This window comes from Chlorocebus sabaeus, chromosome 22, assembly GCF_047675955.1.
Source record: "Chlorocebus sabaeus isolate Y175 chromosome 22, mChlSab1.0.hap1, whole genome shotgun sequence".
Lineage (NCBI taxonomy): Eukaryota > Metazoa > Chordata > Mammalia > Primates > Cercopithecidae > Chlorocebus > Chlorocebus sabaeus.
In genome coordinates this window covers 24,677,065-24,749,153 of record NC_132925.1, presented here as the reverse complement: position 1 = coordinate 24,749,153, position 72,089 = coordinate 24,677,065, and positions in this window count along the sequence as shown.

Below are 72,089 nucleotides of genomic sequence, written 5' to 3'. Positions count from 1 at the left end.
AGAACTTCTCTGCAAGGTAAGGACAGAGATTTTTCTTGGGTGTTTATGGCTAATAGTTTCCACAAAAGCCCAACGAAGAGTGATTTGTGGTTAGCATAATCATACTGCAGTGATGCAGGCATTTTAAATTTTTTCTACATATTTAGGATTACGGTTAGTGTTTATTAAAATCTGCTCATTTCTCAGTGTGAATTTGGTTATTTTGAACTAAATTTATAATTTTACTATAAAATTATAAATTAAAAATAATGTTTAGACAATAAAAATGAGTGTTATCTGAATAAGAAGAATCTGACAATTCCATTGACATATTTTTTGGCACAGATTATGTAAAAATTAGAGAATAATCTCATTTCCATTTCTTGCAGGTTCTGAAAGGGTCTAATGTCTGTTTGGGTGACCCAATCTTTAGGAATTATATTGCCAGAGATTTGTGTTCAACAGTTAGGCCAATGTAAGACTATCTTAGATTAATATTTTTTTAAAAAATGTCAGAAGTCACACTTGCCTAGCATCTGTTACTTGGACAATCTTGGACCCTGCTGTTATTTTTTTCTACAAATCTGCATTTAGTTATTTTCTATCATATGTTTTTAAACTGTTTTCATTTTAGATTATGTTAACCAGTAATTGGGAATATTGCAAGTCTCATAAATTTTTTGCCCTGTCAAAACACTGCTAACAACGAATTTTTAGTGTTTTATTTTTTTCCACCTATGCGTAGAGTTAAAGTGTATTTGCAATCATGCTTGCAACAGAGTGGTAGGGCCACATTAAATAGTTATGGTCATTGGTATGTGAAAGGAAGTAATATTTGTCATTTCCAGGCCTGACTCTCAAGACCTCTTGCACAGTCCTCCAAGTATCTCTTTTTGCTTATCTGCCAGCTGGATATGGAAAATCTAGTTCAAGATGCCAGGGTTATAGAGCTGTGGTCAGCAGCAATGTTTTCTTTCTTTCTTTTTTTTTTTTTTTTCCCTGAAAAGGCCAAGTTGTAAATTCATTGCTTCCATATTCCTGTTTTTTAAATAGCCTTTTAAAAATGCAAAATACTTTCTTTGCCCATATGCAATACAAAGATAGCTTTGAGGCCAAATTTGGCCCATAAGTTCTGGTTTTCTATCTCTCGATAAGGAGAATGGTAGATAATTATATGGAACAGAATTCTCTTCACTTCTTTTCAACCCACTGTGGATTATGATGCAAGCCACAAGGCATCAAATTCCTGAGATTTCAAGGTTCTCTGTTATATTAATTACTTTATCCTGACTAATATATCTTCATTTGTGTGATGCTTAATCCTACTATGATCTAACCTGAAATTGAACTCAAATAGTCTTCCCAGTTACCTCTTTAGTTTGCTATTGAATAAAATTCAGATGTTATAGTATGCTTTTAACCACATTTCCCATTATAGTAGGCTAGTCTGTCTGTTATTTAGCAATTTTAGTCTTACCTCATATCCAGATTCTTAATCTGCATACTTTCTGATTTTTCTCCTATTTGACAACATCACTTGGGACTCAAGTATCGAAACTGTTTATAGCAGTAGAAAGCTGATAGGAAGTTAGCATCAAGTTCATGAACCTGCCATCTATGACCACTGAACACTTCAATATTTCCTGTAGTAGTCCTATCACTCAAACTTGCAAAATTGCTTGTTATTATTCTCTTTTAAAATGAACAACCAAACTCTGCCAACCTTAAACCTCTGCACTGAGCTCATCTATTAATAAAAGTAAACTGCATCTGGCAGCTGTCCTGTAAGGCCCTGGCCCTTTTGTACACTTTAGAGAATTTAGGTTGTTTCGATTAATAATCCAGCCAAGACTTTTAATTTATTTTGCATCACAACTGCATGGTATATCATCCATAAATAAGAACAAGATTGCAATCTAAACAACAATAAACACCCAAAATCAAAAGAAAAGTTTGGAATGAAAGTAGGTATATATGTTTTCTGTTGCTGCTGTAACAAATTGTCACAATCTTTGTGACACAATCTTAATGGAAGACAAAGTTATTATCTCACAGTTTCCATGGGTCAGGAGTCTGGGTGTAAATAAACTGTTTCTTCTGCTCAGGTCTCAGAATCTGAAATTAAAGTATCAGCTGAGGCTTTGATTCTCATGTGAGGCTTGGGAGAAGCCTCTTCTAAGCTCATTGGTTGTTGGAAGAATTTGTTTCCTTGTGTTTGTAGAACTGAAGTCCTGTTCTCCTGCACACTGCTAACTCAAGATCACCCTCAGCTTCTGGAGGTCATCCCTCTTTATCAGCAGTCTACAAGTAAGTGTCTGAGTTTTTTGTTTTTCTCAATGTAAGCAGAAGTGAGTGTTTCTGATGGCTTTTGCTACATCTGTTTCTTCTGCCTCAAGCTGGATAAAGTTATCTGTTTTTAAGTGCTCATGTGATTAGATTGGGACCACCTGGATAATCCCAGATAACCTCCCCATTTAAACCCTATAATCTCTATCATATCTGCAAAGTCCTGACTTTTTTTTTTTTTTTTTTTTTTCGTCTAAGGTAACATACTCACAGGTTCTGGGGATTAAGCTGTAGGTAGCTTTTTGGGGGACCATTATACCTACCAGAGAAGGGCTTTAGGAAAAACACAATTTTAAATACATTTGTTTAAAAAGATATAATTTTTGTTAATTTCTGTGCAATTTCTTCATAAAACACAAAACTTTCTAAAACAAATAAAAAGATAAATATTTGGCACAGAATGCATAGTTATACAGATAATAATTTTGAGCATAGAATTCCTATCAATTGGCCTTGTCATGTCGAAAAATCATTTAAAACTCTTTTGTTTTTTATTTTATTCATCCTGCCAGGAAAAACTGTGAAAGTCTTTGAAACGGGGGAAAAAAAATTATTGATGTTCTGACTGGTTAACTTATACAGGTATCTCCGCCTATCATTGACTTTGAGCCCATAAATTATTAAATACTCACTAGATTGCAAATTATTCTTGCATATACAAATGCAAACCAGTTGTTTCCAGGGTAATGCAAGTGATTATTGCCCTGTGGATAGACCCATTTTGCGTCTACTTGTATATTTAATTCAGAATTCCTTATTCTTTTTGTATGTATTATTCTTAAAATTCTCTTTTGAATTGGTTGTAATATCTTACTGGTTCTTACAGTAATGGATGATTTAGATAGAATCTTTGATATGTGTTCACTCTATACTTGTATGTGAGCCATAATTTCACCCTTTTTTAAAAAGTGACTCTAATAAATTTTAGAAAAGGGAAAACCATTTTCCCTATTTTTTATACTTCCTTACCACTCATGGATATTTTTCAGGTGGAAGATGTTCAAATAGGGTCCTTCATTTAGAGATTTTCCCCTCTGGTGTGAGATATCCCCCAGCTCATGCAGACATGAAGAAAGACATACATCAGTACTCTACAAACGAAAGGTAATGGAAGTCATAAATATGAGTCACTTATGTAATTTTAAATTTTCTAGCAGTCATATTTTAAGAAGTAAAAAGAAACAGGTAACATTCATTTTAATAATCTAATTTAACCTAATATGTACAAAATGTCTTCATGGCCACAGGCGATCAATATAAAAATCATTAGAGTTATTTTACATTTATACACCAATTCTTCAAAATCTGTTGTGTATTTTACACTTACAGCACATTTCAATTTAAAATCCATATATTCAGTGTTCAGTAGCCACATATGGCTATTGGTTGCCATATTAGCTGTGCAGTTCTGGAGATATTCTGGATTCTACTTTTTTTTTCACGACAGTAATGAATTTTTTGAGAGCCCAATATGCTTATTTTTATTCTGATAGCCATAACGTTTGTTACTTACAATAATATCTCTAATTGGTATTCAATAAACAGAATATAAATAATTTGTATTTAAATAGATGTTTTCATTTACAAAGCACATTCATATTTATTAGCTCACTAGATTTTAACACTGGTAATATTTTATGCCATTTCTTAAGGAAAAAAATCAAAGATGTCAGAAAATTCACAATTAATATGAGTTAAAACCCAAACCTAGACATTTTTGTTATTGTGCATATTTGTCAAGATGTTAGGCTATGCTGCAACAAACGTTTTAACATATAAAATCTCCAAATCACAATAAACATTTAAAATCAAAATAAACTTCTTAACACATAAAAGTTTTATATCTCACTCATATCAGAAAACATTGTAAGGTGCCACTCATCAGGGCTCTGTTCCTAAGTTTGAATCAGTGATCCAGTCCACCTGCATCTTGCAACAACATCCTGTAGGTTTATTTCGTTTCCATTCACGTGAATGAGAGCAGGTAGAGGAATCACCTGCTATCAATGCTTTCCATTTTGCTGACATCCTTTCGGTAAGTTAGTCATATAACTCAACCAGGATGCATGCCACTGGGGAATTCAGAGGAACATGGGGATATTTGGTTTACAGTAATAATCTCAGTCACACTGAGCCATGGTTAATTCAGCAATTTAGACTATTTTATTTTATCTTTTGATATACAGAAAGATTGTGTCTTATTTCCAATACAAATGTTCAAAATGAAATTTGCTGCCTTCTCTTTCCTACGTTATGGTTTTTCCATTTTGTCTAATGGCGTAACAATTTTCCCTGACACATTTTGAATTTTCATACTTTATTGTCTTTTATACCCATTTTACTGACAAGTCCTTCATATTTTAACCGTAAAACTCTTTCACATCATCCTTTTTTCATTTCTACAATTACTACTCTATTTCAAGCCTCATAATTCATCCAAATCTTTTTAATAAGTCCATGATTTTTTTTCTGAATTTAGTTACTCTTCACTTTTTACTTGAAAACTGGCTTTACCAGCAATTAATTGTATGAAGTTAGGCATGTTGCTCAACATTTTTTGCCTCTGTTTCCTCATCTGTAAAACAGAAAGTAGTAACATTTTAATATAAGAGGAAGATTAAATAAATTACAACATATAAAGTGCCGAGTAGGGTTTTGAGTAGTTATCCCTCAGTATCCACAAGGGATTGGTTTCAGGACCCCTGTGGATAACAAAATCCATGGATACTGAAGTTTCTTATATGAAATGTCATAGTATTGGCATAAAACCTATGTCTATCCTCTCGTCTGCTTCAGATCATCTCTAGATTACTTGTAAAAGCTAATAAAATGTGAACAGCATGTAACTGATTGACTATATTGTTTTTAAAATCTATACTTTTTAATGATTGTATTATTCTTTTTTCCTCTTTTCCTTTGATAATTTTGATCTTCAGATGTAGAAACTGCATATGAAGGGAAGACTGTATACTACACACTGAAACATTAGCTCTTACTACTAGCACTATCTATCAGTGCTTCTCTGTTAAAATTGTGCTTTAATATGAGAGAGAGAGATTTATTATATGGAATTGTTGCAACTGAGAAGACTGAAATGTACTGAGATCTGTGGTTACAAGCTGAAGACCTAGGAGAGCCAATATGTGGTTCCAGTTCAAGTCCACAGGCCTGAGAAGTAGGAAAGCTCATGGTACCAATTCCAGTCTGAAAGCTGCCAAGCTTGAGACCCAACAACTAATGATTATCTGAGTCTGAAGGTGGGGGAAGAACAATGTTTCAGTTTATGCAGCCAGGCAGAAGGAGTTTCCTCTATTCAGTCTTTTTATTCTATCCAGGACTTCAATTGAAAGAAAAAATACCTGACTAACAGATTTTGAATTTGATCGTATGACTTAAGGGGACGTAGAACTTAGTAATAATTAAACAATCAGCCTTTCTAGCAGCATTAATTTTAATCTTCATAAATAGCACCCAGTGACCCAAATGAAATAGTCAATGAGCCACCACCTGTTATCAAATTCTGTTTTGGCACACAGACTATGATTCCAAACAGTTCAATCAGTTGGTACAAGTTTAAAGTCAGAGAATAAAGGGATAACCTAAATTTGCAAAGACTAACTATATTTTCAATACATTTTAACTGATATGGAAAACACATAACAACTTCTATTCCATTATTCAGGTCATTCTTTTAAAAAAGAATACTTTATCCTTTTTCTGGAATATTGTGGAAGTTGATTTTTATTTATAGTCTTAATTTTCTTGACATAAATTTGTTAAGTCAACAAATCTCCTGTGACTGCCTACCTAGTATAATTATTGGAAATGTTTAATGTTATTCCTTTCAAACTAATAAATATGAAAGTTGTGTTCAATAAAAGTCTACAGATATGAATTTATATTTATTTTAATTTTAGTAAAATCATTTCTGTTTTTATTTATTAAAATTGCTAGAGATTTCCCAAATATGGCCCTTCTTCAAACATTATATATATATTATATATAAAACATTATGTATTATATATTCAACTATTTTTATATATTTGATAAATATTTATTTATTTTTAATAAGTATTTATTAGTTTATTAGTTATTGTTAATGCACAAAAAAATTAATTTCCCCATAATTATTTTACTTTTTATGACTCATTATTTATTGATCTGCAAATATTGTATAAATGACAAAGCAATTAAGACTTTCTTTATATGAGAAGATTAAGGATTAGACTCTCCTCACAAGGAACAAAGCAACATACACTGTGAAATTAGTGTAGATTTGTTTCTTTTAATAACACCCAAGCTGAAATACATGTTCGACCTTAGCTGGCCTTAAAATTATTTCCTAATGTATTAGCTTGTTTTCATGCTGCTGACAAAGAAATACCCAAGACTGGGCAATTTACAAAAGAAAGAGATTTATTGGACTTACAGTTCCACATGGCTGGGGAGGCCTCACAATCAGGGTAGAAGGCAGGGAGAAGCAAGTCATATATTACGTGGATGGCAGCAGGCAAAGAGAGAGTTTATGGAGAGAAACTCTCATTTAAAAACCGTCAGATCTCATGAGACCCATTCACTATCATGAGAGCAGCATGGGAAAGACCTGCTCCCGTCATTCAATCATCTCCCACTGGGTTCCTCCCACAATATGTGGGCATAATGAGAGCTACAAAATGAGATTTGGGTGAGGACACAGAGTCAAAGCATATCATTTCACCCCAGCCCCTCCCAAATCTCATATCTTTACATTTCAAAACCAATAATGCCTTCCCAACAGTCCTCCAAATTCTCAGCTCATTTCAGCATTAACTCACAAGTCCACAGTACAAAGTCTCAGCTAAGACAAGGCAAATCCCTTCCACCTATGGGCCTGCAAAATCAAAAGCAAGTTATTTACTTCCTAGATACAATGGGATACAGGCATTAGGTAAATACAGCCATTCCAAATGGGAAAGATTGGCCAAAACAAAGGTGCTACAGGCCACATGAAGTCTGATATCCAGTGGGGCAGTCAAATCTTAAAGCTCCAAAATGATTTCCTTTTTCTCCATGCCTCACATCCAGGTCATGCTGATGCAAGAGATGGGTTCCCTGGTCTTGGGCAGCTCTGCCTCTGTGACTTTGCAGGGTACAGCCTCCCTCCTGACTGCCTTCAGGGCTGGAATTGAGTGTCTGTGACTTTTCCAGCAATCACAATGCAAGCTGTCAGTGACTCTATCATTCTGGAGTCTGGAGGATGCTGGCCCTCTTCTCATATCTCCACTAGGCACTGCCCCAGTAGGACTCTGTGTGGGGGGCTCTGACCCCACATTTCCCTTCTGCACTGCAGAGGTTGTCCATGAGAGCCGCACCCCTGCAGCAAACTTCTGCTGGGGCATCCAGTTGTTTCCATACATCTTCTGAAATTTACGTAGAGGTTCCCAAAACCCAATTCTTGACTTCTGTGCACTGGCAGGTTCAACACCATGTGGAACTTGCCAAGTCTTGAGGCTTTTGAAGCCATTGGCCCCTTTTAGCCATGTCTGGAGTGGCTGGGACACAGGGCACCAAGTCCCTAGACTGCACACAGCATCAGGATCCTGGGCCCAGCCGAGGAAACCACTTTTTCCTCCTAGGCCTCTAGGCCTGCAATGGGAGGGTCTGCTGTGAAAACCTCTGATATCCCCTGGAGACATTTTCTCCATCGTCTTAGAGGTTAATATTTGGCTCCTTGTTATTTATGCATATGCCTGCAGCCAGCTTACATTTCTTATCAGAAAATGGAATTTTCTTTTTTATCACATTGTCAGGCTGCAAATTTTCTGAACTTTTATGCTCTACTTCCCTTATAAAATTGAATGCCTTTAACAACACCCAAGTCAGTTCTTGAATGCTTTGCTGCTTAGAAATTTCTTCCAGCAGATACCCTAAATAACCTCCCTCAAGTTCAAAGTCCCACAAATCTCTAGGGCAGAGGCAAAATGACACAAGTCTCTTTGCTAAGACATAACAAGAGTCACCTTCACTCCAGTGCTCAACAAGTTCCTCATCTCCATCTGAGATGATCTCAGTCTGGATTTCATTGTCCATATCAATATCAGCATTTTGGGTAAAGCCGTTCAACAAGCCTCTAGGAAGTTCCAAACTTTCCCACGTTTTCCTGTCTTATTCTGAGCCTTCTAAACTGTTCCAACATCTGCTTGTTACCCAGTTTCAAAGTCACTTTCACATTTTCAGATATCTTTTCAGCAGCACCTCACTCTACTGGTACCAATTACTGTATTAGTCCAGTTTCATGCTGCTGATAAAGACATACCTGAGACTGAACAATTTACAAAAGAAATAGCTTTTTTGGACTTACAGTTCTACATGGTTGTAGAGGCCTCACAATCATGGCGGAAGATAAGGAAAAGCAATTACATCTTACGTGGATGGCAGCAGGCAAAGAGAGACCTTGTGCAGAGAAAGTCTTGTTTTTACAGCCATCAGATCTCGTGAAATCCATTCACTGTCACAAGTACAGCATGGGAAAGATCCATCCCCATTAATCAGTCATCTCCCACTGGGTTCCTCCCACAACACTTGGGAATAATGGGAGCTACAAGATGAGATTTGGATGGGGAAACAGAGCCAAACCGTATCATCTAATAAGAATTACAATATAATTAGGCAAAAAACTTAGAATGGTCAATATTTCTTTAGGACACTCAATTTGATGTAGTAATTTATCTGTATAAATTAGATTAAAATGTACATATGCAAATATGTAAATTATCTAGATAACTTAAATTGCATTTTTCCAGTTTCGAATGATTAGTACATTTTCTAATACAGATCTGAAAACACAAAACAAAGAAAACAAAACATGGCATGAATTTCTACTATAAACTATATTTTTCCATCCGGGATTCTGCTTTTTTTTTTCCTTACTATACTACTGTCCAAATCACATTTTCTCAGATGGTTCCTATGTTGGAATGTGAGATATATATTTGCATATTCATATATTTCAATAACTCAATATTAGCTGACATTATAATAAAAAAAGTCTTCATGTTTAGTTGTTAGTCTTTATTATGTTGAGACTTTGATCTTCAAATGTTGTGCTCTAATCTAGATTATCCTCTAAAATATATTTTAATTTTGTTCTTCATTTAATCTCTTTGGAAGCTTCTCATAATTCCAGCAGACGTCTGCACTGCACTGAAACTGCTAAAGCAATAAGTATGCAGAGGATGTAAATTATTTATTTATACAGATGACTTTTAAGTTGAAGCCAACATTAATTTGACTAGGTCACTGGTTTTGGAGAACTGAAAGCCAAGTAAATAGCTGGGGAGTCAAGGCTTTTTCATTAGCATACTAAAGTCTACAGTTTCTGAATAATACGTAACCACTTAAAAATTGTTTTATTGATGAAAATATATTTTTGTTATATATCTTCATTAGTCAGATTCTATCATGTTTAATAACATGACTTCATGTAATTATCTAATCAGTTATTGCTAGATGCCAAAACTATTTATACATTAAATTATGTTAAATACATAGATACCACTGTTTCATATTCTGCTTTTTTATATAGATAAAGGGGAGCCTTTGCAAGAATTATAAGTCAATTCAACAGTCTTCCTTCTTCTTGTCTGTTTGCAATTAGCAAACTCAAGCTAATTTTAGAAATGTTGGAAGAATTTTTTTCTTTGATTCTTCCAGATTCACATCCTCAAAATAAGACTTCCTGTGATTACTTAAGTTGTGGTCATAGGTTTTAGACCCTTTAAGGACTTTGCTTAGGGAGTATTCTGTTACAGACAATTGGAGGTTGCTTCTGGTTTTCCTTCACCTTTCACCACGTGTTTAAGTGTAGAATTAGTAACGCCTTCTGTTAAATAACATACTGTTCTCTTTGTGAAACCAGCTCACCTGCTTTGGTTATTTAAATTATCTTCTTTTTCTGCATGTAATTGTACTCATTTGTAAGTCTGTTTTTATTTTTCTTGCTCATGCTGGCATTTTTATGCTATGAGCACTGTTGCTCTCACAAACGGCACATTGTTTAAAATTTCTTTTTCTGCAATTATTGGAACATATGCATTATGTAGGAGTCCCTGTTTTCATCTGGTCCAGGAAACATTTGAGGCAATGACATGATTTGTTTCATCTTTATTAGTGGACAAAAGCCAATCCATCCCTCACCAACTCGTAGACTTCTGTGACATTTTATGTGGCATTCAGATTAAGCAAACAGAGCTTTGAATGCACTTAAGAAACATCGAATCTTGCTGTTTCAGATAGCAAACTAAAATGCAGGACTTAAACTTACTGGGAAGCTTCTCATATTCCCAGTCTTTCCCTTAGAAAATAGGATGTTGACTTCAGACAAAGGGCAATAAAATTACTTAGTCACATTAACTAATTAATTTTTTTATTTTCTTTGCTTTACCACACTGAATCACAAATTTTAATTTGATCATGCTACCATGCTGTACATATTAATTATATATCTCATTTATTTATCTACAAGCTTATTTTATTGCCAAAGGAGAAGTCTAGTTTTGAAATCTTGTTTTAACTTCTAACTCAAAGAACCTGGGATTCCTGTATCTGATGAACTCTTCCGACTGTGCTATTGATGAAAGTGTCTGTCCCTATCTGACAATCAAAATAACCTTCAGCAAACTTTCAAATATTTGTAACAGTAAACAACACTCTGGGTAAGGAGGAACAAAGTGCTTTACAAATTTAAGACATTCTCCTCACTGCATACTCTCCCACAAGAATTACTAAAAAGAATTACTAAACTTTTCCGTAAATAAAGTTGTCTCAATTTCTTTTTTATTTTTCTAATTTCTAAAACTAGAAATAGACAGTCGGATACAGGTCTAACTTTGAGTTCTCTATACCGTAAACACAGTTATAATACAATTACACTGGATTGTTATGCAGATACACACAGATATTGATGTGTTTTGCCTTTCATTTTTAGTTTGCAATCAATTCTACTTTAGTGTCAATACATTCTCAGTAAAAGGGATATCCTACTGTGATTTCAGTATAAAAAAGGCTGATTGAAGTGTCAATGATTCAGCTGTGTTTTGTATTACAAAGTTAAACATGCTCTATTCATTTAAACAAAATGGTTCAGTATAGATGTGGGTGTCAGGACAATAGGGCACAGTGAAACCATTTATGTACAGGCCCTGATGCATTGAAAAATCAAGAAGAATTTGTTAACTTGACCCTGGAAATGAGTGGAGCTGTACCTTAAACTTTTACACTTCAAGAACAAGGTCTTCATAACCAGCACAATTTTTTGAACTTCTATTACATTTTATTTTCCCGGATGTTATTACAGATGATGTGATATCATTTGAATAAATTGTGTAAACATGTGTGAAAAGGGGTTGCTAAATTTAGAAAAAGCCCAGATATTTAATATTTATATATTTTGAATAATTTTCAAAATTAGGCATGTGTGGGGCGAATAGATTACAAGTAGAATGACAGCAATCTTGAAAACAAACTGCGGGATCTTGGCGAAGTATAGATAGCTGCATGCAGATTCTTACTGTGGCCATTTATTTTGAAATGACTAATAGTAAAATAATATGGAGTTTGCAGTAGGAATTGAGACCACATTGTTCTTTTAATGAATTATATTTAATATATATGTGTGTGTGTGCGCATGTGTGAATAGATGTATGAACATACACTGGTAGTGGGAATTGGGCTTCATTTTCCTCTCTTGATGGGGTTGAGGGTGTTCAGGGCATGCCACCCTAAAATATGGCACCTCAGCATTTGAGAAAAGAAAAAAGAGTGGAATAGAAAGGTCTCTCTGAATTTCTCCCACCATTCTTCCATGAAGCAGGCTATAATATAATTATCTGACCTTCTTCTAATGTAGGTCATAATATCCTCATTCCAGAGAGACTCTCCGTATAGAAAGGAGCCAAAGTCACCAAGATGCCAAGGAGAATCTGAACAAATAGGCCTTGTAAGTTGTTAAGTTTCCTCAAGTTTATCACCTTTAGGTCATAGCCCCTTTTGTCTAATACTTCCCTGCCACCGCCACTTTTCATCAAACCTAAGTATAAAAGCATACAGATTTCCTTGTTTGCTTGAGTATTCATTTCTGAAGTCTCCTGTGTCACATAAAACTTTTATTAGATAAATGTGTATGCTTTTCTATTGTTATCTGTGCTTTGTTAAATGTTTTCGCCATGAATCTTGCAATTGATGAGGAAAGAAATCCCTTTTCTCCTACAAGTTCATGATTGAGAGTTAGAAAGCAAAAGGGTAATTTCACTTCTGCAACTCACTAGTGGCTCAACCTTTGTTAAACTTTTAAATTTGCCCAGGCACAGTGGCGAATGCCTGTAATCCCAACAATTTAGGAGGATGAAGTGGGTGGATCACTTGAGTTCAGGAGTTTGAGACTAGCTTGGGCAACATGGCAGAATCGTGTCTCTACAGAAAATTAAAAACAAAAAAAAATTAACTGGGTATGGGTGTGCATGCCTATGGTCCTAGCTACTAGGGAGGCTGAGGCAGGAGAATCACTTGAGCCCAGGTTGTCAAGGCTGCAGTGAGCTTTGATCACAACACTGCACTTCAGGCTGGGCAACATCCTGTCTTTAAAACAAACAAACAAACAAAAAAGGAATAAAAGAAAAAAGAAAACCCTTAAATTTGTTTGTGCCGTCATCTTTGAAAGTATTGCACTAGGACATATCTATTACTCTACTCAAAGCTTCTACCCTCTTCTGATTAAAAATCAACTTTCTAGGCTTAAGGTCTCTTGTGTGTAAAATGGGATACACAGCTGTGTTTTCACAAAGACTCTCCTTGATCAAACTTTGTTCAGGTTCCTTTGAGTCCTCTTTTTCACTAGGTCTCACTTTTGGGTCCTGTCTTTGGCCTGCCTCATCTTGTTATAGTGAGAATCCTTTAAAGTCAATTTAGCAAGCATCCTCCTGTTGAGGCACAGAAAATGATATCCCAAAGTATGGTGCTTTGGCATGCTGAACTTTAAACTGAAGAACATTCAAAGTTCTCAGAAACATCCTCAGAAACAAGGTATCTCTGACCTTCTCTTCCCCTCAACTCTCATTTTCTCCTGAAGTAAGTAATATAAACCAGGATTTGTCATTCCCAAGTCAGGTCACAGAAACTAGAGTCCCTTTTCCCCAAAGCAAGCCATAAGTTTAGGAGTATTATCCAAACCTTCACCCACTTTTTGACCTAGGAGCTGGCCACAAAGAGATTATCTGACCTGCTCTTGTTTGAGTGTAGGTCTTAAGACCTTCATTCCAGCGAGGTCCTATACCCAGGAGGAAGAAATGCTACAACGCAGAGGAAAAGAAGAATCTGAACCGTTAGATATTGCTGGGTTTCCACATTAAGTCGATTACTGTTAGATCTTTCCTTTTTTGTCCAATCACATTTTCACAGGGTTGTCTCCCCCATCAAAACTAAGCATAAAAATGGACAGCCCTCCTTTGGGTCTTCATTCTGAAACCCTCCATGTCACATAAAACTTTAAATAAGTACATTTTTTTTTTTATTATTTTTTTCTCTTTTCAACCTCTATTTTGTCACAGAAGTTTCAGTGTGACCTTTATGATGGGTACCTTTCTGCTCTTATTCTCCCACCCTTGGCATCTGATCACCCTCAATATCTGATCAAGTTCCTCATCACTTTTGCTGTAAAATTTTTGGCCTACCTTCAGGAAAAATCCCGTTATGCCCATGTAGCAGGAATCCCTCTAGTCTTGACGTCTTCTCTAAGTAACCTTTTGTCTGCCAAACCCTTCGTTCTACTCAATAGCTCTAAGTACCCTGTTGTCTTTGCCATATTTGGAGTTGAGCCTGATGTCTCTCCACTATTATGATAGTCTTAACACCATTTATAGTAGTCCAGAATATAGTCTTCCTTACTGTTTCAACAGTATCAGGATTTTTTAAAACCATTATCAATAAGAATATGTACATAAAACACTGAGCATAGCCCCAGGATTATGGAAATGCATAATATATTTTAGCCCCTGCTGTCATTGTTATCACCATCACTATTGTTTTTGTTCTCATGATCATCATAATCTTCTTTGGGTGTAAGTGTTAAGAATAATGACTTTTTTCTTTATAATTTTTAATGTATATTTCAGAATGTTATATAGTGATTATTAATTTTATGTTTTAATAATGAAAAATAACAGCTATGTTCATGGAAAAGGTACTTTTAAAAATCTAATTTAAACATAAATTTGTCAGAATTCATTAGAATAGATCAGATGATACTTCCCTCCTATCCTTTAATACAGTCATTTATTAAATCCCTGTCTAAGTAGAGACAGATTGTAGTAAAGATTGCAGGTAAGATTCTGTGGCAACAATTTGTGAAGCAGAACTTTTAGAGAAGGGACAAAAAATATAGTGTATTTTTATCTTTCCTCTGCAAAAGTTTGACAAGCAATGCCAGTCTGCTGGCAAGGGCACTGCCTTTTATACTATACATTTCATGATCTGAGATCTCTTAAAACATGTTGGATATTACCACTGAATAAACAGGTAATTGGGATCATATTTTCTCACCTAACTAGGTGGCATTTCTTTTAAAATGTACCCTGCATGTCAAAAGATATCATAGACATACAGCTTGGAAAGTCACTTTTGGCTGTTAAAGAGTGACAGCAAGAACCTGCTTATTACTGAACCCTCAGTTCCAATCCTTTCTGGCACCTGCTTGTTAAATTGAAATCACTGTCCAACTCTTTCATGGAGTCTGCCTCATAGTCAATATCTGCATGATCCTAGTGTTCATAGCTTGAAACAGTGGATTGTTTTATTTATGTCAATATTTGAAGAAATTGAGATTTTCCGTATTGGCCTCTATCTGATTTCTAGTGTTCAGAGAAGCTTTACTTCATGTATGTCTAATAGGCACACACTCACTTAGGGCATTACATTTTTTATATCTGTAATGGAATTGAAATGTTAGATAATTCCTTACCACATCTATATTTTCTTTCCAGCAGCTGTGCTATCAAGAACATGTTTAAAACTTTTTAAAGTAATTAACCTGTATTTATTATAAAAATTAACCTGAAAAACTCATTTAAACTAAAAGAAAAGGGAAAATTTTACATATTTGTATGAACAAGAGGTAACATCATTAAATTTTTGATTTTTGTTTTTCTAGACTTACGCAATACAAAGAAATATATGTCTTATCTTTATGAAATGGGGGACCTGCTTTGCATACTGTTTTGTGATTTGTTTTACTCCCTGCAGAATTTGTCATGAATATTCGCTCAGGTTAATAAGTTGAAGTTCCTTTTCAAACATTGCCTTCATTCCTTCATATGACTGAAGCATACTTTTAAAAAAGCACATCCTGGCTGGGCATGGTGGTTCACACCTGTAATCTTAGCTCTTTGGGAGGCCAAGGCAGGAGGATCACTTGAGCCCAAGAGCCTGGGCAACATAGCAAGAACCTATCTGTATAACAAAATTTTAAAAATTTGCCCAGCATGATGGTGAACACCTGTGGTCCCAGCTAGCCGGGAGGCTAAGATGGGAGGATGCTTTGAGCCCAGCAGTATGAAGCTGCAGGGAGCCCTGATTATGCCACTGCACTCGAGCCCAGGTGACAGAGTGAGGCCCTGTCTCAAAATTTAAAAAAAATCACATCCTACACTTGGATATTTGGATTCTGCCAGTATTTCAGTAATAAAAACAACTTATTTTGAATATCCTTTTCATATATATTTATTCATTTGTCCCATTATATCCATAGAATAAATCTTCAAAAAATATGATTCAAAGTTAACATATAGTCTTTAAAAAGTGACCTTAAGGTTTCCAATTATAATCTTTCCTTTTGTTTAATAAATAAATTTTAGTTTTATTTGCTTGTTGACACTTCCCCCTCTCTCCTTCCCTCCACCCACATGCCACTCCTGGCTATTTCTCCAAGTTTTGAATTTGTGGTGTTTTTCTTCTTTCTCTATTTTGTACTTTTATTTTATGTTTCTTACTGCCTGTTGAATTTGTAAACAGATCAAAGATGAAAACCAAAATAAGTAACAGATCAATATTGCTTAAACGCAAACATGTAATGTTACATTTAAACTTTGAAAAACAAAACTTGCACCAATGATGTATAAAAAGTAATCTGTAAATTTTAAAAATATATATATGTATATGTCTATGGAATTGTGTATACATACACACATACACACATACACATATATCTATGTCTATGGAATATACATGTATATGTCTACGGAATTGTAGAGACAAATACTAAAGATAATAAAGCATTCTTCTATATTTAACTCCTCTACTTTCTTGATCTCACATTAAAACTTACGAAAAGCACTCAGTCACCCTAAGTTCTACATTTGACTGCTTGGGTAGTGTATTACATTAACATCTACTGTTGCCAAGGGATTTCTATATAAAATACTTTTCTTTATGCACAGTAAATAGACTAAGAATGCTTTTCACCACTTAGAAAAGTGAATGTACGAAAGTGACTTACCAATCTGTTTGAAATTAGTTTGCTTTATGCTGATAGTTTATAGATTGAAAGTTAATACGAAGAATAAAGAAAGTAGAAGTAAAGATTTGTGGAATCTTGGATAGATTAAATAAAAGATTCACATTTCAGAGTACAGGTGGGTGGTTGCAACAAAGCAATGTGACATGTGTCGCTCTTTAATAGAGCTGTTGAGAAGATTCCAGAGAAATTATGTAATGAAAAGCAGAGTTCTCTTAAAATGAATGACATTTGTTTAATATATAAGTATCATTCAACTTTGTTACTTCTTATATTTGAAAATCTTTCTTTTGTACTCCCAGACTCCACACATGTTAAATAAGATGAAAATGTACCAGAATTTTCCACATCACCAGGATTCATTTTCACTGCATTTAGTATATTCCACTTTTAAAACCCTTTGTCATAGTGGGATTTTATTGATCGTTTTAAATACCTTTTTTCCTCTCAACTTTTGAGCCGGGTGTCTGTTATTCATTTTTGCATCCCTTGCACCTAGCTCAGTGGTTTGTATTTTTAAAAATGTTCAGATTAAGTTCCGGTTTGTCATCCCAAAAGTTTACTGAGGTAGCTTCTGTATTGAGTCTACAAATAACCTAGATGAAGCCAATAGAGAAATTGTACAGGGAAGGTTTCAGACGCAGTAGGAATGCCTTTTAAATTGTCAATTCATTAATGTAGTGTAGGAGTCATCTTGATAATTTAAAAATTGTAGTTTCACCTTTGCAAGGGGCTTATAACATTAAAATTTGTTTATGAAACAAAGCGACCTTCAAAAACCAGAATTCAGTGTGCATTGCTTAGCGTCACTTTTACATTTCCTATTTTACACATTGTATTTGTTTTTTCTTTTAAGTTTTATGTATTTTTTTAACTTTTATTTCAAGTTCAGGTTTACATGTGCAGGTTTGTTACATAAGTAAACTTGGGTCATGGCAATTTGTTGTACAGATTATTTCATCACCCAGTTATTAAGCCTAGTACTCATTAGTTTGTTTTCCTTATCCTCTCCTTCCTCCCACCCTCCACCCTGCAATAGGCCTCAGTGTCTGTTGTTCCCCTCTCTACGTCCATGTGTTCTCATCATGTAGCTCCCACTTGTAAGTGAGAACATGTGGTATTTCATTTTCTCTTCCTTCATTTTTTTGTTGATGTAATTGTGGGGTAACTCTGGATGGGCATTGGTGGATCCACATTTTCCAAGCCTCTGTGTAATCATGATATTACTATGGTTGACAATTATTATTAGATCATAATGAGCAAACTCCTACAATATACAAATTTGTTTTTCTGACCTCTGTTTATTACTTCCCACAATATAATGGTTCCCTGAATAGTTGCAGTAGTTGATGAGCCAGGCTGTGATATTGCAGAAATTCATGACTAAATAGAAGTAATTCCCGACTCTAGACTTCCTGTGGCATGTCTTATTTTCACTGTTTACTCTTACTGAAAAGAATGTATAGGAAATAAAAGTAATAAACATTGATTAACTTTTAAAATTTCAAATCTATTTTTCTAACATGAATCATTATTACTGTGCTTGTAACTCTTAATAGGAATCAGAGCAGTTATTGAAAACACATTTTATTGTTATTTTTGATGTCTTAAATTATTATTGCTGGAGCTAATTTAGCTTGAAAGAGATACATTTTATGACAATCTAATATACTCACAGTCTTTGCCCCTCTGTCATTCTCTCAGCATGTGACTTGCTCTTGATTATAATTTAGAGGTAAGTTTTCTGCTGTCACGTAGGCTGAACTAGAATGACATTTCATTTTCTTAAGTATGTATACCCTGGAGATGGCTGGTTAATTATAATGTGAAGGCTGAAGCAGGAGGTGAAATCATGGGACACATGAAAATCAAATACTTATTATGTGCCCATAATTTCAAAAGGTTCATTTGTCTTTGTGAAAAACCACTGGAATTTTGGTAGGGATAGGAATACAGCAGGCTTGTCTAGAGAGGTGATCATCTGGCCCAGAAAACTGGATAGTGTTAACTTCCCAAGACTGCCTTTTTACACTCCATGAAAAATAATTTTAACAAGTGATTGTATCTGGGAAAGCAATGAGGGGGCATGTTTTAGAAGGAAAACAAAGAGATGTAACCTGATTCCATAATGTTTTATTCCTTGTTAAAAATAAAGGTAGTATGACAAAATTTAAAAAAATTCTTGATGTTGGATAAATATTATGAACATTGTTCTCTGTGCTTCCAGGTATACTTGAATTTAGGAATTGTAAAATTAAATTAAAATAATAAGCATTAGTAAATGAAGAAGTGAAGGTAACTCTAATAATATCAACTTAAAATTTCAAAAAGGCAAAATCTTTTATATAACTAAAGTATCAGGAAATATGACCTAGTAAATGGGTAAATGAAATTTGTGTTAATTTAGTGAAGGATAGTAGATAATAATCCTCAGAGAATTTTGAGTGCCATACAAACAGCAGATTACTTTTGTATGGGGGCAGTACAATTTAGTCAACATGAAAATCTAATCTGCATAGAATTATTAACTCCAAGCTATCACTTAAGACGTCAGTCTAAAAGATAAAACTTTAGAATTTGACTTGATCAAGAATACAACTAAATTATCAATCACTGACATGTGTCATATTGAAAGGAACATATAAGATATTATCTCAAACTTTAAAACTGTCTTGGTGCTTTGCCATCTGGAAAAATGTTTACAGCTTTAATTGTCACAGTGTGAGACAGCTAGAATTGAAATAGAAAAAGTCTAAAGAAAGGTTGTAAAAACAATGCAGAAAAAGAGAATAGGGAGAGATATTGTGTGAGACTTCTTTGGCTATGAAAAGCAAACTCTGGGAGAAGAAGTGAGGTTAATATAAAGAAACATATGGACACTATACATTGGGCAGATATCCAAGCTTGGTATAGTATTCAACTGGGCATCCCTTGATAGCCATGAGGGGTTAAGCTGCCTCACATAAAACTGATAATATCTCCATAATGTGGATGAGATAAAACTATACATGGACTAAAATAAATTAGGCAAAATTCATTAATCATTAATCCAAAAGGGATAGTAAGGGAAATGTAGCTGTTCAGGGTAAGAAAACCAGTATTCTCTCCTGTCCTACCTACCATGTGACAAAAACTCTCTACTTGACCAAACTTTAGACAGACTCCTTTGAGCTTTCTTTGCAACTAATCCTTGTCCTTGAGCTCTTTGTTTGTCCTCCTTAGTTCAGCTGCAACAAGAATTCTGCTAACTCAGGTTAGGAAGAATACCCCTACCCTTGATATCTGATGCCCCCTGCCTCCTTGAGCAAGAATTCTGACTAATTGGTTAGCAAGGACTCCCCTAACCTGACGACCCCCTCTTAGGCATTTTCCATCCACTGACACCCTCCCACTTCTTCTTGGCTATGGTATGGTTCAGGACATGCTACCCCAAAATATTGAACCTTGGCATTTTGAGAAATAAAAAAGCAGAAGCAGAAGTTCCCTCTCACCTTTCCTTTTGCCCTTCTCCCCTAAAGCAGGTCATAAAATACCCATTGAAGAGTTGCCCTCCTTATCCCAGGAGGATGGAAACACCCTTATCTGTGAAGACACAGGGACGCAGAGGAAAATCTGAACAAACAGGCTTTGCTAAATTTCCCCCAGTTTATTACCATTAGGTCATATCCTTTTGTCCTCCAATCACATTTCTCTATGACTATCCACTTTTCATCGAACATAAGCATACAAATACACAAGTTTACCTGTTTCTTTGGCCCTTTATTTATAAAGGCTCCTTTGTCATGGAAAACTTATATTAAATAAATTTGTATGCTTTTCTCTTTAATCTGCCCTTTATTATAGGGGACTCAACAATAAACCTTATGATAGGTTTAAAAAAAAAACAACAAAAAAAAACTCTTTCCTCTCCTACAGCTATAAATTTCCAGATGATTTTATTGTATCGAGAGTTGAGTTGATCTCTCTATTCTATTGCAATATTCTTGACATCTTTTTTTCTTCTTCTTTTTTTTTTTTTTTTTTTTTTTTTTTTTTGAGACAAAGTCTAGCTCTGTTTCCTAGGCTGGAGTGCAGTGATCTCGGCTCACTGTTACCTCAGCCTCCAGGGTTCAAGCAATTCTCGTGCCTCAGCCTCCTGAGTAGTTGGAATTACAGACATATGCTAGCACACCCCACTATTTATTTATTTATTTTCTTTCTCTCTCTCTTTTTTTTTTTTTTTTTTTATTAAAGAGGCAGTTTCACCATATTGGTCAGGCTGTTCTCAAAATCCTGGACTCAAGTGATTTGCTGGACTTGACCTCCCAAAATGCTGGGATTACAGGCGTGAGCCACTTCACTCGGCCAATAGTCTTGACATCTACTGCAATAGTCCTATATAAAATTTTTCTTACCAATTGAACAAGTCTCAGAATATATTTTTCTTTAACATACATCTGTTTTTTTCTTTCTTCTGCCAAATATAGAATGCTTAGGTCAAATCCATCATAAGAATTCTCATACTCTTTGAAACATGGTATAGAAACAAATAAAATATGTCAGTTCAATATTTGTGGCATATCTGTGAAAGGTCCTGTGTGTACTCATCACTTGAGAATACATACACCTTCAAGCTTGTGGACATAAGAAAGTAATATGCAAAAAAGTAAAAAGCACAAGGAAGAGATCACATAGACTCAATATCAGTAAAGACTTTCTGAAGAATTGAGATAATGTATAGGATAACAAAAGGGAGAGGTGGAGTAGATTTCACACAAAAAATAAAACTGCAGTGATTCAAAACTAAGATATGTGAGTAGGAGAATTTAACTATAATATAGAATTAGTGGGTGTTGGTGATGGCACATAAGATCAAAGAGGTACAGCAGGCCTTCACAATAGAAGACACTGGATGACTACATGAGGAATATTCTCTCATAGAAGAGTGGATTTCAATATAATAATAAGATGTAAATCTCTGTCAGTTACCGAAAAATTCCAGAATTTCATCTTTGTGCGTCTCAGTTTCCTCGTTCATAGCAACACCAAATATTTTCAAAGTTTATTTCTGTGGTAAAACGATATGATAATGATTGTGAGGTGCTTTGTAAATTGCAAAACATTATTATGCAACTGTAAAGGATTGCTACTTCTCAATTCACCAGAGAGCTCTTGAAGAATTTTGAGATGCTAAAAAGTATAATCATAACCTTATTTTGGAAATTCAAGTTATCTCCCTCTAACTTTGTCCATTTGTTGGTCAAAGTTAGAGGGAGATAACATGGGAATAAACAAGTCTATTATGTTGGTTCAAATGAAAGATAAGGAGATTTAAAACATAGCTACATAGAGCGTAGAGACAGATTGTATTGAATGTAAGCAACTGATTAGAAATGAAACCTAAAGGAGAGAAAAAAAAAATGACTCCAGGTTCCAACTTTGATGAGAAAGTTGTCATTAATAGAGAGAAAAACCCATGAGAGAAAGGATTTAGAAGAAAGATAATGAGTTTGACTTTGAAAGTACAGATCTAAGGATGTCAGTGAGTCACATAGGTAAAAATGCCCAACAGATACTTAAAAATAAAGCCCAGGAGAGGACTCTGGGATACAGATTTGAGAGTCATTTATTAGTCATTTCTGGAAAGACACATAATAGTATTTTGCAATTTACAAAGCACCTCACAACCATTATCATATTGTTTTACCACAGAAATAAATTTTGAAAATATTTGGTTTTGTTATGAATGAGGAAACAGATGCACAAAGATGAAATTATGGAAATATAAAATTCAAATGATTAATATTTATTAATCATTTATTAGTATCCGTTGACACAATAGAAATGAATATAGACAGTGATGGATGATGAGAAGAGGGCTCAATGGAGTGTGTGTGGTGAAAAATGTGGCCTCACCCAAAGAGAAGTCTGGAGTTTGTCCTCAGCTTCTAGATGGCAACCTCTAAACACAATTTTCAGAGTTATGGAAATGTCTTCATTATCCGAGGTGGACCCCTGAAACTATACCTGTTATTTTATGCGATTAATATGATTCATGGTGAGGATTATCACACTCAGCAGTCTTAGAGTGGGGGCCTGGCCACATCATAAAGACCAACCATGTAGTTTAGGATGGCAACTATGAATCATATTATGTCATCTTAATCTAAATGTTGGTGGGGAGCTGGGGACTGAGTTCAAACATGTAGGCAATTAATTAATTAATCATGCCTACATATGAAGCCTCAATAAACTCTCTGGACAGCTCAGCCCAGCCAAGCTTCTCTGGTTGGCAGTACTCCATGTGTATGTTCACATATTGATGCGGGAAAACAACAGAAGCTTTGCCTTTGAAACCCTCCTAGACCCTGGAGTGCAGTGGCTGGATCTCGGCTCACTGCTCACATTTTGGTGTCTCTTCCTTTGGCTGGTTCTAATTTGTAATCTTTCTCTGTAATAAGCATGATTGTGAGCATAATAGCTTTCAGTGAGTTCTGTGAGTCTCGCTAGTGAATTGTCAAACTTGAAAGTGGTTTTGGGAAATCCCTGTACTTACAGTTGGGATCAGAAGTCTTGGGAAACTTATCTGTCCAGAGGACAGTGACCTAAAGCACTCAGTTTGGCCTACTTGGAGTAGAGTTTTCTGAGCAAAAAAATAAGTGAAAGAGGAAGGAAGATAACATTTACGTAAGAAAACATCAAGGAGAAGGCAGACTAAACTCACCTATAAAAGGTAGCAAGGGTTTGTTACTAGTTTAAGTACCACAAAGAAGGAAAGTTTAAGGAATAAAAAGAAGAACAAAGTGAAGGAGAAGAGGAATATAGCAGAGTAAAGATGGTTTGTGACTTACATTGACTTGCCTTCCAATTTTTTGACTTTACAATGGTGCGAAAGTGATATGTATTCAGTAGAAACTACTACAAGTATTCATACAATTATTTTGTTTTTCAGTAGAGTGTCCAATAAAATGCATGAGATATTCAACACCTTATTGTAACATAGGCTTTGTGTTGGATAATTTTGCCCAACTATAGGTTACTGTAAGTGTGCTAAGCACACTGAAGGTAGGCCAGACTAAGTCCAGACATTTGGTAGCTTTGATGTTCTTTTTTCTCTGCAACCTCAACAATGTCTTTTATTTCTTGATCTTTTAATAACAGCCACTCTGTCTGGTCTAAGGTAGTATCTTCTTATGGTTTTGATTCACAATTCTCTAATAATTAGTGATGTTGAGCATTTTTTCATATGTACATGGGTGACAGAATCAATCTTACCCCAAACTTCAGTGTCAGGTAATTTACCCATGTAACAAACTTGCACATGTACCCCTGAATCTAAAATAAGAGTTAAAATAATTTTAAAAAAGAACAATAGTAGTCAAGAGTGCCTCGTGATTACCTCCACCTTCACTCTATTCTCAACCACTTAACTCTGTTTTTAGCATAATTTCACAGCATTCCTACAAAACTTTGTAGAAATTACGTAGTAGGTACTCAAAGACCACTCAGAAGACATTTGTTGATGAAAACGAGGTTTGTCTTCCAAATATCACCACTTCAATGAGAAGTAAAATTGTTTAAAGGCTAGAACAGGGTTCTAGTATTCATTTTGGGATATCTGGGAGTTGAATGAAAGTAAAGCAAAATGTTGATTTACTCTTTATCTTTCTTACTCTCTGATGGACAAAAATGCCAGAGGATGTAGTTACTTGTATTAACCAAAAATAAAACCAACTGCTTCTTAAGTTTAATTCCAGAGTATAATGTCACCCTTCCCTGAACACCACTTTTCTTAAGGAGCAGAAATGCTCAACTGTGTTACAGCAGAACTTCATCCAAGACCATCCTCTATTCAGCTTTACAAATTGCTCCAAAAAGCGGTGGGTAACCATGCAAGTTGTGTGTAAAATATTTAAAATAACTTATCTTTGAGTGTTGTTGGGGCTGCAGATTTGGAATTTGGCAGATCATCTGTGTTTAGTGCTGAGCTATTTTGGGATTTCTTCAAACTTGAGCAACATAAGGAAAATGTCACTACTATTATTTGAGTGAAAGCTTTGGAAATGTGCTTATAGAATGCAGTTTTGTAAGGCCTTTTAAAAAATAATATGCAAAAAGTTTCTCATTGTAAAAAAAAAACCCCAATCTTCCTTCTTCATATTGTCCATTTTTCTGTCTAATAAGAATTTGAGGCTTCTAAAGGCAGTTTCATTTAAACGCTTCTTGCTGGTTTTGCCTTTTATAGAAAGGGATGTTTAGTGGGTCAGCAGTAGAAGGAATGGATTAAGATTACGTCAGTTTATTGACTAAGTGAACAGATAAATGTATGTAGAAAGCTTAAAAGCACTTCTTCAGCTGAAAAGTTGTTTGTATTTTAGTACAAGCGTGTCCCGAATTGGTGAGTTCTTGGTCTCGTCGACTTTAAGAATGAAGCCTCAAACCCTGCGCAGTGAGTGTTACAGGTCTTACAGGCTGCACAGACTCAAAGGGTGAGCAGCAGCAAGACTTATTGCCAAGCCAAACAACACTTCCACAGGAGGCCCACAAGGTTGCCACTAGAGCTAGGGTGGCCTGCTTTTATTTCCTTATCTGGCCCCACCCACATCCTGCTGATCGGTCCACTTTACAGAGAGCTGATTGGTCCATTTTACAGAGAGCTGATTGGTCCGTTTTGACAGAGTGCTGATTGATGTATTTACAAACCTTTAGCTAGACACAGAGTGCTGATTGGTGCATTTATAATCCTTTAGCTAGACAGAAAAGTTCTCCAAGTCCCCACCCATCCCAGACCCATCCTAGAAGCACAGCTGGCTTCACCTCTCACTGGCAGTAGCTGCAGGGCTTTGCAGCACCGTGCCCGGGCACTCTGGGAACCCAGAGAGAGCTAGTCCCAGACAATCAAGAGGAAAAGAGGGGAAGCGAGAAAGAGGCGGACTGAGACCAGCTATCGTGGCCAGTGATCCCGCTAAGAGGGAACGGCAGTCCACGCAAGGGATTCAGCCTCCGACCAAGCCCAGCAGGCATTGACTGGCAGCACCAAGTGAGGGCCAGCCCAACCCATATCCACCTAAAACCCGCGCCAGCTGGCAAGAGCCAAGCACAGCCCCGGCTCCTGCCCGAGCCTTTGCCTACACACCTCCTCGCCAGCAGAGGGAGCCGGCTCCGGCCTCGGCCAGCTCCAGAAAGGGGGCCCTCACAGGACAACGGCGGGCTGAAGGGCTCCTCGAGCGCGGCCAGAGCAGACGCGGAGGCCGAGGAGGCGCCGAGAGGGAGCGAGCAAGGGCTACTAGCACATTGTCACCTCTCACAAGTACGGTCAGATACTTCTTATGTTACCCTTCGTGGCTGAAAATACATCTATATGTTCACTTCTCCCACTCATCTATTATCTTTGTCATCACACGAAACTCTTTAATGTAAATCAACATTATGTTGGCTGGCCGAGGTGGCTCAGGCTTATAATTACGGCACTTTGGGAGGCCAACACAGGAGGATTACTTGAGGCTAGCAGTTTGAGACCAACCTAGGCAGCATAGCAAGATGCTATCTCTATAAAAAATTAAAACAATTAGCCAGGTGTGGTGGTGTGTGCCTGTAGTCCCAGCTACTCAGGAAGCTGAGGCGAGAGAATCGCTTGTGCCCATGAGTTTGAGGCTGCAGTGAGCTATGATGGTGCCACTGTCCTCCAGCCTGGGCAACAAAGTGAGACTCTGTTTCTAAAAAATAAATAAGTAAATTAATTTAAAAAGTAAATAAATATTATGTTATGGATTTCTTCAGATGGGCAAAACAATTGTAAACCATTCGGCAAATCACAAGTTGGAAAAATTGTGTCAGTGCTTTCACCGGAAATTAAATATGTCACTCAAAAGTGACAAGTGTGCTTCAGAATTGTCAAGTGTTTCTGTTCTGCTCCCTAGGAAAGTTTAGGCACACACATTTCTCCATAGCCATCAGTATGCAGTACTAGGAGTCCCTCTACTTCTTCATGCACAGGCTTTTTTAGTTTCTTCTACTGGCTGCATGCTAATGAAGAAGGCATACAGTCGCATTTGCCAGTGGCAAATCCCAGGATATATCTACCAGCATCTAGATAGGAAGAGTTAACCTGTATTGTGTTAGGCGCCCTTTAATTAAGGAAACACTACTGAAACCTTGTCAAAAGATATTCCTTTGAGTTACAGCAAGTAAGTTGTGATGCCTTGAAATGTGTGTACAGTGTATAATTTGCTGAGATAAATTACTAGTTCGCTTTGCATTTGATCATCAATCATTGGTTATCATACAAAAATACCACTGTTATCACAGAATCCTTTAGGCTATTAATTTAATTATAAGAATAATAATACATACAGTCATGGGTAGTAAATTGTAAGTAATTTATTAAATTTTTTGAAAGATTTGACAAAGTTACTTTTGATAGTAACAGAATATTTCTTGGTGATTCAGAAATAAGCTTCCAATGAAATATGCTTTCGATGTGACACAGTGTTTACAGGAAACATTGTATTTTATCTTATTGCAAAATTGCTTGCTCAAGGTATTACATGTTTCATATGCAGATTTGTTCTGTGTCCTCATAATTAGCTGCGTATTTCCATTACTCCTTCTCGTCCTATCACCACAAAAAAAGTCTGGAAATTCTTGATAGTAGAAAATTAAAATAATACCTGTTTTATGTTCTATTTTCCTTCTCTTATATTTTTTTATACCTGTTCTCTTACACTTTTGAGTCTTTCTTTGATAGTAGAGTCCAGGATAACTTTTGTATAGGTGTAAAGGTATTTTGGTTTTAACTTTAATTAAAGCTGAGTGAAATGCACAAATAGTAATGTAGCTTAGAAATGAAACATGACTTCAAAAGCAGTAAAACCTATGTATTTTTACTGAAGTCCTGCAGGATATTTTTTATTTGATTTTTACAAAGCCAGTGAAACTTGCAAAATATTAGGTATTCATTGGGCACCTAATAGGTTTGTCAGGCAGTGTGCAGGCAATGCACTTATAAGAATGCAATGAAAAACAGAACTCATTCCCTTTTAGGATATTTCTTCCAACATTTGAGACATTTGCAAAATACAAGGTTATTATTAGAATAAAGGGTATTATTTTAAGAAGAAAAGCTCTGAATAAGGAAGATCATAATGTACCTGCAATAAGTTGATATACTTGAGTTATTGATGGGGTGGCAGCTAACAAAAGAAATAATGGAAAATCATTGGAAAAGATTAGTTCAGTGGTCAAAATCAAATAGAGTATGACTCAAAAGAAAGAAAAACTGAATGATATGTTTCACTATGGTTTAAATTTCCAAACAATAATACCTCATATGATTTTCAGATGAGCCAAAGAAAGAAGTAGCGATATTATCTGTGGTTATATAAAAGGATGAAAAGAGACTAGTGTAGATTGGAAAGCCTCTCCTGCCTAGCATCAGGCTAGGTATATATGTGAGTCTATCTAGGCGGGGAATTAAAGAAATTCATGAGTGACTTACGGTCATTATTTTATAATTTGAAACTCAATTTAAGACCAATCTAAAGCTATCTTAGCATATGAACAGAAAATCATAGCACATTTTTCCTACCAGTCAGCTAGTAGGTGAACTTTTTACCATTTTTTTAACCACTTTCAGATGCTCAAACTTTAGGTTCCGTGTGTAAGTTTACATCTTCTTCCTAGGCACATAAAATAAAGATGTTTATGCCTAAATTTTTCTGCCCGTATGTTGCATATATAGCATCCATTTATATAAACAAATTTGTATTTTGAAGAAACACACATTGTGAGTTCAATTTAGGTGTGAATGAATACAAAATATTTCAAATATCGTATCTCATTGAATGATCTGAACCAAATTTTTCTGGACATAGTTTACTCCCATCTCTCAACTTGTTAAACGATGTCAATCAATTTTAGGTTTTATGAATCTTCCTGAATTTCTTTCATGAATTGTTTAAATAATACATTGTACCAGTGCCTCTTATAAGGTGGGACTGAACTTGAGACTACTTGAAAACAAAGTGATGCTATTTGATATTGTTAACTGAAGAACATGACCTATAGTTAAACATCGTGTCACAAAGGATGAGAATGCCTACTTTAAAGAGAAGATATAATTAAAAAAAAGAAAATAAATCAGAATATTAGATCTGTAAGAAACTTTAGCCTTAACTTTGTTTAGTCCTTTAGCTTCACACAGACTAGTTGATGCCTACTCCAGACCATTTTCCAATGTTTCTTTCATCTTATCTTCTCCATGGGAGCCAGATACATCAAAGAAAATTTTCTGTTATAATGAAAAAAAAACCCAACTATATATCAATTTACCAAATGTGATGGGTGGATTAGTGCACCTGAGATGAGTACATGGTCAACGAGACAGAAATTAGGACGTTTTTCAGCATCAAGAGCCCTAAAATGATTACTTCTATGGAAACAGAATTGATAAGTTTCTGTGTCAAGATCAAATCCCTCCTCAAAGATCTTGTATTGGTAAGTTCAATAATTGCAATAACGAGAACTTTGGTTTTCCAATAGTATTCTTTTTTAAATTTTATTTTTAAAGGTTTATGATATTGAAGAAGATTGCATTAGATAAGTTGTATATAATGAGCCTAAGATACGAAACAGATGAGATTTTAGCCTTTGATGGTAGGTACACTATTTGTGAGTGTTTATGTCTGCATATGTGTGTATCATCTACGGATAGTGACATTATTGTAATATCATTAGATTACTTAGACTGTGGAATAGTTCTGAAACATTTTTCTGGATAGAAATTCAAATTTACTTGGCTATATGATGCTATCCTTAGGTATTTATACTAGTTCTTATATTTGCATAAAGGACCATCTTGATTTTTCTTAAGCATTTTGCTTTAAAATTTTCTTTTTCTTTTCATAGCCATCACTATTGGTTTGACAATTATTTTTGCAGGTTGTATAATATGAGGCTTGAAATAATACAATACTCCTAACCTGAGTTTTATAAATTATGAAAATGTTTACATGTCTTTGCTGCCTGAAACACCCCAAGTTCCATAAAATATGAGCTACTTATATTTCTTTTTGTCAAATCATATTTGTGTTCTTAGCTAAAACTGCCTACTTATCAATTAATCTTTACCTATCTGTAGCAAGCAGATATTTCCCCAAGAAGATTTCATCTTTGCATATTTTATGTTCTAGCCAACACCTATCCTCCATTTGACATCCCACTAACCTCGGGTTCCCTATCACATATGGTGAATGAATTAATTTTTATTTTAATAGAAACACTAGCTTTTTTATGTTTGTGGAAAAGGGTTTTGTTAACCAACCAACCACATTACAAGTTCTGAGGATCTCCAGATGTATTAGTTTCCTTCTCATTCTAAAGTACGGTAGAAGATTTTTCTCTTTTCCTTGGGTGTACAGGTTTCCTGGAAGTATCATGAAGAGGTATATCTAGACTGAATAAGTCAGAAAAGAACTAAGCACTCAGGTATGCCTCTTGCAAGACAATGAGCTAAAAGAATCAGGCTGCTGATCAAATGAAGCTAGTCTGCGCTCCAAAAGTGGTTGGTGCTCAAGAGGTTGGCTAGTCCTTTGGCATGGGCTCAGCTCCCTTTTGATTCCAAAGTACATCAGCAAGGACCCTCATGAGATCCATTGCTATTTTGTGGTAAAGTTTGGATTGTATGACACAAGACACAGTAAGCATCTTTTTCCTTTAAATAATCAAAGAGTTTTATCACTGGAAGTTTTATATCTCTTCCCTAGATGACCAAGAGAGCTTAAACCTCAAATACTTGTAACATTGGAAAGAGTGAGAAAGAAAAGAAATCCCACTCAAAGAATCTGAAGATATACATTCCTCTCTTCTCAGAGACCAGCTCTCTTTCTGTCCGAATTTAAATTTGTGCATTCTTTAACAATTTTCTTTAATTTAAAAGCTAGAATACAACTCTGATCCCCCACTAGTAAGCTGAATATAATTTTTTGAGCCTCTGCTCTGTCAGTCTTGCTTATAAAGTTCTATTACTTGAATTAGGAATCTTATTGGTGTTTCTCTCATTAGTACTCCTGGTAGAATAAAGATAATCTTTGTTTTTATGACTGAATGACCCAGAATTTATGTCACATTTTTCTAATAGCCCCAGTTAAGCTATTGCTTTCCGATGCATAAAATATTGTTTGTTTTATAGTAACTGTATTTTACTCTATGCTTTTAAAAACATAATTCATGAAAAATTATGCTATTCTCAATTCTAGGTAAACTTATCTCCCCACTTTTTGACTTCCTCACATGCAAACACAGGAATATGGATGCATTTATATTCTGTCTGTACTGACCTCAAGGTCATAAATAAGGAGTTGCCCTTCATCTGGTAACAAAAGGTATAAAATGCCCCTTGAGGGCTGAGTTTGCAAAACTGATCTTAAAAGGTGATATTAATGCCATCAAAAGAAAAACACTTTCTTATGATAGAAGGATCAGAGTGCAAAATATGTCATCAAATGAAATTGGACACTTGAGGGCTCTTCATAGCTCATAATTATTGATTGGAATAGCAAACTGAGTAATTTGTAGGCCAGTAGCTTGTGACACATTATATTGAAGAACCATATGTGAAAGTGTGTGAAATTAACAGGAGTGTTGTTACACCTTCTGCATTTTAGATGAGAAACACATGCAGTTTTGAAATTTCTGCTATTTCAAAAACCCTAAGAGCATCTGTTAGAGATTGCATGATCTAATCTCTAACACAGCACAAGTAGTCAGTTTTTCAGCATGTCATACCATTACTAAGTAAAGAGCCAGAAAATGAGCAAGCAGGTCACTTTTCACCTCATTAGCACAGCAGGAGGGGGCTCTGGAAAACAAGATGCCAGCAGAAGCCATGGGGCTTGCTAGTATCTCTTTTGAATAACAGAGAAAGGGCCCAGCTGTGTTCTCCCTCTAACTCTGCACTGCTGTTCTTTCCTGTGCAATCTCTTCCCTTTTTTTTCTGACCATTCATCAGTTTGACCCCTATAGTGTTTATAAACTACCATGAAGTCCTAGTTGTGGAGTATATACTTTTTCCCTCTTTTTCTTCATAGTAAATCTTGGTGCAAACACAATTATATTCAATACGATATGATGGATACATAATCTTCAGTGTCCTTGGCCACACCAGGACTCAGGGTCATTTGGACACATACATGGAGAAGATAGTGGGATTATAGATGTCCTTTCATTCTCTGAGCTGCTTCTTGCATAGGTAAAATTATCAAATAAAAGTTGAACTTTATTTTCTATTTCCCTTATCTTGACTTTTCTTTGTCAACCTTATTGTTACAATGGTGACTCCTTTATCAGTCTTGATTCCTGGGTGGCTACAAAAGTGAGATTCCTCCTGTTGACACACAATGGACAAACAATACAACAAAAAAAAGCTTTTTTATTTTAAGCCACTAATATGCGGATCACATGTTATACAGATCAGATATAGCTGATCTGAGTAATAAAAAAGCTAAAATTTAGACCAGGTGTGATGGCTCATGCTTGCAATCTCAGCATTACAAACATGCTGAAAGGTCCAGGCAGGAAGGTCATTTGAGGTCAGGGGGTTGAGACCAGACTGGGCAACATGGTGGGACCTTGTCTCTACCAAAAATTTAAAAATTAGCTGGGTGTGGTAGTGCATGCCTATAGTTCCAGCTACTTGGGAGGCTGAGTTGGGAGGATTACTTGAGCCCAAGAGGTCAAGGCTACATACAGTGATCTATTATCACACAATTGCACTCCAACCTGGGTGACAGAATAAGATTGTGTCAAAAAAGGGGGAAAAAAGCTAATATTTATTAGGCAAGAGCTTATGCTAGACACTGTGGTAAATGTTTTATAATCAATATCTCAATCCTCATAGCAACCGTGTATGAAAGATAATATCTTCGGCCAGGCATGTTGGCTCACACCTGTAATACCAGCACTTTGGGAGGCTGAGGCAGGTGGATCATGAAGTCAGGAGATCAAGACTATCCTGGCCAACATGGTGAAACCACCGTCTCTACTAAAATACAAAAAATTAGCCAAGTATAGTGATGCCTGCCTGTAGTCTGAGCTACTCAGAAGGCTGAGGCTGGGGAATAGCTTGAACCTGGGAGGTGGAGGTTGCAGTGAGCCGAGATCATGCTGCTGCACTCCAGCCTGGCAACAGAGCAAGACTCTGTCAGAAAGAAAGAAAAGAAAGAGAGAAGGAAGGAAGGAAGGAAGGAAGGAAGAGAGAGAGAGAGAGAGAGAGAGAGAGAGAGAGAGAGAGAGAGAGAGAGGAAAGAAAAAGAGAGAAGAAAAAAAAGAAAAAGAAGGAAGGAAGGAAAAGAAAGAAAGGAAAGAAAGAAAGAAAAAGAAAGAGAAAGGAAGGAAGGAAGGAAGGAAGGAAGGAAGGAAGGAAGGAAAGGAAAGAAAGGAAAGAAAGAGAGAAAGATCCTCATGCGGGAGTCAGTCCTGCAGACCCTGACCAAATGAGAGATGAATGACATATACTGAAACAGATACCTTGCCTGTCAGTCTGGCTGAGGGTCCGGGCCACTCACAGACACCAAGGAGGATGCTGTTAATAGTTGCAGCCCATTAGCCAGCAAAACTCGCATTTATTCAGTATAGATTAAATGACAAAGGCCTTGAGTAAACACCACTAGAGGGTAATTGATATTGCCGACCTCCCAAGTAGAGAGCAATTATACTCTTGGTAGTTGATCAAATTATACTCCTGGTAGTTGATCAAAGGTTGGTCTTAGGACCACATGCGTAAACAAGCTATTTAGATAAACTACTCTACATTCGTATGTATCTATGCTGTAAGATTTTAAGAGAATCCAGCTACCTTCAGTCAAACACTTTATGCAAACCCCCAGGCCTTCCAAGAGGGTTTGGGTTATTTCCTATAATTTTACAATTTCTCCCACCACCCTGACTGAACCCCCACATTCTCAGTCCCATTTTCAAGTGAAAAAGTAGGATTTATAGGCATTTGTATTAGTCTTTTACACACTGCTGATAAAGATATATGAGACTGGGCAATTTACAAAAGAAAGAGGTTTAATTGGACTTACTGTTCCACATGGCTGGGGAAACCTCACAATCATGGTGGAAGGCAAGGAGGAGCAAGTCATGTCTTACTCGAATGGCAGCAGGCAAAGAGAGCATCAGGAAGATGCAAAAGTGGAAACCCCTGATCAAACCATCAGATCTCATGAGATTTATTCATTTTAATAAGAACAGTATGGGGGAAATTGCCCCCCATGATTGAATTATTTCCCAACAGGTCCCTCCAAAAACATATGGGAATTATGGGAATACAATTCAAGATGAGATTTGGGTGGGGACACAGAGCCTAACCATATCATTTTGTCCTTTGCCACTGCCAAATCTCATATCCTCACATTTCAAAACCAATCATGCCTTCCCAACATTACCCCAAAGTTTATTTATTTATTTATTTATTTATTTATTTATTCTTTTTTGGATAGAGTCTCACTCTTGTTGCCCAGGCTAGAGTGCAATGGCGCGATCTCGGCTCACCGCAACCTCTGCCTCCCTGGTTCAAGTGATTCTTCTGCCTCAGCCTCCAGAGTAGCTGTGATTACAGGCATACACCACCACACCTGGCTAATTTTTGTATTTTTACTAGAGACGGGGTTTCTCCATTTTGGTCAGGCTGGTCTCAACCTCCCAACCTCAGATGATCTGCCGGACTAGGCTTCCAAAAGTGCTGGAATTACAGGTGTGAGCTACTGTATCCGGTCCTAGTCCCCCAAAGTTTTAACTCATTTTGGCATTAACCCAAATGTCTATGGTCCAAAGTCTCAACTGAGACAAGGCAAGTCCCTTCCTCCTATGAGCTCATGACATCAAAAGCAAGCTAGTCATTTCCTAGATACAATGGGGATAGAGATATTGGGTAAATACAACTGTTCCAAATGGGAGAAATTGGCTAAAATGAAAGTGCTACAGGGCCCATGCAAGTCTGGAATCCAGTTGGGCAGTCAAATCTTTTTTTTTTTTTTTTTTTTTTTTTGAGACGGAGTCTTGCTCTGTAGCCTGGGCTGGACTGCGGTGGCCAGATCTCAGCTCACTGCAAGCTCCGCCTCCCAGGTTTACGACATTCTCCTGCCTCAGCCTCCCGAGTAGCTGGGACTACAGGCGCCCGCCACCTCGCCCGGCTAGTTTTTTGTATTTTTAGTAGAGACGGGGTTCCACCGTGTTAGCCAGGATGGTCTCAATCTCCTGACCTCGTGATCCACCCATCTCGACCTCCCAAAGTGCTGGGATTACAGGCTTGAGCCACCGTGCCCGGCCCGGGCAGTCAAATCTTAAAGTTCCAGAATGATTTCCTTTGACTCCATGTCTCACTTCCAGGTCAGACTGATGCAAGAGTGGGTTCCCATGGTCTTGGGCAGCTCTGCCCCTGTGGCTTTGCAGGGTACAGCCTCCCTCCCAGTTGCTTTTATGGGATTGCATTGAGTGTCTGTGGCTTTTCCAGGCACAGAGTGAAAGCTGTAGGTGCATTTACCATCCTGCGTTCTTGACCATGATGGCCCTCTTCTCACAGCTGCACTAGGCAGTGCCCCAGTAGGGACTCTGTTTGGGGACTCTGACCCCACATTTCCCTTCTGCACTGCCTTAGCAGAAGTCCTCCATGAGAGCCCAGCCCCTGCAGCAAACTTCTGCCTGGGCATTCAGGTGTTTCCATACATCTGAAATCTAGGCAGAGGTTCCCAAAACCCAGTTCTTGACTTCTTGTACCCATAAGCTCAACACCACGTGGAAGCTGCCAAGGTTTGGGGTTTGTACCATTTGAAACCATGGCCTGAGCTCTATGTTGGCCCCTTTCAGTCATGGCTGGAGGGGCTGGGACACAAGGCACCAAGTCCCTAGACTGCACACAGCTTAGGGACCATGGGCCCAGCCCAGAAAACCACTTTTTCCTCCTAGGCCTCTGGGCCTGTGATGGGAGGGGCTGTGGTGAAGACCTTTGACATGCCTTGGAGACATTTTCCCCATTGTCTTGGGGATTAACATTTGACTCCTTGCTACTTATGCCAATTTCTGCAGCCAGCTGAAATTTCTCCTCAGAAAATGGATTTCTCTTTTCTTTTGCATTGTCAGTCTGCAAATTTTTCAGATTTTTATGGTCTTTTTCCCTTTTATAACTGAATGCTTTTGACAACACAAAAGTTACTTCTTGAATGTTTTGCTGCTTAGAAATTTATTCTGCCAGATACCCTAAATCATCTCTCTCAAGTTCAAAGTTCCACAAGTCTCTAGGGCAGGGACCAAACTCTGTCAGTCTCTCTGCTAAAACATAAGAAGAGTCACCTTTGCTAAAGTTCACAACAAGTTTTTCATCTTCATCTGAGACCACTTCAGCCTGGACCTTATTGTCCATATCACTATCAGCATTTTGGGCAAAGCCATTCAACAAATCTCTAGGAAATTCCAAACTTTCCCACATTTTCCGGTCTTATTCTGAGCCTTCCACACTGTTCCAACCTCTCCCTGTTACACAGGTCCAAAGTCACTTCTACATTTTCGGGTATCTTTTCAGAACACCCCACTCCTGGTACCAATTTACTCTATTAGATTGTTTTCATGCTGCTGATAAAGACATACCTGAGACTGGGCAATCTGCAAAAAAAAGAAAAAAAAAGAGGTGTAATTGGACTTACAGTTCCATATGACTGGGGAGACCTCATGATCATGGCAGAAGGCAAGGAGCAAGTCCCATCTTACATGGATGTCAGCAGGGAAAGTGAATATTTAATATTTTCACATCTTGTACATCATTTCAGAATTCCTTTGCTTTACCTCTTCTTTCAGCCACTGCTGCAGTGACCAGTTCCAAAAGGCTGTTGTTGGGCTTAACAAAGGTGAAGTCACACCATTTCTTGGTAAGCATACCTCTAATATCTTGCTCTTAGCTCTTCTCTGCATGACAATATGAAACAACCACAGCTCTACGTTTGTACAAGCATAACTCAGGACCATGTAACCAGAACATGAACCAATAAAATCTGAAGGACTGTGCATCTATTCTTAATCCATGGGTGTCAGGAGACAATGGGAAATGTGCTCTCCCCATTTCCTCCTGATACAGACAGCTCTAACATTTTATAAAATTTTTTAGAAGATCTTGAAGTCAGTATCCAACTTGCTAAGACATTCTTGCACTGGCTTTCCTTCCTTTTCTTTTATTCCACTTGTCCTGAATGCCTGCTCCCTTGCGTCAGACAATTAAGCAAACCACTGGGATACAAACCTTTGTCTCAGGCTCTACGTAGCTGGAACCAGGAATGTAACACTAAGCAACCAGCCTAAGGACACACAGTTTCTGTGGCAGATCTAGAATCAAGGAAGAGTAGGGGCAGAAAAATTGCCCCTAACCACTATTAAGCACAGCCTTAATATTTGTTGTTATAATTTGTATTCTTTTTTGTACCATGAAAGGTCTTTACGCAACTGGATCCTCTTTGGCACCTTTTATTTCTCTCATATAATGACAACTCTTTGTGTGTGTATGTGTTCTGATTAGCATGTGTCATAGTTTCTGATTTGTTTTTGCATCTGATTTTGAGTAAACACATTTCATTTCTTTATAAAAAGTCTACCATGTAATGACTTTTGAAAAAAAATACAGATTAATTTACAATTTTGGCTTTTAATTTAAATTTTTAAAGTGACCTATATATAGTCATGTGTCACTTAACATCAGAGATATATTCTGAGAAATATTTTACTAGGTAATGTTGTTGTGAATATTACAGTGTATTTACACAAACCTAGATTGTATAGCCTATTACAAAGGCAGGTTATATGGCATAGCCTTTTGCTGGTAGACACCAATCTGTACAGCATGTTACCAAACTGAATATTGCAGGCAATGGTAACACAATGGTAAGTATTTGTGTACCTAAACCTACCTAAACATAGAAAAGGTACAGTAAAAATACAGTGAGGCTAGTCCCATCATAATCTTATGGGATTGACTTCATATATGCAGTTAATCATTGACTAAACTGTCATTAAACAGCATATTACAGTAGTAGTATATTATGCATATGATTTTCTAAAGGCTTCCTATCTTAAGGCTTTTAAACATAATTTCTTATAATGCTCTTATCTATAGAGACTAATATATTATCATATCCTTAAAGCAAGAGTGAAAATTATTGCACCATCCACATGTTTTAGAGCAAGAGAGGCTTGTAAATAATTTAAAATTTTGCAATAGGCACATTAAAGGAGTAAAATAAAAGTCATAATTGATTTATAATATGTTTTATTTAATCCAATATATACATCATAAGTAGTATATTTTAAAAATGTAATCAATATAAATAATTATTGATGAGATATTTTACTTTTGTTTTATACTAAGTCTGTGAAATTAAGGATATTGTACTTACTTGTACTTACACCATATCCAAATTTGTTCTAGCCACTTATGCAAGTGTCCAATAGCCACATGTGGACAGCGACTCCCATATGGGACAGTGCAGTAACCCCTACAGCTTACTATTTTTGCTTGAAACTTAATATTTCTTTCAGACATAGTTTATTTTATCTGTTATATCAGGGGCTTTTTCTTCTATAGCTCTCCAAATATGTTTAATAAATTGAAGAAATATTTTCAGGTCAATAGTTGTTTATTTCTTTCGATTCATTTATTAAAAACTGCCTAATAAAAACCTACATTTTACTTTTTGCCAAATGTGTCTGTTATTAGACCATTGTACCATTTCAGAACCAAGTTGCAAGTCAAGTCAGGGTTCAGTTTTAGGATGATCTATTTAAAACATATTCAAGAATTATACTCTGTTTATGAGTTGAAATCATCTAGACTATTTACTGCCCTGAGCCATAGCTTACTAAGGCAACCTAATGTCTTGGAATAGGTGATAACACAGCTACTAAAATGCTTGCTTTAAACACAAGGAGTAGTTCAATTTGAGGAAGTACTTTAATGTTCAAATCGTCTTTTCAACTTTGCAGCTTACTCATCTGTAAAATGTGGTCCCTGAGTACCTACCTCATAGCAATGTTGTAATTAATTAGCTAATACAGAGAGCCCCTTAGAACTGTGCTTGGTTCCTAAATAATCCTTCAATAATGTTAGCTATGATTATTATTACAATTACCATTTTATCAGAGTGTATTTTCTTGAAATCATAACTTCTATAGAAAACTGTTTTGAGTAGTTACAGGCATAATTTGTGCATATAAACATTATGTAAAGAAGCTCATGGTAAATACACATACACTTATATATAAATCATATTTTTTCTGTATCGAAAATATAATGTAAAAACTATGAAATAATCAGAAATAACTAATTTACAATTTTCTGTCTTCTACCACTTGCCAGTAAAGAAAAACATTTCCAACGTTCTAATAACGGTTTAATTTTTAGTTTAATACATTATTATTTTCTCATGAAACCTGTATATATTTGGATAATTTTAACTTCGTACCCACCTCTGGCAAATTTGCTGGAGAATACTTAAATTTTGGCAACTTTTCAGAAAACGATTCATGGCTGAGGATTGAGTTGATGTTATAATGGAACATATAGGTTAGATAAATAGGTCACGTGTGATTTTATGTGTTCATAAATATCAGTGTGTCTTTTAAGGTAGTGGTGAATGGAGGGCAACGAGAGTGGTATAACTGCCATCTGTATGAGCTATAGATTATCAGCACGCACAAGAAAAGTAGTAAATTTTCTTAAAAGGCAGTAAAGACCTAGACCTTGACATATTATTTGATAGAATAGTTCAGCAATTTGTTGGCCCCACATTTTTTACTATTTCTGATTGCATAGTTGGTAGGTAGGATAAAAGTTGGCAAGTTGAGAAAATGGAGCTTTTACAGTTTGTAGGAAAGAGGATTTAATGCCACTACAAGTAAATGGATAGTTTCTCATATGCAGGTACGACAAACAAAGCAATCATTCTGACAGTGGGAGGAAGGTAGCTTAAGCTGGGAAGTTATTCACAGCATCCATTATTCAGTATTTTTGGAGATGGATTATTTTGTCCAAATTAGTACTTACTCTTGTAATTTTTTTTCAGATGCTGTTACAAACTTCCCTTAGAATCCACCCATTTGTGAAACATCACATTAATAAGAGCAGTATCCTTGGAGTTTGGAGAGTCCACTAAGGATGCACACTGACTTCCCACACAATTTTTTATGTTAGGAAGGTCTAAAGTAGGATATTTCTTCAGTCTTAACATTTCTGCTGGGGTAGTACAGTGGACATGTTCTAATGCCTCTCATTCTACTTACACCCAGCACAGTTGTGTGACAATATTCATTTTTATCTATCTCAGAATAAGAAAGCACTGATTTCTCATAAACACACACTAACAGGAAAGGTAAGAAGATCTGGTATTTAAAAAAAACAACAATAACAAGCAAATCAAGCAAAACTCACTTCCTTCAAGTCAGCTGTTGAGATTAAAAACATCATTTGAGGTGAGACATGGTAGAAAATGTTCAAATGTGTTTATTTTCTAATTTTAACAAGCATGTATAATGAAAATAGTGTAGCTTTTATGTTAATAGGTCAGAAGACACTGTTGCAGAAAGACATATTTTTTCTTTTGTCGATCCACTTAATAGTCAAGATAGAACAATTGTACATGGAATATTTTTATTAGAAGTAAGAGACCTAATTATTGTCATTAACTTAAACTTTCCTGACAGGCTGTCTTACAAAAGTAACTACAACAATTAAAAATCAATCATGTGGCCTGTATACCAGCCTGTTCACCAGTTTATAATCGGTTTGATTCCTGCAGCAGTGCAATGTAATGTGAGGAAATGTTTTTCTACAGAAGATCCAGATGCATGTAGAGCATCAAAAAAGTGTTGTCAGTTTGAACCAGATGTACTAGAGAAAGTCATTTGCAGAGCTGCAAACAGACTGCTATCTAGCTGTCTAACTCCAACTTAGTTTTCATACCAGGGATCTTTACTTAAAATGTTTTTTATTTCACAATGTCACCCTACATTTCTTTTTGTAACCTAACAGATACGGCATAGAACATCAAATTATGTTACACAATGAAGCATAAGTAAAATGACAAAAAAAATTAACGAACATACAAAAACTAATCAATTAGAAATAAAATATTTGCCAACTACTAGGACAAATGAAATTCCCTTATATTATTCACTAAGGACTCTTGAATGCTAGAACATCCATCAAGGAAGGTAAAAAGTACAATGTTTTAGTAGTCATTTAAATGTTTCCATTTTACGGATGGTTTTCTTGTATGTAAACTGGAAAACATAACTGCAATTACTTCACAGTGTCGATGCAATCATTTAGTGTTCTAATGTAAATAAAAGCATACATCAGGGTTGTCTGTTATGAAATAAACATTTGATAAATGCTCAGCATTAATCACAAAGTATACATTATGTATTAATATCAACTAATAATATTAATATCAATTAATAAATATATTAATTAATATATCTTACAATGAGAGCTATGGCTTATTCAAAGATTATTCTTATTTTAATAGATGATCTTCCAGTAAATCCTTGAAAGCAAGCAGGCCATATTGCAAACAAATCAGTTAGCTGGACGACTAGTTCGATGAATTACAGAGAGATTTTTGAAGCCTTAGTTGGACTGAGAGGGCCCTGCAGCTCTTTTGCCAGAGCAGTTTTAAGGCAGCCTCCATGCAGAGCAGCTGTATTTACTGTCAGGGTCTTGTACTCCTGGAATTTCCATTTACTTGCAAATATTAGACATTCCCTTCAGTTCATTCTGTCTTTTAAATTTTTGCATAACTATTTACTTTGACTTGTCCCAGTTTCCTTGCCCCATTTCCTTCTGTTACTACCTTTGCCCATGTATCAGAGTCCCTAATATGTAAGTGCTTTCTTGCAATTTTTTTTGCATATTACAGGCATTGATTCTCTTAGTAAACTTTGTTCCGCCTTTAAAAATCTGAACATCACTTTTCTTGACAGAAAAATGTCGTAAAGGGTTCCTATTGTCTGTCTTTTTTTGTTCTTGCCTTCTTCTTTATCTTTGCTTCACCCTTTCTCTTCTTTCTCTTCCTGCTCTGAAAAAAAAAAAAAAAATCATACCCTTTTATCTTATTTTGTATTATTCACCTCGATCCTCCTGATACTGCCTTCATACTACGTAATGATAGTGTTAGAAATGCTCTTGTATTTCATTTGAATAAAGTCTTCAAAATTGGAGTGATTTTTAGAGCTCCCTTAGTTGCTCTTACAATCTTTTTAATTTGCATATTCTTTTTTTGATAATATTTTTTAGTCATATGCATTAATATTTTTAAATGCTGGAAAATAAAAATACATAATAAGAAAAAAACACCTTCATCTCACCAAAATTAGCTAAACATAATAATTTACTGAATCTCCTTTTATTTGTTTATATATACTATATAAACTTATTTTGTTTTGTAAGTAAAAAAGATTTGTGCTACTTTATAACCTTTTATTATTTTTTCTATATGCTGACATTTTCACATTAATAAATATAATTGTTCTATGTATATTTTAATGGCCATGAGAAGTTCGATTGTATATATGTGCAACAATTTATTTAACCAAGCCTTTACTTTTGCTACTTAGGCTATTTCTAATTTGTCACAATTATAAACAATGCTATGGTAAACATTTTTGTACTTAAGTCTTAAGTGTATCCTTAATTGCAAATCATTAATTCTTTTTTAAAAAATTTCAACCTTTATTTTAGATTGGGGGGGTGCACGTACAGGTTTATTTCTTGGGTATACGACATGATGCTGAGATTTGAGGTATGATTGATCCTATCACCCAGGTACTGAGCATAGCACGCAATAGTTTTTCAACCCCTGCTTCTCTTCCTCCCACCCTCTCCCTCTACTTGTCCCCAGTGTCTGTTATCCTATGGTAGCTAATATTTAGCTCCCACTTATAAGTGGGGGTGTGTGGTATTTGTTTTTCTGTTCCTACATTAATTTGCTTAGGATAATGGCCTCCACCTGCATTCGTGTTGCTGCAAAGGGCATAATTTTATAATTTTATTATCTTTTTATGCCTATGTAGTATTCACAAGGTATATGTTCCACATTTTCTTTATCCAGTCCATTGCTGAGGGAAACCCCGGTTGATTCCATGTCTTTGCTATTGTGAATAGCGCTGCAAACAGACAAGGCATGTGTCTTTTTGGCAGAGCAATTCTTTGGATATATACCCAGTAATGGAATTGATGGGCCAAATGGTAGTTCTCTTTTAAGTTCTCTGAGAAATCTCAACTGCTTTCCACAGTGTCTAAGCTAATTAACATTTCCACCAACAGTATACAAGTGTTCCCCTTTTCCACAGCCTTGCCAGTATCTGTTGTTTTTTGACTTTTTAGTAATAACCATTCTGACTGGTGAGAGATGGTATCTCATCGTGGTTTTGATTTGCATTTCTCTGATGATTAGTGATGTTGAACTCTCTTCATGGTTTTTGGCCACTTACATGTCTTCTTTTTTATTTATTATTTATTATTATTATTATTATTTTTTAGAGACAGGGTCTTCCTGTGTTGCCCAGGCTGTTTAACTCTTGAGCTCAAGTGATCTTCCCACATCAGCCTCCCAAAGTGCTGGTGTTACAGGCATGAGCCACCTCATCCAGGTTATGTTATGTTTTCAAGAAGTGTCTGTTCATGTCTTTTGTCCATATTTAAATAGGATTATTTGTTCTTTCTTTGTTCAATTTTTTAATTTCCTTATCGATTCTGGGTATTAGACCTTTGTTGGATGCATAGTTTGTGAATATTTTCTCCCATTCTCTAGGTTGTCTGTTTACTCTTTTGACAGTTTCTTTTGCCATGCAAAAGCTCTTTAATTTAATTAGGTCCCACGTGTCAATTTTTGTTTTTGTTCCAATTGCTTTTGCGAACTTAGTCATAAATTATTTTCCAAGGCCGATGTCCATAATGGTGTTTCCTAGGTTTTATTCTAGAATTTTTACAGTTGAGGTCTTATATTGAAATATTTAATCCATCTTGGGTTAATTTTTATATGTAGTGAAAGGTTGAAATCCAGTTTTATTCTTCTGCATATGGCTAGCCAGCTATCCCAGTGCCATTTATTAAGGAGTCCTTTCCCCACTGCTTATTTTTGTCAATTTTGTTGAAGATCAGATAGCTGTAGGTGTATGGCTTTATTTCTAGGTTTTTAAATTTTGTTTCATTGGTCTATGTGTCTGTTTTTCTACCACTACCACGCTGTATTGGTTACTATAACCTTATACCATAGTTTGAAGTCAGGCAGTGTGATATGTCTGACTTTGTTCTTTCTGCTCTACTATTGCTTTATTAGGTAGGGCTCTTTTTTGGTTCCATACGATTTTTATAGTAGTGTTTTTTAGTTTGTGGAAAATAGCATTGGTAGTTTTACAGGAATAACATTGAATCCACAGGTTACTTTGAGCAGTATGGCCATTTTAATGACATTGATTCTTCCTATCCATGAGCATGGAATGTTTTTTCATTTGTGTGACCTGTGATTTATTTTAGAAGTGTTTTGTAGTTCTCCTTGTAGAGACCTTTCACCTCCTCATTTAGATGTATTCTTAGGTATTTTAGTTTTTATTTTTTGGCTTTTAAAATGGGATTGTGTTCTTGATTTGGCTCTCAACTTGAATGTTATTGGTGGACAGAAATGTAACTGATTTTTGTACATGAATTTTGTATCCTGAAACTTTACCGAAGTCATTTACCAGGAGACTTTTGGCAGAGTCTTTAGGGTTTTCTAAGTATAAAATCATATCATTGGCAAAGAGACATAGCTTGACATCTTTTCTGTCCCATTGGGAGGCCTTTTATTTCTTTCTCTTGCTTGATTGCTCTGGCTAGAACTTCCTAATTCTTGAAATAAAATTTCCAGGTTTAAGTTGAAGTAAAAAAAAAAAAGTGTATTATTAAGGCTTTAGTTAAGTATTTGCAAAGCTGTCTTCCAGGGAGATTTTATAAGTATAATTTTACTGAACCTCTTTCATAATGGGTATTATAAGTGCCTTAATTTCTGTGTTTTTTAAAAATTAATGGTGAAGTTAAAGTTTTGTGTATTAATTGATTAATTATATTACTTTTTATTTGTTGTATTAATCATTATATTTTAATTAACAATAATTATATATATTTATCAGGTACAATATTATCTGCTAATAAATATATGTATTATAGACTTATGATTAAATCAAGATAATTAACATACACATTACCTCACATACTTTTCATTCTTTTGTATTACAGGCATTTAAAATCTCTTTCAGCAATTTTAAAATATATACAGTATAATTAACTATAGTCAACATGCTGAGAAATAGATCACAAAAATTATTTCTCTTGTTTAAGTGAATCTTTTTACCCTGTGACCACCATCTCCCCAATCCCTGGTAACCACCATGCTACTCTGCACTTCTATGTGATTCACTTGTGTTATTGCAAATGCAGGATTCCATTCATTTTATGGCTGAATAGTATTCCACTGTGTACTCATGCCACATTTTCTTTATTCATTCATACACTGATGGACACTTAGGTTGATTCTACATCTTGGCTATTGTGAATAGCGCTGTGATGAACACGGAAGTGAAGTTCTCTCTTCAATATACTAATTTGAATTCTTTTGTATATGTACCTAGAAGTGGGATTGCTGGATCATAAGGCACTTCTATTTTTACATTTTTTTCCAGAAAGTTTCATACTGTTTTTCACACTGGCTCTAGTAATTTACATTTCCAGCAACAGTGAAAAGGATTCCCTTTGCTCCACATCCTCTCCCGTGCTTGTTATATTTTGTCTTTTGATAAAGGACACTCTAATTGGGGGTAGTTGATTCACTGTGGTTTTGATTTGCATTTCCTTGATGATTAGTGATGGTGAACATTTTTACAAACCTGTTGACCATTTGTATGCCTTCTTTTGATAAATGTCTATTCCAGACTTTCATCATTTTTTAATTTGCCTATTTGTATTTTTGTTATTCTGTTGTTTGAGTTCCTTATATATATTTTTTATCTTAACTCCTTGTCAGATGTACAGATTACAAATATTTTCTCCCATTCTGTAGGTTGTTTCTGCACTCTGTTGATTGTTTTCATTTTCTTAATTCCTTTTTTGGATAGTTTGTTGATCATGTATAGAAATGCTATTGATTTTTGTATGCTGATTTTGCATCCTCCAAATTTACTGATTTGTTTATCAGTTCTAATAGTTTTTGATGAAGTCTTTGATAGTTTTCTATATGAAATTACATCATCTTCAAACAGAGACAATATTACTCCTTCCCTTAATGTTTGGTTGCCTTTTATTTCTTTTTTCTTGGCTAATTGCTCTGGCTAGGATTTCTAGTACTATGTTGAATAAAAGTGGCAACAGTGGGTATACTTGTCCACTTTTTTTAGTTCCCACATAAAAATGAGAACATGCAAAATTTGTCTTTAAGTGGTTGGCTGAATTCATTTAACATAATGACCTCTGTTACTCCACTGTTTGCCAAGGTTGATTCAGCTGGTGTAACTGGCTAGGCAGGTGCTGCCTTCCTCCCTTACTGCTCCATGTGTGTCCTTCCCAAGCTGCCTGCTCAGTGGAGGGGGAGGACTTTCTTCAATGGAGGAAGACTATTCTTTGGTCAAGGGTATTAGAGTAGTTGTGCTGCCCTGCTAGAACCTCCAAACAAGCCACATTTTTTGGTTTTGTCTTCCACCCCATAATCTCTCTCCACATGCACAGAGGCACTTGAAGTTTCAATATTTTTGCTCTAAAATTTTAACACATGTTTAAGAACAAAAACATTTCTTTGTATAACATGGCCATTGACATTCAATAATTTAATACTGATAAAATAATATAATCTAAAATATAATTTATATTTCAATTACTTCCCTTATCCCCAAACTTTCTTTCTTTTATAGTTTTTTTTTTTTTTTAATTTTTATATCCTAGAGGTAAACAAAAGACATAGCGTATTAGGTTGTAGTATCTCTAATTGCTTTCATTCTAGAACAATATCTGGGTCTTTTCCCCTTTCCTTTTTCTTTCTTTTTTTGATTTGTTGAATACTTTTTGCTATAACAATGACGTTTTGTAAGTCTAAGGTAGTTGGCCCATAAAATATCCCACATGTTTGATTATTTTCCCATGATTAGATTCAAGTCAAACAGTTAGGACTTTTGCTCAACAGGTCTTAGTACGTTATTCCACTGCATCATATCAGTAAATGCATGATGTCGTTTGTCTCAATTCTGGCGATGGTAAGTTTAGATCCTATGTTCACATGTTTCTCACTAGAGCTCTCCTTTCCAAAGGTGTCTTTCCCCTTCTGTAACAAATAAGCTATTTGTGGTGCAATGACGTGAGACTGTAAAAATATCAGAATAGTTTTATTAACTAATGATGACCCTTACCAATTATTACACTGGTGGTTTAAAAAACGGTGACCTTTTAACTCGATTTTTTCCTCTACCTTTATTATCAGACATTCTTTTAAAAACAGTGTCGGACCAGGCGCAGTGGCTCAGGCCTGTGATCCCAGCACTTTGGGAGGCCCCCTGCCCCCCAGGTGGGTGGATCACAAGGTCAGGAGATCGACACCACCCTGGCTAACACGGTGAAACCCCGTCTCTACTAAAAATGCAAAAAATTAGCCAGGCATAGTAGTGGGCGCCTGTAGTCCCAGCTACTCGGGAGGCTGAGGCAGGGGAATGACGTGAACCCGGGAGGCGGAGCTTGCAGTGAGCCAAGATGGCGCCACTGCACTCCAGCCTGGGCGACAGAGCGAGACTCAGGAAAACAAAACAAAACAAAACAAAAACTGTCATCTCTGTTTCTTCTCCCTTACTTTGAGTATTAGAGATTAATGGACTTTTGTTTTATTCAATGTATTATAATCTATTGTCATTTTTATGCTAAATTTTTCCCAAATTTGGCTACTGGGGATTCTGTTAAACTGAATGAAGATATCCTCATCTTTCTTTGAGATCTTCCTTGCTTTCTGGCAAAAGAAGTTATTCCCTGCCTCGACTTTCCAAAGAGTACTAGTTCCTTTTAGCAGTGATTAGAAACCTGATCTGAGTACTACTGTGTGTGCTTGTGACTACTATGGTTTTATTGTTTCTATGTCCTTTCAGCAAGCAGACCTACAATGAGGGATACATCTAAGCAAAACTCTGTATTAATAAGTTCAGTTGAAATCTAACACCATAGGGTTCTTTCACATTCTCTTTCATTCTATATTTGTGCATTTATTCACCCACGGTGGCAACCCTGGCTATTAGAAATATAATTGTATTTATTTTGCTGTATCCTACAATAAAACAAAAAAATTAAGAATTACTATAACGAGATCATGATAAAAATACACATATCAAGTAAATCTATTATGTAAACTACACGTGTGTTTGTAACATTTTTATTTTTACACTATAGCCTACTAAGTGTGCAATTAGACTTCTTGCTCACTGGTTTCTGTTTACTTTTAATTTTAGTATTTACCCTGGTTTCCCTTCCTTTTTGATTTTGTTTTTAAAATTTATATAACATTTATACGTTTTAAAATCAGAGCTCAAAATGCTTTCTTAGAGCAGCTTAATTCCCAGCTTTAGTCTCTCTTCTTTATTTCCACTCTACCATTTAGGCACCTTTTTCTGCCGTTTCTGGTTTATCCTTTCTGCATTTATTTCTGAAACCTAAGGGAGCATACAAACACACAACAGAATCACACACACCATCTACACACACACACACACACACACACACACACTCACCTGGGCTTCATTTAATTAAAACTAAATATCTGGGGAAGGGTTCTATGAATACTTTATTGAAAAAAACAAACTCCCTGGATTATTTTAATTTGCAGCCGAGTCTGAAGAAAAATATTTTAAAGATTTTCAAATCTGCCTTTTGTAATGACTTTTACTGGCTGTTCCCGTTCTTCATGAGATTTCCACCACTTCCACTTCAGCAAATATTCTTCCTGCTTGGCAGAATTCTATTCATGGCAGAAGTTTTCTCATCATTTCCTAGCCTTGCAGTGATGAAACTGTCAACAAGAAAGGTCAAGAATGTATTCAATTCACCACTTTTAGTTGAATGAGACCACCATCTGCATTCGTTTCAGTTTTCAACGGTGTGCATTTATTAAAGGAAAGAGTATTTGAATAAATGTATAAATGGGTGCAAACATGAATTAATCAGTAAATAGACTTGTGGCAGTTCTCTTTTATATTTCATGAGCCAATCATTTATTCCTTCCACCTCCCCAAATAATTTATTGCTTACAATAAATTATTACAACGATGTCACTTCTGCTCTTTGATTCTGACACCCCTTCCCATAAGTTCTCCAAGGATGTTTCGCTGTTAGCTGTATAATGTTGGAAAATATCACTTAACTCTTCTGAGCTTCATTTTCTACAAATTTGGCCATAATATTGATGTCTTCACAGGTCTTTTTGAATAAGTACATTAAAATGTATATATCATCTTTTAATAAGGTTTAAGGTAATACGTCTATATAATAATACTGAAAATCACAGAGCAGCGATACCTGAAATATTTCATTTTTGTCACTGTATTAGAACCATAACTATACTCCTTTAGTCACTAATGCTTCGTGAATTGGTATGTAGAGATCTAAGGCCATTAGTATTATTTCTTGGTTATCGTTAGAATTTTCTATAGTTTTCTTACCTTACAGCATAATATTCTGCTTCGCAGTATTTCCATTGATTTTCTTAGAAATAATAATAATAATGTTGAAAGTTGAGCAGTGAAACTTGAAACGACAGTCAACGATGTTATAATTTTAAATTCTATTGTCATGAAAAATTCTCAAAATAGAAATAACAGTTGTGAAAAATAATAGATACATTTAAGAAAATGTTACTGAAATGTTTTGTTTTTTCAGTATAAGAAGGAAAAAAATTAAGGCATCCCATTCGTAAACAAGGTTAGGTAATAAAAGCAATAGATTAAACAACAAAAATATTAATGAGATATATAAACAGAAGCTAAATCAGAGGAGAATTTATGCGTCCTCAGGTACATCACTTTTTTTTTTCTTATTTCTTTTGCTGCTCCTTCATTTTCTTTATGCTAAATTTTCCTTCCCCGCAACCAGTCAACTGGTAGTTTTCTTTTAGAGCTGACACAAAAGGTTTGTATTTAAGTATGAGATTTGTGTTCTTTTTTATATTATCTTTTTCTAAAATATTCAGGGAACCTCTTGAAGAGTCAGGAAAATTTGCAACTTTTAAAAAGTACATGTAGTTACTTAGCAGTTTTCAACCTGTGAAAAAGTCCTATAAATAAGAGCCTATGTCCACATGTCAGACTGGCCCCATAAATTAGGTGGTTGGCCATGCACAAAATTAATTATTCAAAGACACTTTTTAAGGAAGAATCAAGAGAAGATTAAAGAATCAATGCTATCAAGGTGCTGGCATCATCAGCAGCAAGAGCTGAAAGGTCTATACATCTCTCTTGGATGTGAAACATAATTTTACAAAATCTATAATAACTGTGTGGGGCCATCTTTAGTCATGTATGATCACCTCATTCCATAAGTGATGTATAAGAAGTATCCACATGCCACAAAGTGGTATAAGGAGTATCACAGATGTTACTTTTTCTTTATGTACACCTAGAGAGAGAGAAAGAAAATTGAACAAAAGGAGACAAAACTTGAAAAATCCATATTAACTTTTTGAAATTGAGATATAAATGAGAGATAGAAAAAGAACAAGAGGGAGAATGAGAGAGAGAGACACAGAAGGAAATAGAGAGGGTGAGAGAGCACAAGAATGGATGTACTTTTAGAAAGACATGCATGGAGAAATTACCTATTTATATCATTAAGGAAAAAAGAGTCTCACTCCATGGTAGGGTATTTGTTAGGGCAGTTATTGGTATTGTCGCATGAGAATAGCAATAATAGTTAATATTGCTTGTATTTTTATGTCAAACATTAAGTACTATCTATGTATTAATTCATTTAATCCTCACAAATACTTACAATGTAGGTACCAGTTATTACTGCCTAGTGTAAAGAAAAAGAAAGGCATAGAAGGTGAAATGATTTGGCAAAACTATAGTCAATGTTGGAAGCAGGGTTCACCCTGAGAATTGAAGACGGAGCCCAGGCTTTAACCAGTGCACACTTCATTGTCTCGCTAGCAAAAGTAGACTTTGGCCAGAAAATTATAAAATGTTTTTCGAGTGGCCCAGAACTCTAATTCAACCCTTTCCAATAATTATCACACTCCTGGACTCTAGCTACTATGTCCTTAAAAAGATGTTTCTGGGAGAAAATATTTTGCCTTGCAATGAACACCGAAATTGATTTTTGTAATCTCATCATGCCCAGTTCAAAAAGCATACTTTTGCAGATGGGATTAGTCATTGTCTAATGGGTCGCACAGGCCTCTTTCTCCCAGCTCACCGGTCTCCAGATTGAGGAATAACATGCGTGGCAAAGGTGATAATATTAGCCTAGATTTTAGGCTGCGTCAGCCTCTCCCCTATGCCGATAAACAGACCCTAATCTCTGGGGCCGTCAGATGAGCAGCTTCACAGATGCTAAACTTCCTGCAAATTAAGCACATGTAGGGGGAGAAAAATTACAATTACAGCAAATGCCACCCTGCTAATGGTTTCAGTAGGGACTTTAGTGAATTAAACGGGTGTGGGAAACTAAATCCCTTAATTTTGCTGCTGTCAGTGTAGCAAATTATCCACGTTTTATAATTTATTTAGTTTTCATATGTATCACAGTAGACTTTTTCTTTAAATCAATCGACAACATCATCCTCTGTATTCTTCTTTAAAGTGATAGACTGTGCGTCAGACTGTCTGGTTGGCCACTCAGAGCTAACCTCTGCTCCAGCCAACTGCTGCAATTAGTTGATGGATAATTCGGCATATTTGTATACCTGTCAAGTGAGCTTTACACCAACATCTGCCTTGACAATTCAGAGAGAGAGATCAGTGCATGTTTACTCGGGTTCATGTGAAAACGGAAAATTTAGGAAGTGCAGGTTAATTGTCCAAATTAACAGCCAGGTGTAATGGCTTCATTGTGTACCATCACCTGCCACTTTCTCTGGCCAGTGGGTTTATTTTTACGCTTTTTTGTTCCCTTGTCAGTTGGTTTTTCAGCACTATTTTAATTGCAGAAATGGATTCATCTATAGCGGATGAATGAGAATTCGACTTAACGATAGGCAGAATCATTGAAATGGGATATCTGAGGTGAAAACATGCTTTTGTAAGCTATGTTTGGTAAAGAGCCTAATCAGAAATTTCTTGTTGTATTTTTGGAGACTTATGCCCACTAAAAATTATATTCATCTCTTGTGTTTCCAATATTTGAGATAACTCTGAAAATTCCTTTGTAAGCCAAACACAGTGACATTGGAAATCAATATATTTCTCTTTTTCAAAGTCCTTCTACAATACTAGCCAGAAAGTTGCTTGAAAATAATATTTTCTCCGTTGTAGGTTGTGGCATAAAGTTTTTGTACAGTATCTGCAGATTCAGCTTTGTAACAGGGGTGGAATAAGATGCTACACAGTGTGATGTGAAAAATCTGGAATCCCAATCCCAGTGACCAAAACTTAGTGCTCCTGTACCTCACTGATATAATACATATATGTTCACTATTTTTATCTTGCTTTTAGTGAGAAATTAGTAACAAACGTTTATGGCTTTTGCCAGTTGGGGAATTTCATGGCTATCTGGTCAGTTCATGATGTAGTGGGTACATATTAATCAAGTAGAACTACCTGTTAACAAATTTAGATCCCTGATAATCAGTTTTTCAGATTCGAAGGAGAGGTCTTCTTGAAATCACATTTTGAGAAACATTGCCCTCGAGGTCATTTGAAATTCCTGTAGCTTTTTCTTAGTCCTCTTATCATCTTCATAGTCAACTAAGTTTTGTGACGCATCAAGAAGTTTCAGAGCACTGCAGTTTATATTCAATACAGAAACATGCTTAAAACCTGATAACTACCATTGAGGGATTACAATCAGATGTAGGAGGATAGATATTCACAGACAAAACCGTCAAATAAGGGAGTGAAAATTAGGTGCTAAATGAATAGTACATACAAAAGTGTCACAGTTCAGTGAGAGACTGGTCACTTAAAGTTGCAGATGTTGGGAAAAGCTTCCCAGAAGAAAGCCTAGAAGAAAGAGATTTTATTTCATCTTTGAAGTAAGAGCTGAACAGAATGGAAAAGAAACTTTAGAAGAAAAAAGGAATTAACAAATAAATGGAGATGAAGATGCATATTGACTAGCTACTATGGAGACTGAGGTGGGAGAATCCCTTGAACCCAAGAGTTGGAGTCCAGCCTGGGTAAGACAATGAGACACATCTGTTAAGGAAGTGCATATTGAATATCTGATATTTAGGGAAGAATGATGGGATAATCTGTTAGATGTCCACAGTTAAAAGGAGTAAAAATTAATTAAATATAAAAAAAGAAAAGAGGGATTTATAAGATAATAAAGGGTTTTAGGAAAACTGCAATTTGGAAGACTTCAGTGCCCAAAATACTTGCTTTCTTTCAAAGGCTGTGTAGACATGAGGTCTCCTCTTTTCCATGAGTGGGATTTCTGCATTTTAACAAGTTTATTCTGCTCTTTATTTTCTGTCCTTTTCTCTCACCATGGGGTAAATTAGTGCCTACCTCATAGAATATTGTGCATATTTGTGTGGGGTTAAGTGAAGCACCCATCCATACCATAATTTCTTGTTGAACAATACAGACATAACTATTTGTATGATCAAGTCAGTTCAGAATTTCTGTGGCTGTGTGTGTGTGTGTGTGTGTGTGTGTGTGTGTAAGACAGAGAATTAATGAAGAACTAGAACACATATTTTATTCCAGAACACATATTTTATTAGTGTAACAACAGTAGTTGTTAAGAACTAGAATAAAAGTTATACTAAGCAGAGAATAAACAATTTCTTACATTCAGAGTCATATTCAGAGTCACAGAATTGGTTGTTTAGAAATAAATTAATTGATCTCAGTAATAGATGTTTTTGGACTCATTGTTAAGATGCTGGAAGAAGTGCTAGTCTTAAAGTACCTCCTGTTTCTTCTCTTTCCTCCTTTAAGTGAACTAATTCATTTATCTCCCCTTCTCCTACTCTGCTCAATCATTATAAGATTAGACTGAGTTGACATCTTTGTTTGTAGAGGATTAGTGACCAGGCTTCTGAGAAAAATATACAGAGAGGCCTCTCCGGATGAAATTTCCACAGATGACTCCACAGCTGGAATAGTGGGTGGGGGTGGGGAAGAGTAACATTTTACAGAATACAATTGTTTCACGGCAAAGGTTATGGGCAAGAAAAGTACCCTGAAATGTTTGTGGTAAAGAATATCATGGCAGGAAGAAATAAGAAAGAATGTACAATTAAATTTAATCAGCAAACATTTATCAAATGTCTACTAATCACAAGGCACTGAGGCAATCACCTTCCAATCGTTTTATGTTTTTTTTTGAAATCACTCTTCTCTTCAAAATTAGTGTAAATTTTATCTTTGTGGCATATAAAAGGAAGATAATATTTCAACCGAGAAGGACTTTGGATATTATTAAATATTTTGAACTTATCCTGTATGCAAGCGTCAGCCATTGAAGGCTTTTGAGCATAGAGAACAGTTGGGAAAAATTATGTTCTGATTAGGTGATTATATTGACATGCCTAGGGTCAATTGCAAATTGAGGTTGGGGGGCTGCCAGACCAATTGTGCCAATATTGCAATTTCAGGCGTGAGAATGGACTGGGATGCTGAAAAGAAAAATAAAGATAGACTAAGATGCCAGAGTGATGTGTGTTTCGTGTCTGGCTGCATGTCAGGCAGAAAGATGATAGGCAGAGCCAAGACCTACGTGCCCAAGAAATAGGCCTTTCTTTCCAAAGTAGCACCACATTATTTTTGAGCTCTCTGTTTTCAATTCATCAGCTGTTATAAGAATATCTGTATGCTTTCCTTTATCTCTAATGTCCATATTCAGTATTTTCTCTGGTTGAACATCTTTCTCAGTCTTTGCTACTAAACTAGATTTCTCTTTAAATTAGATTTTGTCCTCACAGAAGAACTCTAAAAAAGTCATAGCACCCATTTAAAATGTTTTTCCATGGATCATTCTGACACTTGAAATTAGATGAATTATTTTTTATCCTGTTTCCCAGGTGTCTTTAATAAAACTATTTGTATCAGTTAAATAATTTTATAACAATATTAATATGAAAATGTTTTAAACTCATTATTATTCATCTGATGATTTTAAGGCTCTTACCACCAAAGGCTTTGGACGTCTCTGAAACGGTGAGGGATGAATGAGTTATAAACATCTTCAAATCAAAAATAGGCTAAGAAAATTTTCACTGGTGGTTCAGAATAGTCAACCTTTTAGTCCTAAGCCTTGCAGCAACAACTTGTGGGCCCAAATGCATTGATTGGTTTCGTTCTATCACATGGTATGACCCTAGAAGTGTTTATTAAAACAAAGAAGGAAATTTAACCCAAAAAAAGGTGTTCAATTACTTGTTTTAAGAAACTAAGAAAGGGCATTATTTATTAATGTAAGCAAATGCAATATTCCTGTGTGGAATCTGCATTTAATGGTCATTCAGATTTCTTCTTGGGATAATTACAAGCAGACATTCTTATAACAGTTTTTTATTAGAAAGCACACATATTCCTTAATGATTAGTAAGTATCCTTTATAAATCAAAGGTAGATAGTGTAATTGTATATCCATCATAATTTTTGCACCGTTTTTTTATAGCTTGTTGCTTTCTTTTTCATTCCTACTAAACATAATGCACCAAGTCAGGTCTGGGGATCACCTGTGCAGTTCCTCAGTGGTCAAAAGGCAATTTTTTTTCAATGTGATTATGAAAATTGTTTTTGGATCGATTTAAGACAGATATCACAATATATAATATTAAGCCAATCTAGAATCTCATAGGTTACTCAAATTAAAATTAATTTCTGTGTTCCTACATTTCAGTTTTATTACACTTGCTGGAATAGAACTAATCTTTCTGGATTAACATCACAAAAATATCAAATGCTTATGTAGAACTGTATGTTTGCTAAGTACTTAGACAAGCATTTTCTCATGTATTGTAGCCATGATGCCTATGAAGTAAATTGCTGTTGACAATCTGGGTTTCATCTTTCTTTTCGATCTTTCTTTTACACCATGCTCATAATTTTCCAGTTCTTAAAACAGCATGCTCTTTCCTATGATAGGGTCTTTAAACTATTCCTATCCTCTGGTAGAAATACTTGTCATCCCAAACCAGACTAATCTGGTTAATTTCTACTCTTCTTTCAAATCCCCCCTCTACTCATAACTACCTCATATTTCCTTAAGTGATTACTCCTAATTTAAAATTTTAATAGCATGTACTCCTTGTTAATAGCACATATTGGAATATTGTTGTGATCATTTAATTACAGGATTTCTCCTTTACTCTTTTGTAAATTCCTTGAGTGCTTAGCAAGTGACCATTTTTGACCATCATTGTATTCCAGGAATTAAACATAGAGCGTACTACAGTGTACGCATTCAAAAATACTTATAGAAGAATAGACATATGTCTTATTATTATACTAAATTTACAGACAAACATAATGCTTTTATCAAAGAAAAACACTCTTCTAATGACCACACAGTCAGTAACAAAGACAATTGAGACTTGCATGCTGATACTTTGTCTCTAAATTCTTTTTTTTGTCATTTTCTTGACCTAGATACTTTCCACTGCCTATTCTTCATTTCCATTCTTCTCCCCACCTGCAACCAGTCTCTTCTTCTCTTTATCAAACTTTAATGTGGTCAGTTATGCGCTGGAGCAAAAGCTGTCCTTACTGAGAATTCTAAGTCAAACGGGGAAAAAGTTGAAGGAAGTAATAGTCTCTTCCAGAGTTGTAATCAACTATTTTTTTAGCAAATTCCAAAGTCCTAAATTTTATTTTTTAGCTAAAATTGAAGAAATCTTGATTAAATTTTATTAGAAAAAAATTTGCTTCTGTCTTGCAATTAAGTTTTCTGGGAGCCAACAATATGACATGGATTCTTTCCTTCCTTTCTTCCCTTTTTTTCTTAGACCCAATAATTATAGTATGTGTTACATAAACTTTCTATGCCTCAGTTTTCCATTTGGAACTGTAGGGCCTAGCATATAATATTTTATACATTAAAAATGCTAAGTATTTCATAGTTAATGTCTTACTCAGAATGAGTTCAGTAGGGCTAGGGGAGATGGTAAGTTGAGAATCAAAATAATATAATAATAATTATATTCTTATTATATTATGATATATATTATATATTATGATTATTATTTACCCAAATGAAAAGATATGGGTATAAATTATCTATGCATAGAGTTTCATCCCATTATGGCAAGTTTAGTCACCCAACCCTAGTACTGAGGCTAACACCAGTATCTCTCGCCTGGGATACATAATCAATGGCAGCATCGTATTGTATGATTCATGCTAATGGAGGCTATGTGCATGTGGATGGTACTTGTCTTCCTATGTAAGCTGTGAGGACAAACAGGCAGGTACTGCAGTAAAGGAAGGGGCAAAAATGTACTAAAGATACTATATATGCAGGCATTACTTTGGGGCCTCGATGTAGATCTAAGACAAAGAAGCAGACCACTTGTTAGCACTACGTATCAGTGATAAGGAGAGAAGGGAGAGAAAGAGTTAACTTACAAAGAGAAAAAAAGTGGCTAGTATATCACTTTGGCTAACTGAGCAACAAGGACTTTTCTATGCCTTCGATAATCTTTAACCTCTTTACCCGTGAGTGAGGTCAAACTGGTCCTTACCAACAGAATGCAGCAGGCACTGTTAAGCAACTAAATCTAGAAAGAATGAGTTGAGCTCACTCTTTTTTTTTTTCTTGCTTCAGCCTGTACCTTTAATCAAGCACTGAAGAAAAGAGAAAAGTCCTAGGGTATTTTAAGCATCCCACTGAAGGCTTCATTCTTTAAAAGCACATCTTTCTCCTCATCTCAAACTTCAAAAGTTTAATAAAAACGAAATCAAGGCAAGGAAAACTTTCTTTAAATATTGATTCACTGGTTTTATCTAGTCACTTAAAAAAGTCAAGACCAAGTTGGAAAGCGGAAGTCACTATGAACCTGTGAATTTTAGATGCTACAATAGCTGAGCTTCATCAGTTCTCCAGGTCTCCAAAGAACTATGTCCTATGAGAATAAAAATTATCATAATATTTAAGAAGTATAAAACCACACTAACAACAATAGCAGAAAGTATGCACATTTTCAGAATGTGTCTGTCATTTACACTGATCTCTGTTTTTATATCACTTGCCTCCACTCTAGGTACATTTCTGTGTTTGTGTTAGTGATATTAAATATCTTTAATTTTTCATTTTAACTTTGCTACACAGATATTTTAGAGAGCACCAACTTGAAACTGCTTCTGAACAGATGAGATTTTTCTACTCGTTTTCCATAAAGTCAGTGGCAGGCATACAGAAGAAAAAGAAGGTGAAAAGTTTATAACTTCTGGAATGTAAACACATTCAAGAAAGGCACCCAAAGGACTATTGAGAATATGACATATCTGGTCATCAGGGTTATTATGTTAGCTTCTGTGTTTAACTTTCTTCTATAAAGTGAGAGGTTTTAGTAAATTTCTGGCAAAACATTACCGCCTACAATGAATTGAGCTGTGGGAATGTCTAGTAAGAGTTGTGACTCACTCTTGGGCAAATGAGATTTAGGAATATCAGTACCACTGACAGATTTGGAGGATCTGTGTTTAAATACATTTTGAAAAAGAATGAATTTCCTTGCAACTTCCTCATGCTGCTTTTGTGTCACTTAATTTTCAGGGTCTTTTAACATTCCTTTCTTTAGTCCATGCTCAGGATTCTGATGAGACTGGGTTCCCTGTGACCAACATGAGAAAAGAGAAAAATATGTAACACCAAAGTGCCAGTGACTTGAAGTGTTTGCCAGTGAGAGATATTTCATTTAAGGCAGTTCAACTAGAGTGGGCACTTACCTGTCAAACAAAATTAGTCTTGAGTAGTAGACTTTCAGTCACTTTGAAACCAGGTTAAAAAAACAAAGAAAGTACTTTCATAGATCGCTTTCCCTACTTTGCTTAAATCATACTATGTAGTATTGATTGCTCTGCCTGACAATAAGGCATACAATGATACAAAGCCAGCTACCCTATTAAGAATAAGTGCATTTCTGTTTCAGAAATTGATTTGGCATATTGTAGATAGCAAATAAACTGATCCAATACATTTATAAAAAGTTAAACCATTGAAAATAAAATCTGATGAATACTTTAGCAATAATTTTTCATTGAAGTGTTTACTTCTGACTTCAGGAGTTGTTTGAATCACTGAACTCTGAAATCAGAATTCAAGCTATGACTTTTAGAGGTCCCGTAGGCTAACATGATAGTAAACAATTTTATTTTTTCATTGCTGCAATTTGTCAAGTCAAAACATAGTCTTATAGCAGTTGGGATTTATCCTTGAGTAATTAATCCCCCCATGGCTGTTTGTTTCAATTTTTGACCAAAATAATTGGTAAAAGAAGATGAGCTATCTGAGACCTATTCTGTCATTTTCACTATTGGACTTTTAAACGTTCTACATACAAAACTGCCCCACCTCTTATCCTTCATTTACTACCTTGGAGAGGCATATTAGAATTGCACATTGCCTGAAGCAGAATATTTAATAATCTGCCCACCACTCTTTAAAAAAAATATTTCAAATAAATAGGTCAATGGCGGGGAAAGATGAGAATCTTATGTATTCTATATGAAGTTATGTCTTCTGCAGAAGTAGCTGGACCCAGTTTTTTCCTTTCTTAGACAAGTACTGTCTCATAATGGATCCTGGTTGGTTAAAACTTCATGCTTAACTAAACTAGTCGTATTTGAATCATGTCCTCAACTTTGACTACTTTTTAATACTTAGAAATGAATGCTTTTCAGAGGTAATATGGAATGAACAACTGATAGCAGTTGGCTGCCTATACATCCCAGATGGAACTTACAGAGAAGGTATAACACCAGGTAGAATCATAATAAACAAAGGAAACAGCAAAGGAGCAATAAGCAGACATCACAGAACCACATGGCAAATATAAGATCAAATATAGTCACTATAATGGTGTATTTAATTAATCTCTTCCATAGACAGAGTGAAATGAACTCTATGAGTAGGTCAGAATTCATGTCTTTAACCCAACACAGAATCAACTCAACTGAAAACAAAAGTCACAAGTAAATTCCCCTCAGTTAACATTCAAAATATATTTCCTGCCCTCCAGAAACTTTCCTCAAATCTCTAGCAAAAATGTATAAACAGGAAGAGCTAAAATAAAATGACCTTCAGAAACCTTTGATAAACTATATAAACTTGTGTTCAGAAGAGAAAACATGGCAAGCTATCCTTGCCCTCTGTCAGGCTGTCCTGCTGTATGAGAGACAAGAGACTAGCTCAATGTGTATGTGGGTGTAGAGAACACACCCGCCACTTTTGTACAAAATTGTGAGAATTTAGTCAAAGGACACGTGGAGTCTTATTCCATACTCTCCTGAGTGCTTGCGACCAAAACAGACAAGGTCACATCAACCCTATGTTCCCATGAAAAACAAGCAGACAAGCAAAATTAAAATCAACCTGCAAAGGATTAAGGGATTTAGATTGCTACAGTACACAATTCAGACTGAAGATATAAATGCTGTAAATCACTTTGTGCTGAACAACATGGGAACGAAATGAACAAGTATACCTGTTTGACTTTAATAAAAATATCTTCAGGCCGGGCATGGTGGCTCACCCCTGTAATCCCAGCATTTTTAGAGGCCGAGGCGGGCGGATCATGCAGTCAGGAGACCAAGACCATCTGGCTAACACGGTGAAACCCCGTCTCTACTAAAAATACAAAACATTAGCCGGGCCTGGTGGCAGGCGCCTGTAGTCCCAGCTACTCGGGAGGCTGAGGCAGGAGAATTGCTTGAACTCGGGGAGGCGGAGGCTGCAGTGAGCTGAGATGGCGCCACTGCACTCCATTCTGGGCCACACAGTGAGACTCCATCTCAAAAAAAAAAAAAAACCAAATATATATATACACATATATATATACACACACACACACATATATATATATTCACTCTAACAGATATTAAAACTAAAAGATGTATATTTATTTATTTAATATATATTTTTATTTAATTGTTATATTTTGATCCTCTACCTTGATGATAATATAATCTGGTTCTAGGACCAATGATGCTAGCACAAAAATAATCTCATATGAGGCATGGAGAAAATACAAGTAAATTCTAGAAAAAGAAAAAAATATAATGTAGTGGTTGAAAAAATAAAACAAAATTATTGCCATATATATTTCAGGAAATGTGGTTTGAAAATAAAATGTCACTTTTATTAACATAATTCACATATGTAATAGGATCTATTTATTGATGTTACATTTTGTTCCTTTTATATATTTTCAATTATTGTTACAGTATCACAGTTTATTATACCTTTTAACGAATTGTACTTTCAATTCACGCTTAGTCTTTTTCTTTTCAGAAGTTTCTTTGCAATTATCACATCCTTATATACCCCCAAATATCTTGGAATTACTGTCAAATTAAAATACAAAAAACAAACAAATAAAACATGCATTAGTTTGAGGGTAAGTTAAATTTATCGTATTTATTCTTCTGAATTATTAAAAGTTTAATCCGTAATAAAATGTGGTAATATCCCAGTAGATATTATATATATTTACTTTAAGTAAGTTATGGTTAACTAGTGAACATATATTATAAATATATTTACTACATAATGTATGTTATATTTTGTTTTATTTATTTTGTTAGATGTAGGTGCAGGTTATCTATATTTGGTTGCTGTTGTAAATACAATAGTTTTTTTCTTATCATTTTCAAGTAATTTAAATAAAGCAACATGAATTAATAAATAGCATGTGTATTTTTTGTTTTGCTGCCTTAGCAGTGCATACATACTTTAGAAACCCACGAATAATTGGCATACTATGACAGGAAAGACAAAAAATAAAAAACCTCAGAGAATTCTGAAAAAATATTTTACAGACCTCATTGCTTTAGAAAAATAAAGCTAAACTTGAGATTAACGATAGAAACATAAAAAATAATAGTCAGGATTCTAGAATATGAGTCTTAAATACATGAGAATATTTATGACTGTTTCTTAGATAATTCTTCTAAATCCTGAAGAGTTGCTTTTTAGATAATTCTTGCTTATTTAGTTTATATTTTCATGTTTTGTGCAATTTTTCCAAACGTAGATTGTTTTTATATAATGAAGATACTTTCCACAAAACTGTAATTGAATTTATGTAGCAAATTCTTTACTGTGATAACAATAGTACAAATGTTTTCTTTGTGATAAATGTTTAACTATGTATATGTTAATTTGTTATAAATAATTTAAGTGAAATAAAAATTATTCATAGGAAAATATAATTTTTAAGTAATTTGATCAGAATCACAAAATATACATTTTATTGTGCATTTCCCTAAATTTCTGAATTTCAACAAAATTAATAACTCTCACATGAGTCACATTACTTTTTTAACACTTGCTATGCACAAAGCCTAGGCCTACACACTATGTGAGAGAGGAAGATAGTATAACACATATAGTCTTTATTCTCCAGGATCTTACAATTTGATGTGAAATGCAAATCAATAAAAAAATTATATATCTCTTTTTAAGTACTGGCTACAAGTGACAAAAGTGGTGAAATTAAGCAACTGTTGTTTGCTATTCATTTATATCTCAGAATTCAACTTCCTTTTGGAATAAAGTGAAATAAATAATCAAGAATTTATGGTATTTATGGAAAATCTATACCATATTTAGGAAAAATTATTGTTGGTTAAAACAAAGATTATCATCATCAACACAACCCAGTTGCTTCTGGGTGTGTTGCGTGGCTTAATGGGTAAGAGCATTGACTAGAACTTTACTGAAGAGATCAAATCCTGGCTATGATCCTTAATAATAAGACCTTGGGCAACTTAACCTATGTTTCACCATCATCATCTGTGTAGTAGGAATGATAACATTAATAGTATTTATCACAAGGTCGTTTTGACACTTATGAGTTAATATTTGAAATGTGAGTAGAAAAGTGATAGGCAAAATATCAGTGTTGGCTCTTTTTAAAGTTGTTATAATTGTGATGATTGAAAGACTGAGAGGTAAACTTGAATTCTCGAGTGAGACTATGGAAGCCTCCTGAACTCAGTCTCTGTACCCATTTTAGATAAATGGTAGTATCCTTTAGTTTTGAAAAACAGGTTTTTTTTTTTTTTTTTTTTAAATAAACCCACAAAAAGCTGGACCGTAGATGTTGTTGTGAAATGCAGCACTAGTTAGCAAGTATTAAATAAATTGCAAATGCCATTTCAGATTCAGCTACAGCAGATGTTAGAACACCATGAAAAGTCCCTTTGAGAATAAGTTCTGCACTTAAAAAGAAAGCAAATTATTAAGCAAACTCAGCTTTAGAAAGAAAATGTAGACTAGCTTTTCTGTAAGGCATTTATAAATAATAGGTCTGAATATAGATGTTGATTTTATGAAAGACCATTTTAGAGAATGTGCTCTGCAGTGACCAATAGATCATCATTTTTTTATTAGTTTGCTTTTAAAAATTAAAAATTTTGAAAGAAACTGTATCAATAAATTAGAATAGATTGAAGAAACAAAATAGAGAAATAAAAATACTTTCATAACACGTAAAGGGAAGGAACCTTAAAAAATAAAATCTCAAAATCAGGCACGGTGGCTCACGCCTGTAATCCCAGCATTTTGGAAGGCTGAGGCAGGTGGATCATGAGGGCAAGAGATTGAGACCATCCTGGTCAACATGGTGAAGCCCCGTCTCTGCTAAAAATACACAAATTAGCTGGATGTGGTGGTGCGTGCCTGTAGTCCCAGCTACTCGAGAGGCTGAGGCAGTAGAATCTCTCGAACCCAGGAGGCAGAGGTTGCAGTGAGCCGAGATCGCACCACTGTACTCCAGCCTGGCAGCAGAGCAAGACATCGTCTCAAAACAAACAAAAACAAAACAAACAAAACTCTTAAAGATTTCAGGAATTACAACCTCTACCCTCACTATAGGGATTCTGATTAAATAAATATGGGATGGGGCCAGAGTTTCTTTTATTTCAGAGAGCACGTGAGTATTTTGAGCCAAACGTGCGTGGACAGCACATGGAGAAACACCATCATAGCCCCTGGTTGTGCTTCTGTATTCTAGAAATGGGCAACCTTCGCTGGAATCAGTTGGGCCAGCAGTCAAGTAGAGAGAAGCAGAAAAGGAACCAAAAAGATAAAACATAAAATAATAGAAAATATTAATTTCAACCAGGTACTTTGCAGAACTACCTTCATAAAATTTTTTAGAATCTGTAATGATTTAGTAATTGAGATGGACTAGAAAAAACACAAAACACGTGGACCCAAACTGGAAATCACTTAAAATGTTGAATGAAAAATATGTGGTAACGAACTAATGAAAGTCAAACATAATTATGTCACATTTGGAAGAAACATAGGCAGTGTCTATGGAAATAATGTTATTTGAGTAATATTTGAAAACCAAGAAACATTATAAATATGTATGCAATTAAACATGGATTATAGATAAAGAGCAAAGCTTTGTAGAAGTTATAGGAAATATTTTTATTTTTCAGAAAATTATTTTTAATGTTATATAATTATTTCAAGAACATATAATATGTCACTTTGATTAAGGACCTGCTTGAAGTATTCAAATGTAATTTATCATATCTACTGTCGTGTGTTTACAAACAAAGTGAATTTTTAAAATACACAGAGACAGTCTGAAAAATTAAATATCTTTTGGGAACCTATAACTGGTTGTCTAAACACTTGAGAGGATGCTTCTTCAGATAATTATGCAAATGTATAAATGTGAATTAGTGTATGTGATGATTATTAGAATATATACACATAAATATGTAAATACACATGTAAATATAAACAAATTTGCATACGTATGCTTGACAATTTTGTGTCTCTGTGTGCTGTGTGATAAATACATTGTGTTTTAATTAAACAATCTGAAATGCTGAATAGTAGAAGTTTTGTGGTGTTCCTTGAGCATAATGTTAAGTTAATAACATAAAGTAGAAGAGAACTTTTATGTTTTATGATTCTTCTGTAATACATTTTTCTAAGTGGTAGATAAAAACACTTGAAGAATATACGGAAAACATGCTTTTAAAGAGTCCACTCAGCATAACTTTCTATTAAAAACATGAGATCATAAAGTCCTATTTCTTCCTCTTTTAAAAGTTTTTTGCTAGGGATATGAAGACCACGTTTTAAAACATGGACGAAGGGATTGGGCTGAGGTTTAATGAGCTCACTAAATGAGACACTTTCAAAAGGCTTCTGTCTGTCTCTAAGTTTCAGTAAAGAGTAGTAATTACAGGGTAAAAAGAACCCTTTATGATCACAAAATTTTTCTACATTTATCTCTTAAGCCCATTAAATACGGAAGTTTAAATCCATGTACCAAAGCAACATACTAGAAAGCCTGGTAGTTTAGAAGGATTACGAACCTAAACATGGAAGACATGAGGGAAGGAGCCATTGATCTCGGCAATGCTCCCAGAGAGGCAGCCTAAGATGTTCCAGTGCCAGATAATTGCGATTATGTCTTCATTCTTCATTTCTGGAGAAAGCTACAGCTAGATGGATAGCCCCTGTACTCTACTACTGATTGAAGTTCTTTTTTTAAAGTAGGGAAGGATGAGATAAAAGAATATATCAGTATTGTGTGGTCACTATGTTTTGTACTTCTTGCAATGCAATTGTATACCTGTTGTAAGCAGAATTTCTTAAACAACTTGCTAAAAATGTGCAGCTCTAATTGTTATATGACATCATTAAAATGGGGAGATTATGGTGGATTATCTGTGTCGGCCCAGTGTAATCACATAAGCCCTTAAAAATAGTGATTTCTTGGGGGTGGTGGCAGAGGAAATGTCAGAGAAATAGGAAGCATGAGAAGGATCAAACACAACCTTGTTAGAAGGTGAAGAGAATCAAGTGAGAAAAAATGAGAGCTTCCCTAAGGAGCATAGCTCCCCAAGTCAAGGAAGGAAGCGGAGATCTCAATCCTCTCATTTCAAGGAACTTGATTCTGTCAAAGATTTGGGCGAACTTGGAAGTAGATTTTTTCCAGAGCATCTACGTAAGAGCCCTGCATGGCTAACATTTTGATTTTAGCCTTGAGGAAATAATGTAGCTGAATCCACTAAAAATGACCTACAGATCAGTGAGATAGCAAAAGTGTTGTTTTAATCTGCTAAATTTGTGGTGATTTGCTACATAGCAACAGAAAACTAAAATATGTTTAAAAGATTTTCCTTATGAGTACTTTCAATGCATTAGTTTATATATGTGTGTGTGTCTTCATACACACACACACATATACAAGGTTGGTGCAAAAGTAATTGCAGTTTTCACCATGTGTATATATATATATACACATACACACACACACACACACACATGAAAAGGATAGTAAAAGTGGGTAATTGGATTGTTTAAATGAATTGAGATTCCACATTTATGACTGAGTCTGGCAAGTCCCAGTTCCTTCTTTCAATTCCTTTGTCTGTGATCTAAGTATACAGAGTTTATATGTCTATTTCCACCCACCTTACAGTTGTGACATATTTTGTTACTACTAATATATTTAGTTTTTAAGTGGAGATTAGAAAAATGATTTAAGAAAATCAGTTACTGTGTATTTATTCTTATTTTTTATGAGTTAAAATATGATTTTCTTTATAAAATAGCTTTATGATATATTTTTGAAATGCATAGATATGTGTATAGCATGCAGTCTGAGATAGCTTAGTGTGCTATAAGAGCAATGAAATAGGAACCTGCACCCCTAAGCTTAAGTGCTTTCTTTGCTTTACCTCACTCCATCTCTATCTGTCCATTTCTTCACTTACTCATATACTCCTACCATCACCACATAAAAAGAAAGAAAAAGAAAAAACTGAGGATCTTCTGGATGCACCTAGCAAGCTAGCAAAGAAATGACTTAATACAGATGTTTAATCAATGTGTTTATTTGCCATCTTTGAATTTCTCATAGCACCTAGAATTATTCCTTGCATATAATTGATAAAATATGAATTTTATGAGTGGATTGTTGAATTGTCTACTTGCTCTATAAATTCAGATTATTCTCATTTTGGTATTCATTGAATTGGTTTCAACATAATTTAAAGAAATAAGGTAGATTTTTGCAGATAAAGGAATAATAACCAATGAGACATATGACTTAAATTTAGCGCATATACAACATAAATGCCTTTTGACCTCACCATGTTCTATGTTACAGGAAAAATCACATTAGTTTCGCCATCTAAAAGTCTTACATGTCAAATGGACATATCCTAGCCCTTGCTTCTCATCTTTTAGCAACTGTCTACAGTTCCACACCCCTCTGAGGCACGGTTTCTTTTGAACCCATCAGCATCTGTACCTCCAGCATGTAGTTGGCTGTATTAATTCCTATAGCTATTGCTGCTGTTTTGGGCCCCACTGAGGCAACACAGATGGTGGCTCTGACTCATAGTTACCTCAATCGCCTCTAGACACTGCTGTTCTTGATTGCAATGCTCATTATCTCCTCCTGGTGAACTCTGAATGTCCCCTTTTCTCCAAGTGTTTAGGGTCTCTGTGGATTGGGGAAGGGTTTGGCAGAAATGTTGAATCTAAATGGAATCAAATGCATCCATACCCTGAACCTAAAGCAACTGTCACCTTTAACTCGGGACACCCCCTTTTCAAAAATTTGCACTGTCAGATATACTTTTCAATTCTTAGGAAATTTCTTTCAAGTATACTTCATGATCTTTCTTTCTCTCTTTCTCTTTCCCTCGCTCCTTCCTTCCTTCCTTCCTTCCTTCCTTCCTTCCTTCCTTCCTTCCTTCCTTCCTTCCTTCCTTCCTTCCTTCCTTCCTTTCTTTCCTTCCTTTTCTTTCTTTCTTTCTTTCTTTCTTTCTTTCTTTCTTTCTTTCTTTCTTTCTTTCTTTCTTTCTTTCTTTCTTCTCTTTCTTTCTTTCTTTCTTTCTTTCTTCTCTTTCTTTCTTTCTTTCTTTCTTTCTTTCTTTCTTCTTCTTCTTTCTTTCTTTCTTTCTTTCTTTCTTTCTTTCTTTCTTTCTTTCTTTCTTTCTTTCTTTTCTTTCTTCTCTTTCTTTCCTTCTTTCTTCCTTTCCCTTTCTCTCCATCTTTTCTTATCTTTTCTTTTGTTTCTTTGTTTCCTTCCTTCGTTCCTTTCTTCCTTCCTTCCTTCCTTCCTTCCTTCCCTCCCTCCCTCCCTCCCTCCCCCTTCCTTCCTTCCTTCCTTCCTTCCTTCCTTCCTTCCTTCCTTCCTTCCTTCCTTCCTTCCTTCTTCTTTTTGTACAATCTGTATTCCTATGGAATACGCAAATATGCTGGTATATTGGTAACAATAAATCCCAATTTTGCTCACGAGATTTAAGGGGATATGATTAGAGGTAGAGTATATGTACTTAGGTATCACTATACATTTTAAAGTAATTGAGATCTTACTTTACTGAAAGCAGAAATAAAAATTTCAGAGGATTGTTTATTCTTACTGAGTTAGCAAATTCATATATGTATCTGAAATGTTCATAGAAATGTACTAAAATTATTCTTTAGGTTAAATGTACTCTTCTTTATATACAATTGTGGTGATTTTTAATATTTTAACAAATAAGAAGTTGCTTTTGAAGCAAATCATCTGAAATATTAAAGTGCCTCAGTACATGTTTTAAGATTCCCGAATGATATTTTATACTTATGTAAACAGTTTTATAAACCATTCCATTTTTTCAGCAGAGATCTGGAACTATATTTCATTTCTGTTTCTCCATACCCCTGTCCACTCACATGCAATTTTTTTTTTTTTCCCTGTGGAATGTTTAAACTTGCTGAACAGCATTATAATATATCGCCACAGTAAATTATCACACTGTACAAATGTATCTTAGAACATGTGTCATGCTCCAAGTAAAACAGAAATCTCTGTTTATCTGGCCACCAAGGAAGACTTAATACATTTTGAGTGTTTAATTCGCTGTATGTTATGAAAGCTTTGTATCCAGAAAGTATTAATTATAAATGAATATTTCTTTTTCTAATCAAATGTGAAGAAATGTCTTTAAATTCCCAATCTCTTATAACTCATCTGATTGAAAATATTTGGACACCTAAATAGCTAAAAATATTGTAAGCTCTTTATTTAGTATATTGAAATAAACTTAAGCTATTCAATAAAAATTAGGAGAAATTTTTGGGGTATATTTTTGGTTTCAAAGTTAGCTTTCATTTTTTATATGTGTTAATACCTACAGTCTAATTAAATACTAATACCAATCCTAAGTCTGTGATGTGACTGTTGTCTTTTTTCATGGCATGGGTACAAAAAATTAACATGCATAAATTGGTGTCCAATATATATATGCTGTCACATGGGGTTGAATTTATCTGCAGGGATTCAATAAGGCATTTTTATCAATTTTTTATGTCAACCACTTTCTGTGCCATGAGAACAAACCCTCCCTCCATAACCTTGCATAAAACAATCTTTAATCATATAACCTTTTAGCATTTGCTCTAAGTTTCCTCTTCCTTCAACCAGTGCAAACACAAAAGTTGCTCTTATATCCAGGCTAGTAGGAGAGACAATAGCTGGCATTGTCCCAGTATGAACGGGTTATCCGAAAAGAGAGTGCCTATGTTGGAATCCTTATTTAATTTGAATGTGGGGCTCCTAGACACTACTCACTTCACAGTGGAAATAAATTTTGAGGCATTTTAAGCATATTGTATACATTTCTAGTATTGCAATTGATAACTCAGAATCATCTATTACTATGAAATGTTTTCAATTTGTTTGTTTTTAATGTTGGCCCTCCTCTATGATTATTTCACACATGAGAAAATAATGCTTAGAAAAGGTACTTGTTGGATTTATGCTACAGTCCATAGCCCTGATTTTCTTTGTTGTTGTTGTTTTGCTGTGTTTTGTTGAACTTTAAAGTTCAGAGGTACATGTGCGGTTTGTTACATAGGTGAACTTGTGTCATGGGGGTCTGCTGTACAGATTATTTCATCAACCTAGTATCCATTCGTTATTTTTTTCCTGATCCTCTCCCTGCTCCCACTCTCCACCCTCTGATGGTCTCCAGTGTGTGTTGTTCCCCTCTATATGTCCCTGTGTTCTCATCATTTAGCTCCCACTTATAACTGAGAACATGTGGCATTTGGGTTTCTGTTCCTGCGATAGTATGCTGAGGATAATGTCCTCCAGCTCCGTCCATGGTCCTGTAAAGGACATGATCTCATTCATTTTTAAAATGCACATGTGTGTTCATCTCAGTACTGTTTACATTAGCAAATACATGGACTCAACCTAAATGACCATCAGTGGTAGACTGGATAAAGCCCTGATTTTCTGGTCTGTTACTTGGTCTTGAAATCTGAAAGCTAATGGTACAGGCTAAACTAAATCATGCCCCCTACTTCTAACTATGTACAACTAGGGTATAGTCCCACTTTATAATTGATTGGAAAGGAGTACATTAAAGGATAATGAAGAATGATGTAGCCCATCTCTGTTATATATTGGCCTCCACTGAAAGTGTTAATTGTTGAATAGAAAGTAAAATTTTATTTTGGTTATGAAAACTTCTGATATCATTGAAATATTTGTCTGTGGTCTATGGGTATTTTAGAAAAGCAATACATGTTAAAATTCATGAATAGATTAATATGATAACTCACAATTTTCTAACACCAGTATCTGTACCCCGGAAAGAAGTTCATTTTCAGATCTAATGCTTTTGGTACACTCAATTGTTTCACCCCAATTCATTTCTGACTGAATTACAATGGCATTATCCCTTAAACCACGTGCTACCCACCTCCCCTGACCATGCAACTTGCCTCACTGCTTTGGTGGTTTTCCTAAGTAGAGTGTTTTTATACAATGTCTCTCTCTCTCTCTCTGTCTGTCTGTCTGTCTCTCTCTGTCTTTCTGTTTCTCTCTCTCTCACACACACACACACGCACATGCACCCCTCCTGAGTCATCTTGCATAAATTTCTTTACTTCACAGCACAGCATAGAAATTGATTATGCTTTTTTTCTCACATAGTATGCACTTAATTTTACATTCTTCCTTTTTCTCTGGTCCCTACAACTCCTAGTACTTTTATTAATCGTCATTCAGTATATCAGTTGTAAAATGGTTTACCACCTGTATTAGTTTCCTGAGGCTGATGTAACAAATGTCTACAAACTGGGTGACTTAAAACAACAGAAATTTAATCTCTGCCTGTTCTGAAGCCAGAGGTGTGAAGTCAGTGTGTCAGCAGGGCCCTGATTCCCCAAGAGGCTCTAAGTGAGGATTCCAATTTTTGCCTCTTCCAGCTTCTGGTCACTGATAGCTTCATCACTCCAGTCTCTCCTTCCATGACCTAATTGCCTTTGCTCTTTTGCCAATCAAATCTTTCCTTGATGTCTTTTATAAAGACACTTATTCTTGAACTTAGGGCCCACCATGGTAACCCAGGATGACCTCATTCACATCCTTAATTTAATTACATTTGAATAGATGCTTTTTTCCTAATAAGGTAACTTTCACTAATTCCAGGGTTTTGATACAGAAATGTTTTAGGAGACCATATTTCTGCCTACCACGCCAACATAATTATTACTAACCATAAGTGTTTTCCCTCCACTCATATGAATAAAAATAGTAAATTCAAACTGTTTTTGCCTTAAAAATAGAGCATACTAAACTTCCAATATTTTCATGGAGAGATTGCTATACACCTCTGAAGTAGAGACTCAAAACCAGGATCAGTGCCTGGAGAATTGGCTATCAGTGAAGCCTGCTAAATATGTAAGTGTACATTGTTTTAAATAAATTAGAAATTATATAACAAAATTCGACTACTGCTGTGAAATCAGAAGTAATTTTTGACTTGATATATCTGAATC